Source organism: Oncorhynchus clarkii, chromosome 1, assembly GCF_045791955.1.
Source record: "Oncorhynchus clarkii lewisi isolate Uvic-CL-2024 chromosome 1, UVic_Ocla_1.0, whole genome shotgun sequence".
In the NCBI taxonomy this organism is placed as follows: domain Eukaryota; kingdom Metazoa; phylum Chordata; class Actinopteri; order Salmoniformes; family Salmonidae; genus Oncorhynchus; species Oncorhynchus clarkii.
The window spans coordinates 92,165,984-92,238,072 of NC_092147.1; the positions used below are offsets into that span (position 1 = coordinate 92,165,984).

At 44.6% G+C, this 72,089-nt stretch overlaps 1 protein-coding gene across 2 annotated transcripts; it reads left to right on the top strand.

Moving 5' to 3' along the window:
- The first annotated feature begins 20,562 nt into the window (after positions 1-20,562).
- Positions 20,563-55,912, top strand: LOC139413974 (glutaredoxin 3-like). 2 transcript variants are annotated; one of them, XR_011634861.1, is made up of 12 exons: positions 20,563-20,792; positions 21,794-21,902; positions 29,829-29,903; positions 38,917-39,121; positions 45,134-45,306; positions 47,699-47,760; positions 47,889-47,946; positions 52,804-52,856; positions 53,264-53,303; positions 53,421-53,513; positions 54,493-54,595; positions 54,697-54,742. XR_011634861.1 is itself a non-coding variant. In XM_071161863.1 (11 exons), exons 1-11 carry the CDS (start codon positions 20,728-20,730, stop codon positions 54,541-54,543), a joined length of 984 nt encoding a protein of 327 aa, XP_071017964.1. In that variant the 5' UTR covers positions 20,563-20,727; the 3' UTR covers positions 54,544-55,912. The 2 variants fall into 2 exon arrangements, 1 of the variants encoding a protein (XP_071017964.1); XM_071161863.1 differs by having other exon boundaries at positions 54,493-55,912.
- The last annotated feature ends 16,177 nt before the right edge of the window (positions 55,913-72,089 follow it).

The following is a 72,089-nucleotide window of genomic DNA, read 5'->3' on the forward strand; positions in this document are numbered from 1 at the left end:
CATGGAGGGAGAGAGACATGGAGGGAGAGAGAGGGAGCGATCAAGATATCAAGATGGAGAAAGAAGACAGACAGACAGACAGACAGACAGACAGACAGACAGACAGACAGACAGACAGACAGGGAGAGAGAGAGAGAGAGAGACATGGAGAGAGAGAGAGAGAGAGACATGGAGAGAGAGAGACATGGCGAGAGAGAGAGAGAGAGAGAGAGAGAGAGAGAGAGAGAGAGACATGGAGGGAGAGAGACATGGAGGGAGAGAGAGAGACATGGAGAGAGAGAGACATGAAGAGAGAGAGAGACATGGAGAGAGAGGGAGACATGGAGAGAGAGAGAGAGAGACAAGGAGGGAGAGAGACATGGAGGGAGAGAGACATGGAGGGAGAGAGAGGGAGCGATCGAGATATCAAGATGGAGACAGAAGGAGAAAGGCGAGAGAGAGAGAGAGAGAGAGAGAGAGAGAGAGAGAGAGAGACATTAAGAGAGAGAGAGACATGGAGAGAGAGGGAGACATGGAGGGAGAGAGAGAGAGAGAGACATGGAGGGAGAAAGACATGGAGGGAGAGAGAGAGACATGGAGAGAGAGAGACATGGAGAGAGAGAGACATGGAGAGAGAGAGAGAGAGAGAGAGAGAGAGAGACATGGAGAGAGAGAGACATGAAGAGAGAGAGAGACATGGAGAGAGAGGGAGACATGGAGAGAGAGAGAGAGAGACAAGGAGGGAGAGAGACATGGAGGGAGAGAGACATGGAGGGAGAGAGAGGGAGCGATCGAGATATCAAGATGGAGACAGAAGGAGAAAGGCGAGAGAGAGAGAGAGAGAGAGAGAGAGAGAGAGAGAGAGAGAGACATTAAGAGAGAGAGAGACATGGAGAGAGAGGGAGACATGGAGGGAGAGAGAGAGAGAGAGACATGGAGGGAGAAAGACATGGAGGGAGAGAGAGAGACATGGAGAGAGAGAGACATGGAGAGAGAGAGACATGGAGAGAGAGAGAGAGAGAGAGAGAGAGAGAGACATGGAGAGAGAGAGAGAGAGAGAGAGAGACATGGAGAGAGAGAGAGAGAGAGAGACAGAGAGACATGGAGGGAGAGAGACATGGAGGGAGAGAGAGAGACATGGAGAGAGAGAGACATGGAGAGAGAGAGAGAGAGACATGGAGAGAGAGAGAGAGACAGAGAGACATGGAGAGAGAGAGAGAGAGAGAGAGACATGGAGGGAGAGAGACATGGAGGGAGAGAGAGGGAGCGATCGAGATATCAAGATGGAGACAGAAGGAGAAAGGCGAGAGAGAGAGAGAGAGAGAGACATGAAGAGAGAGAGAGACATGGAGAGAGAGGGAGACATGGAGGGAGAGAGAGAGAGAGAGACATGGAGGGAGAGAGACATGGAGGGATCTTCATCATCATCATCATCATCATCATCATCAGCAGCATCATCATCATCAGCAGCAGCATCATCATCATCATCATCATCATCATCATCATCAGCAGCAGCATCATCATCAGCAGCATCATCATCATCAGCATCAGTCAGTCAGTCAGAATTGTCATCTCTGGGAAGTAAAGCAGTTTAGTGGCGACCAGTCATTCAGGGCAGATGGACCTCTGTTTTGAGACCCACCTGTTTATCTAAAACCATTCATTTGAAAAATGCTTTATTTTTGTTGTTGTCTGTTTTGCATGTTATTTTGGCATTATAATACGTGTTACATATCAGTTTGCAAACAATGTACAAATAAATAAATACATATTTGAGTTAATAAAGCTGCATACAAACATGGTCTCTTTTGTTCTTTCTTGAGTAAGGCAGCTCCAAAATGTTTCAAAGTGTTTCGGCCTAGCTCAGTGCTTTCTGTGGTGGTTTCTGTGGTGGTGAGGCAACCAATGGAAAGTATGGAGCGTAGAGGTAGGTAATGTTCTCTAGTTGTGCTGTGATTGGCTCAGTGTTCTCTCACTCATGGGGGTACTGTCACGTTCTGACCTTTATTTCCTTTGTATTGTATTTATGTAGTATGGTCAGGGCGTGAGTTGGGTGGGCAGTCTATGTTTGTTTTTCTATGTTTTGGGAATTTCTATGTTTCGGCCTAGTATGGTTCTCAATCAGAGGCAGGTGTCATTAGTTGTCTCTGATTGAGAATCATACTTAGGTAGCCTGGGTTTCACTGTGTGTTTGTGGGTGATTGTTCCTGTCTCTGTGTTTGCACCAGATAGGGCTGGTTAGGTTTTTGCACATTTATTGTTTTGTTAGTTATTTCATGTATAGTGTCTTTATAAATTAAAGAACATGAATAACCACCACGCTGCATTTTGGTCCGCTTCTCCTTCACAACAGGAAAACCGTTACAGACACTATGTCACCACTAAATCTATGGGTAGAGCTCAACAATTCAATCTCCTTGGGTGCTACCATAGAGTTACATTACAAATGCCCATCCAAGAAGGCTTTTATCTGTGGTCATTGGCCACAATACATCAAATCATGTTATATCTCCCGTAGCTTTGATTGGACTGATCATGTCAACATCATACTTTCAAAATCTTAGCTAGCAAGCTATCAGTCATTATGATGAAGATGACAATCTACTGGAAAATATCAATCATTCCTGTATGAAGAGAAATTACAGATAAAATGTATCTGTGCTCATGGGCCATTGGACATAAACATTGCACAACAAGTTGGAAATCGCAAACTCAACAATGAGAAGTTTGGAAGGAATCAGTGGCTAACTGCAAGCCTTGCCAAAGCTATCACTAGCCTGCTATTCAGTGGAGTGGGTGTGTGGTCCACGTCTGTTTTTATAGGTCTCTGTTCCAAGCTTAAAATAACAAAACATTCAACATTGGCCACGCTGTCCATCCAGCATGACTTCTGCCGCGTTCAAAACAACTGGAAACTCGGAACTGCAAAAAAAATAAGCTCCGACTGGGAAAATACGTTTTCAACTTGAAATTCCAAGTCAGGAACTCGGGCCTCTTTCTAGAGCTCCGACCTGAAGATCACTGATGTCATGATTCAACCTTGGTTTTTTTTCCCGAGTTCCGAGCTGTCTTGAAAGCACCGTAAATCCAGAAAATGCCAGACTTTGATGACTATGTTTGATGACAACATTTTCTCACAAAGGACCGCCGCGCCACCTTCCTGTTCAAGTGAGAAAAGCACAACAAAGTTGTTCCAAAAATGTCTTGTATGCTGTTGCATAAAATGTGTTATATTCAAGGGATATATGTATACTGTAATCTAAGAACGTAATACTAAGTGTATGTTGTGTAGAAAGCTGTTAGTAGCCCATGTGTCTTACCCTAAAAATTAAGTCACTTTCACCCTCATAATTTACCCTACTGTTTTGACATGGAGGTGCACATGTAGCCCATAGCCTGTTTTAGAGAAATGTAATCATTGAATATTGTAAGATATTTCATATACCCTTATATACCCTATGGTTCTGACTTGGTGTACAGGGATCAGTCTAAAACTTTGCACGTACATTGCTGCCATCTAATGGACAACATCTAAATTACACCTGGGCTGGAATAATACATTATGGCCTTTCTCTTGCATTTCAAAGATGGTACAAAAAAATACAAAAGAACGGTTGTTTTTTTCTGTGTAAAGAACGGTTATTGTCATTTTAGGCAAAAATTTAAAACAAATATGCCCCTTTTTTTCAATTTTCACCTACAATGACATACCCAAATCTAACTGCCTGCAGCTCAGGACCTGAAGCAAGGATATGCATATTCTTGGTACCATTTGAAAGGAAACACTTTGACGTTCATGGAAATGTGAAGGGAATGTAGAAGAATATAACACAGTAGATCTGGTAAAAGATAATACAAAGAAAAAAACAACTGTTTGTTTGTATTTTTTTGCACCATCTTTGAAATGCAAGAGAAATGAGAGATACGGTATATGTGCAGATGAGGATGTGCAAGTAGAAATACTGGTGTGCAAGAGAGCAGAAAAACTAAAACAAATATGAGGATGAGGTAGGTAGTTGGTTGGATGGACTATTTTCAGGTGGGCTGTGTACAGCTGCAGCGATCGGTAAGCTGCTCTGACAACTGACGCTTAAAGTTAGTGAGGGAGATATAAGTCTCCAACTTCAGTGATTTTTTAAATCCGTTCCAGTCATTGGCAGCAGAGAACTGGAAGGAAAGGCGGCCAAAGGAAGTGTTGGCTTTGGGGATGACCAGTGAGATATACCTGCTGGAGTGCGTGCTACGGCTACGGATGGGTGTTGCTATAGTGACCAGTGAACTGAGATAAGGCAGAGCTTTACCTAGCAAAGACTTATAGATGACCTGGAGCAGGTGGGTTTGGCGATGAATATGTAGCAAGGACCAGCCAACGAGAGCATACAGGTCGCAGTGGTGGGTAGCATATGGGGCTTTGGTGACCAAACAGATGGCACTGTGATAGACTGCATCCAATATGCTGAGTAGAGTGTTGGAGGCTATTTTGTAAATTACATTGCCGAAGTCAATCGGTAGGATAGTGAGTTTTATGAGGGTATGTTTGGCAGCATGAGTGAAAGAGGCTTTGTTGCAAAATAGGAAGCCGATTCTAGATTTGGATTGGAGATGCTTAATGTGAGTCTGGAAGGAGAGTTTACAGTCTAACCAAACACCTAGGTATTTGTAGTTGTCCACGTATTCTAAGTCAGAACCGTCCAGAGTAGTGATGTTAGTCGGGTGGGCAGGTGTGTGGGCAGCGATCGTTTGAAGAACATGCATTTAGTTTCACTAGCATTTAAGAGCAGTTGGAGGCCACAAAAGGAGTGTTGTATGGCGTTGAAGATCATTTGGAGGTTTGTTAACACAGATATGTCTATGTCCTGGGAAATGTTCTTGTTACGTACAACCTTATGCTAATCTCATTAGCCTACATTAGTTCAACCTTCCCGTGGAAGGGACACCGATCCCGAAGAAGATTTATTAACTAGGCAAATATGAAATGTATTTTAAATTTTTATTTAACCTTTATTTAATTAGGCAAGTCAGTTAAGAACAAATTCTTATTTACAATGGCGGCCTACCTCGGCCATACCCGGACGACGCTGGGCCAGTTGTGCGCAGCCCTGTGGGACTCCCAATAAGGGCCGGTTGTGATATAGCCCTATGGGACTCCCAATAAGGGCCGGTTGTGATACAGCCCTATGGGACTCCCAATAAGGGCCGGTTGTGATACAGCCCTATGGGACTCCCAATAAGGGCCGGTTGTGATACAGCCCTATGGGACTCCCAATAAGGGCCGGTTGTGATACAGCCACATGCTAAAAGACCGCCACTGAAGCAGGTAAATAAAATAAGTAAATGAAGCAACAGCAGATGAGATGGTGAATGAGGTTAGTTAGACACGTTGATGAGATGGTGAATGAGGTCAGTTAGACACGTTGATGAGATGGTGAATGAGGTCAGTTAGACACGTTGATGAGATGGTGAATGAGGTTAGTTAGACACGTTGATGAGATGGTGAATGAGGTCAGTTAGACACGCTGATGAGATGGTGAATGAGGTTAGTTAGACACGTTGATGAGATGGTGAATGAGGTTAGTTAGACACGTTGATGAGATGGTGAATGAGGTTAGTTAGACACGTTGATGAGATGGTGAATGAGGTTAGTTAGACACGTTGATGAGATGGCGAATGAGGTTAGTTAGACACGTTGATGAGATGGTGAATGAGGTTAGTTAGACACGTTGATGAGATGGTGAATGAGGTTAGTTAGACACGTTGATGAGATGGTGAATGAGGTCAGTTAGACACGTTGATGAGATGGTGAATGAGGTTAGTTAGACACGTTGATGAGATGGTGAATGAGGTTAGTTAGACACGCTGATGAGATGGTGAATGAGGTCAGTTAGACACGCTGATGAGATGGTGAATGAGGTTAGTTAGACACGCTGATGAGATGGTGAATGAGGTCAGTTAGACACGCTGATGAGATGGTGAATGAGGTCAGTTAGACACGCTGATGAGATGGTGAATGAGGTCAGTTAGACACGCTGATGAGATGGTGAATGAGGTCAGTTAGACACGCTGATGAGATGGTGAATGAGGTTAGTTAGACACGTTGATGAGATGGTGAATGAGGTTAGTTAGACACGTTGATGAGATGGTGAATGAGGTTAGTTAGACACGCTGATGAGATGGTGAATGAGGTTAGTTAGACACGTTGATGAGATGGTGAATGAGGTTAGTTAGACACGTTGATGAGATGGTGAATGAGGTTAGTTAGACACGTTGATGAGATGGTGAATGAGGTTAGTTAGACACGCTGATGAGATGGTGAATGAGGTCAGTTAGACATGTCGATGAGATGGTGAATGAGGTTAGTTAGACACGTTGATGAGATGGTGAATGAGGTTAGTTAGACACGTTGATGAGATGGTGAATGAGGTTAGTTAGACACGTAGTGGAATGACAGGTGATAAAACATCTCTCCCTCAGAGTATCTTAACAACCTTTAACCTCTCACCCTCTCCCCAGGGAGCCCACCGTGCACGCCGCTTCTGCCCTCGTTGACACAGATCTGATTTAACATTTAAACAACAGCAAGGTGCACCGCCGGCAAGCCTCTGCAAACACCTCCAAACTCATGTACAAGCAGAGGCTCAGAGGCAAACAAGCAATCGAACGCAGAGCAGAGGTGAACACCACAAGACGTTGTTAATTCATAATATATTTCATATAATATATTTATTATTCGTTATGGAGGCCTTGGGATCAGATAAAACATTAGGCATTAACAGTCACTGTCTCCCGTCTCCTCTCCTTCACTGTTTGGCCTTACCTCTCTGAAGCTTTTGTTCCAAACTACAGTACCTATTCCTGTCCTGACACTCAGCCTGACAGTAAGATATCTCTCTGAGAGGAGGTTCTTTCATGTGTTTGGTAACCCTTCCAGTCCTGACACTCAGCCCGACAGTAAGATATCTCTCTGAGAGGAGGTTCTTTCATGTGTTTGGTAACCCTTCCAGTCCTGACACTCAGCCCGACAGTAAGATATCTCTCTGAGAGGAGGTTCTTTCATGAGTTTGGTAATAATGCCTAATGCCTAATAACCCTTCCAGTCCTGACACTCAGCCCGACAGTAAGATATCTCTCTGAGAGGAGGTTCTTTCATGTGTTTGGTAACCCTTCCTGTCCTGGCACTCAGCCTGACAGAAAGATATCTCTCTGAGAGGAGGTTCTTTCATGTGTTTGGTAACCCTTCCTGTCCTGGCACTCAGCCTGACAGTAAGATATCTCTCTGAGAGGAGGTTCTTTCATGAGTTTGGTAATAATGCCTAATGCCTAATAACCCTTCCAGTCCTGGCACTCAGCCTGACAGTAAGATATCTCTCTGAGAGGAGGTTCTTTCATGAGTTTGGTAATAATGCCTAATGCCTAATAACCCTTCCTGTCCTGGCACTCAGCCTGACAGTAAGATATCTCTCTGAGAGGAGGTTCTTTCATGTGTTTGGTAACCCTTCCTGTCCTGCCACTCAGCCCGACAGTAAGATATCTCTCTGAGAGGAGTCCTGTTCTTTCATGTGTTTGGTAACCTAGTCTCTGTCTCTCCTCTCCTTTTTGGTAACCCTTCCAGGTGCTCCGTTAGTCGTATGTGACCGGTGGTGACCGACAGGTCGACAAAGGCGCGCCACTTAACTAGTTTTGGGGTAACCGTGCGCATTGCAGGAAGTCTTGAGGGGTTCCGTTGGGCACAAGGAGTAATGGGAGCTACTGTCAAGAGCACAGCAAGAGACAAAGGGGATTTCAGTTAAAGTCCATAACCTTTAACATAAAACAGTATCAATGTTTGTATGGTTTTATTTCCTGGAGGGATGGGGGATGTTCTGAAGGACAATAAAAAAGAAACAGGGAGGTTGCAGTTGTATACAAATTAAAACTGTCTTAAAACACCCTTTAATTCATAAAACACAATAAAAAAAAAATTGCTTTAAAGCTAGAATCTGCAGTTGAAAAACAATAACAAAGCAGACAAAGCCACCATTGTTTTGGTAAAGAGCTGAGGGATGGGCCTAGAGAAATGTAATGATATCCGAATTATAGTTTTAACAAGGCTCGAGACCATATATATGTATATACACAGTTGAAGTCGGAAGTTTACATACACCTTAGCCAAATACATTTAAACTCAGTTTTTCGCAATTCCTGACATTTAATTCTAGTAAAAATTCCCTCTCTTAGGTCAGTTAGGATCACCACTTCATTTTAAGAATGTGAAGTGTCAGAATAATAGTAGAGAGAATTATTTATTTCAGCTTTTATTTCTTTGATCACATTCCCAGTGGGTCAGGAGTTTACATATACTCAATTAGTATTTGCTTGCATTGCCTTGAATTTTTTTTAAACTTGGGTCAGACGTTTCAGGTAGCCTTCCACAAGGTTCCCACAATAAGTTGGGTGAATTTTGGCCCATTCCTCCTGACAGAGCTGGTGTAACTGAGTCACGTTTGTATGCCTCCTTGCTGGCACACGCTTTTTCAGTTCTGCCCACAAATGTTCTATGGGATTGAGGCCAGGGCTTTGTGATGGCCACTCCAATACCTTGACTTTGTTGTCCTTAAGCCATTTTGCCACAACTTTGGAAGTATGCTTGGGGTCATTGTCCATTTGGAAGACCCATTTGCGACCAAGCTTTAACTTCCTGACTGATGTCTTGAGATGTTGCTCCAATATATCCACATCATTTTCCTACCTCATGATGCCATCTATTTTGTGAAGTGCACCAGTCCCTCCTGCAGCAAAGCATCCCCCACAACATGATGCTGCCACCCCCGTGCTTCACGGTTGGGATGCTGTTCTTTGGCTTGCAAGCCTCCCCCTTTCCCCCCCAAACATAACAATGGTCATTATGGCCAAACAGTTCTATTTTTGTTTCATCAGACCATAGGACATTTCTCCAAAAAGTATGATCTTTGTCCCCATGTGCAGTTGCAAACTGTAGTCTGTCTGTTTTTGCCGGGTTATGAGCAGTGGCTTCTTCCTTGATGAGCGGCCTTTCAGGTTATGTCAATATAGGACTCGTTTTACTGTGGATATAGATACTTTTGTACCTGTTTCCTCCACCATCTTCACAAGGTCTTTTGGTGTTGTTCTGGGATTGATTTACACTTTTCACACCAAAGTACGTTAATCTCTAGGAGACAGAACACGTCTCCTTCCTGAGCGGTATGATGGCTGCGTGGTCCCATGGTGTTTATACTTGCTTACTATTGTTTGTACAGATGAATGTGGCACCTTCAGGCGATAGGAAATTGCTCCCTATGATGAACCAGTCTTGTGGAGGTCTGCAATTTTTTTTCTGAGATCTTGACTGATTTCTTTTGATTTTCCCATGATGTCAAGCAAAGAGGCACTGAGTTTGAAGGTAGGCCTTGACATACATCCACAAGTACACCTCCAATTAACTCCAATTAATTTAATTAGCCTATCAAAAGCTTCTAAAGTGATGACATCATTTTCTGGAATTTTCCAAGCTAATTTTAAAGCCACAGTCAACTTAGTGTATGTAAACATCTGACCCACTGGAATTGTGATACATTGAATTATAAGTGAAATAGTCTGTCTGTAAACAATTGTTGGAAAAACGACTTGTGTCATGCACAAAGTAGATGTCCTAACCGACTTGCCAAAACTAGAGTTTGTTAACAAGACATTTGCGGAGTGGTAGAAAAACGAGTTTTAATGACTCTAACCTAAGTGTATGTAAACGTCCGACTTCAACTGTATATACATCTTTACATGTATGTTGTTTACAGACATCGGAGTAAAAAAAAACAATCATTTTGGCCTTTGATGGAGTACTACAGTTGAACTACACTCATTTATAAGTGCTATTCTTTAAGCATCAATGAGTGTATATCATAAATACATTTATGTCCAAAAATGGATGTAGCAACTAAGAATTTAGCTTCAATATTCTGTTGTCTTTCAGCTGGCCATTTAACAGTTTATGACCTTTGAATTCGCTATAAACTGTTTCCTCCTTTGGTTATGGGTTCAAATAAGAGGGGAACTCAAGGTGTAACCCGAAACACTCACTATATAGGAATGACCATGACAGGGTTTAAGTGTTTGTAAACAATAGTGAATTAGAACAAATTGGCTCAGTATAATTGAAGCCATTTTACACTTTGCATTGGGAATATTTACTTTGTTCAATTTGTTGTCGGACGGAACCATATAATTCACAATGCACTGTTAGCTATTGTACGGTTTTTAATTACTAGTGCTGAGCGATTAACCTACATTTAGGGTTTAAAATATATATTTTTTTACTATAATCGACCAACGTCGGATCAATTATTAGAATTCCATTTCCTTCTGTTTTTTTTTCTGTGAGCTCAATATGCACATTGCAGTTTCTGTAGAGATAAATCAGATCCAGCCCGAACTGTGTGATGTGGTAGGGAGTTGTAGTTTCCAACAGGCCAATACTCTACATAGTTTAACGACAGAAATCGTGGTAGTTAACTACAATGACCATAATCCATTGCGTGCCTACTTGTCCGCCTGTCACATAAGAGAATGCAGTTTCTTCGGGAGGAATCTCTACCTGAAAATACATGATCTAAGTGATTGATAGTTGATATTCAGGAGTCATAAATATATGCCTTAATTACTTTGAAGAACTACTTAAATCGTGATTTTGTCAGAAAACATGGGCAGCAGCGCTACAGAGATGAGATGACTTAGAATGAAATAAAGTAATTAAATAAAACATTTAATATACACAAAAACTGAAATATTTTATTAAAGTAATGTGAATAAATAATGGTTAATGGGACGGCAGGGTAGCCTAGTGGTTAGAGTGTAGAGGCGGCAGGGTAGCCTAGTGGTTAGAGTGTAGGGGCGGCAGGGTAGCCTAGTGGTTAGAGTGTAGAGGCGGCAGGGTAGCCTAGTGGTTAGAGTGTAGAGGCGGCAGGGTAGCCTAGTGGTTAGAGTGTAGAGGCGGCAGGGTAGCCTAGTGGTTAGAGTGTAGAGGCGGCAGGGTAGCCTAGTGGTTAGAGTGTAGAGGCGGCAGGGTAGCCTAGTGGTTAGAGTGGAGGGGCGGCAGGGTAGCCTAGTGGTTAGAGTGTAGGGGCGGCAGGGTAGCCTAGTGGTTAGAGTGGAGAGGCGGCAGGGTAGCCTAGTGGTTAGAGTGTAGAGGCGGCAGGGTAGCCTAGTGGTTAGAGTGGAGGGGCGGCAGGGTAGCCTAGTGGTTAGAGTGTAGGGACGGCAGGGTAGCCTAGTGGTTAGAGTGTAGAGGCGGCAGGGTAGCCTAGTGGTTAGAGTGTAGAGGCGGCAGGGTAGCCTAGTGGTTAGAGTGTAGAGGCGGCAGGGTAGCCTAGTGGTTAGAGTGGAGGGGCGGCAGGGTAGCCTAGTGGTTAGAGTGGAGGGGCGGCAGGGTAGCCTAGTGGTTAGAGTGTAGAGGCGGCAGGGTAGCCTAGTGGTTAGAGTGTAGAGGCGGCAGGGTAGCCTAGTGGTTAGAGTGTAGAGGCGGCAGGGTAGCCTAGTGGTTAGAGTGTAGAGGCGGCAGGGTAGCCTAGTGGTTAGAGTGTAGGGACGGCAGGGTAGCCTAGTGGTTAGAGTGGAGGGGCGGCAGGGTAGCCTAGTGGTTAGAGTGGAGGGGCGGCAGGGTAGCCTAGTGGTTAGAGTGTAGGGACGGCAGGGTAGCCTAGTGGTTAGAGTGGAGGGGCGGCAGGGTAGCCTAGTGGTTAGAGTGTAGAGGCGGCAGGGTAGCCTAGTGGTTAGAGTGGAGGGGCGGCAGGGTAGCCTAGTGGTTAGAGTGGAGGGGCGGCAGGGTAGCCTAGTGGTTAGAGTGGAGGGGCGGCAGGGTAGCCTAGTGGTTAGAGTGGAGGGGCGGCAGGGTAGCCTAGTGGTTAGAGTGTAGGGGCGGCAGGTAGCCTAGTGGTTAGAGTGGAGGGACGGCAGGGTAGCCTAGTGGTTAGAGTGTAGAGGCGGCAGGTAGCCTAGTGGTTAGAGTGGAGGGGCGGCAGGGTAGCCTAGTGGTTAGAGTGTAGAGGCGGCAGGGTAGCCTAGTGGTTAGAGTGGAGGGGCGGCAGGGTAGCCTAGTGGTTAGAGTGTAGGGACGGCAGGTAGCCTAGTGGTTAGAGTGTAGGGACGGCAGGTAGCCTAGTGGTTAGAGTGTAGGGACGGCAGGTAGCCTAGTGGTTAGAGTGTAGGGACGGCAGGGTAGCCTAGTGGTTAGAGTGTTGGACTAGTAACCGAAAGGTTGCAAGTTCAAATCCCCGAGCTGACAAGGTACAAATCTGTCGTTCTGCCCTGAACAGGCACTGAATTTGTTCTTAACTGACTTGCCTAGTAAAATAAAGGTAAAAAATAAGCAGTGATATGGAATGATGGCAATTATTAATTGCTATATTATGTTACAACATTCAACCCACATAATGTGCATTTAACATTTTTAAAAAAATACATTTTTCCGAAACTGAAAACGGATTATATTTTAATTATCGAACTTAAACAGGCCTAAAAAAAAAGCACTAATCGCTCAGCACTATGAATAATTAATAGAGCCGTTAAGAGTTATTGGTTCTCTTCGCCTTGCTTCAAAACACTGAAACAGCATTTTGTAACAGTTCAACAGAGCACCAATCCCACCAAGGCTGTAGAAAAGTCTGTCTCTGTGTATGACCTTTGGTTCTGCATCTCTGTAGAACTCTGGTTACTGAAGGGGACTACTTTTTTGAGGAGGGACAAGAAAGGGCTCCACGAGTATAGAGTTCCCATAGGGAAGAATGAAGAGCGGGGTCCCCTTGCACGACATGGGTGGAACTTTACATGCAATATTGTGGATCAAAGCCTGAACCAAAGTAGGTGGACGTGCTGTAAGACAGGATCCAGTGAAGGACACATTCATAAAGGGGAAAAGGTCAGAGTTTAAGAAAGAGCAGGAAGAGAAACTGTCACCTTTCTTAGCATCTCTTATTCTTTAATGATTCGCTGAATCTAAAACACAGATAAAAAATGTTGAAAACTAAAACTCAAATGCTATATACAATAAATAATAATAAAATAAGCAACAACATGTTCATGTACTGCAAAGTTAGTCCATGATGATGTGTATATCAGCTGACGAGATTCCGGGAGTCTGACCTAGTGCTGTTCAGCAGAGAAACCATTACATCTGTCTGGTTCCCTGTGGAGAAGCAGGTCAGATTCCGGGAGTCTGACCTAGTGCTGTTCAGCAGAGAAACCATTACATCTGTCTGGTTCCCTGTGGAGAAGCAGGTCGGATTCCAGGGGTCTGACCTAGTGATGTTCAGCAGAGAAACCATTACATCTGTCTGGTTCCCTGTGGAGAAGCAGGTCAGATTCCGGGAGTCTGACCTAGTGCTGTTCAGCAGAGAAACCATTACACCTGTCTGGTTCCCTGTGGAGAAGCAGGTCAGATTCCGGGAGTCTGACCTAGTGCTGTTCAGCAGAGAAACCATTACATCTGTCTGGTTCCCTGTGGAGAAGCAGGTCGGATTCCAGGGGTCTGACCTAGTGATGTTCAGCAGATAAACCATTACATCTGTCTGGTTCCCTGTGGAGAAGCAGGTCAGATTCCGGGAGTCTGACCTAGTGCTGTTCAGCAGAGAAACCATTACATCTGTCTGGTTCCCTGTGGAGAAGCAGGTCAGATTCCGGGAGTCTGACCTAGTGCTGTTCAGCAGAGAAACCATTACATCTGTCTGGTTCCCTGTGGAGAAGCAGGTCAGATTCCGGGAGTCTGACCTAGTGCTGTTCAGCAGAGAAACCATTACATCTGTCTGGTTCCCTGTGGAGAAACATGGCAACTCAGTCAGATGAGGGTGTCAGTGGCAGTCAGACGAGGGTGTCAGTGGCAGTCAGACGAGAGTGTCAGTAGCAGTCAGACGAGAGTGTCAGTAGCAGTCAGACGAGGGTGTCAGTAGCAGTCAGACGAGGGTGTCAGTAGCAGTCAGACCAGGGTCAGACTAGTCAGACGAGGGTGTCAGTAACAGTCAGACAAGGGTGTCACTAGCATTCAGACGAGGGTGTCAGTAGCAGTCAGACGAGGGTGTCAGTAGCAGTCAGACCAGGGTCAGACCAGTCAGACGAGAGTGTCAGTAGCAGTCAGACCAGGGTGTCAGTAGCAGTCAGACCAGGGTGTCAGTAGCAGTCAGACCAGGGTGTCAGTAGCAGTCAGACCAGTCAGACCAGGGTGTCAGTAGCAGTCAGACCGGGGTGTCAGTAGCAGTCAGATGATCAGGAGAAAGTAGAGGGGACCGAAAGGGAACATGAAAAGTGCAATTGTCCAAAACATCCCTAAGGAAATCAAAATAATTCCACATCCATAAAATGATACTTGTCATGGTTGGTCTGCGTGAAGCCTGCATCCATCCCAAATGGCACCCTATATCCTACCTAGTACACTACTTTGGACCATAGCCCTATGGGTCCTGGTCCAAAGTAGTGCACTATGTAGGGTACCATTTTTGACGCAGACTATATCATCACCCTGCTCATTACGTCTTCATGAAGGGCTCTTCTGGGGCACACTTGATCTCCCAATATGAGTTGGAGGGGATTTCTCTTTTCCATTTTATTAGCAGCTAAGCTCTTTACACTTGTAGCATATTGCAGCAGGTTTCAAGCATATACTTTATTGTCTTACATTATTGAAAATCTAGGCCCTCAGAGCCATTTCCCCCAGGTCTAGCTTTGTGTGAGAACACATGGATTTCTCTGGCTAGTACACTGGGCTGTACTGGGGGAGGACAGGGGATATTGTAAGGGTAATACTCATTAATCCATCCTGGTTGACTTTCCTCAAAACTTTAGCCCTCCCCTATTGTATCTGTTGAGCCATGTTGATACCCTGACATCTATGAATATATGATTCATCATGGCATTATGACTGCCAATGACTTCGTATCATATGAGGTGAACTGGAAACTGTCAGAAAGTTCTAGAAGGATAGGATACAGAGAGAGCATGCTAACGTTCTAGGAGAGATAGGATACAGAGAGAGCATGCTAACATTCTAGCAGAATAGGATACATAGAGAGAGCATGCTAACATTCTAGCAGAATAGGATACAGAGAGAGAGCATGCTAACATTCTAGCAGGATAGGATACAGAGAGAGCATGCTAACGTTCTAGAAGGATAGGATACAGAGAGAGCATGCTAACGTTCTAGAAGGATAGGATACAGAAATAGCATGCTAACGTTCTAGAAGGATAGGATACAGAGAGAGCATTCTAATGTTCTAGAAGGATAGGATACAGAGAGAGCATGCTAACATTCTAGAAAGATAGGATACAGAGGGAGCATGCTAACGTTCTAGAAGGATAGGATACAGAGAGAGCATGCTAACGTTCTAGAAGGATAGGATACAGAAATAGCATGCTAACGTTCTAGAAGGATAGGATACAGAGTGAGCATGCTAACAGTCCATATCCTGTCCTTTGGAACATGCTAACATTCTAGAAGGCAGGGGAGTTGAAAAATACTGGAATAGAGAAGTGGCCTGAAAATGTGTGATCTAGTTAAACTCCATGGATAAGAATGTGGATGTTAGCTACAGTAGAAGCTACCTCCTGACATGATACATGTGAACCAAACACAGCTAGCAGTAATATGGAATTAAAACATACTCAAACAAGAGAGACTAAAATTAAACAGAATAAATGCTGTTCACATATAATTCACTAGTTAACATACCAGACTGCCGAAGGGTAAAGATCCACAATGTACAGCAGGCAGCAGAAGCCCATGAATAGATGACATCTGGAAATAAACTTCATATAAAACACTTTTTTGAATGACAAAAACACATCTAAATGTCCACACATTGTTCATCAAAATCATACTTTATTGAAAGTTGTTTTTCCTAGTACTAAAAATAAACTATTACATTGAGTCATAACCTGAAATTTAACAGCATCAACTATAAAACTCACTGCTTGGCAAGGTGGAAATTGGCTTCAAATCATTCTAAGACGACACAAAACCAAATCTAGTGGGAAACAGACAAATAATTCTAAGACGACACAAAACCAAATCTAGTGGGAAACAGACAAATCCTTGTCAAAACGGCTCTACATTTCAAGTGTAGATCAAACTATTGAAAACTGGCTGAAAACGTTCATGAGATTAACACAATTCAGGACACTATCCAAAATGAAACGATTAGCACAAATATTGGTTACAAACTTCTTATTTTATATTCAGCCAATTACATGTTAGAAAAATATATAAAATATTTATTTCACAAAAATATATTTGCAGACAGGATTATCCATTTCTAAAAAGGTTAACAATTATATAACTTTAAAAAGTTTTTACTTATCAATATTACTATTTACATGTATATTTTCTGGCAGCTTTAGAAAGCAGTCTTGATACTGGGACAATAAGTTTTTATTTTTTTAAAACACATCCATTGACTTTAAAGGAGTATCCACATTACAGTGTAAAGTTACAGTATTAATTGTGGCTTGATGGCTCCTTCCTTATGGTTGTGTGTAGACTACACTGTAGTGGTTATCTTTCCATTCAAACAGAATGTTAGTGAGATGGTATGAAATCATCATGTCTACTGTCTGGTTAGTAGCCATTTTCCCCATACCAGTGTTAGGTAGTGTAAACATGCGAGGCTATACATGAAGCAGTACAGTGTTTGTGGTTAATAACAGCTAGAAAAGGCAAGGCACACTGATAAAACGGTTCACAGCCACATACACAATGGCTTGATCAAGCACACAATCAATCGATCATTCTCTTCATCCTCAAGGATCCTTCAGGTCTTCAAATGATCTCTGATCATGACGATAACCGATCAATACCCCATGATGTGGTTAATGTGGCCCTGAGAAGAGACTCATTATGTGACACAGGTAATCTTTATGGAATAAACAGTTTACATGATGGTAGCATTCCAAATGGCACCCTCTCCACTATATAGTGCACTATGTGGGGAACAGTGCACTGTATAGGGAATAGGGTAGTGCACTATATAGGGAATAGGGTAGTGCACTACATAGGGAATAGGGTAGTGCACTACATAGGGAATAGGGTAGTGCACTACATAGGGAATAGGGTAGTGCACTACATAGGGAATAGGGTAGTGCACTACATAGGGAATAGGGTGCCATTTGGGACTGAACCCATGTCAGGTTCATTAATCAGTCCCTCCAGCATTTTGATGGGATTTTTGCAGAGCAAACGGCTTGATTTTGCTGCGGCAACCCTGACATTTTGCATGGCAATATGCTATGATTTAGTCCAATTTGTCGTGAAACTGAGCTGACGAGGGGGGGGGATAAGATTTGTTGATGTGTGGCTTCATTTAAACATATTATGCAGTAAATGTACTCCGATTGGTTGAAATTGCAAGCCCTATATTTGTACTGCGGTGATGGGCCTGGTTTGTGTGAGAATATTGCGATGATTTGACTGTTATTGGTCAAATTTACAAGCCCCCCCGCATAATACGCAGGGAATTATTGATTTAGCAATAAATAAATGAATAAATAAAAGTAATTGCAGAAACCTGGAGGGACTGATTAACCCGTTTAACATTAGAAAGTCCAGAACGCCGACTCGGCCCAAGGTGAGCATGAAGAGCAAAGGGCTCCATGGTCAATATGGTAGGTTCTTTAGCCCGAGGGCCAACCCTTCTAAAATAGGCATCTTTTATTACGTTGATTTTATAGGTGCAACAATTGTCCCCAAAGTAAGAGACATAATATCCCATATTAGTTATAAGGAATGTTTGACTATATGTGCTATAGCTGTTAAATCCACAATTGCCACTGATGAGACATTTTTTTTGTGTTTCTGGATGGCTTGTACAAAATGCTGGGTTATAGGCCTAGACACTGACATATGATATCAGTCACTACTGGGATATGTTCAGGCAAAAAAATCAGGACACTACTTACGGGCTCTCCTGCCAGGCACCGATTACAACATTGGCTGCCTTGGACTGCATAGACCTGTACAAGAGAAAACAAGAGCCTGGAGGGTTACTACGGCAATAATTACACTCGATTCATTTAACGGATTGTCATATTGTAGTTCTGCAATAAAACATTTTTGAGGATAAACACTGCATAGAAGACAAGACTATTCAAACTAAAATGAATTATGACAGAAGGACAAATCCACAGTGGAGTGAAAAGATACACAAATATAAATGTCAACATTGTGGCACTAGCCACATTCCTTGGGTAAGGATGAGATGCAATTTCCCAAACAGTTATTGCTTCCTTGACATCACCAGCAGTGAGGGAAAAAAACTGTCGTAAAGATAGCCAAGGCTACACCTTATAGAGATAAAGATATTGAGGAAGCATGTTGTCATGGATACGCCTAGTGTCCCTTACTGCTTGACCTATGAACCTTTATTACGACTCCAGCGTCATCATCATTCAAGGAGGAAAACATGGACCGTAAAAACACTCCTGCAATGCATGTGGGAGGCCAACTCCTTTCAAATATAGGCCTAGACTGTAGCAACAAAAGTATCCAAAATAGTTGAATATGCTAAATATATTTTGCATATTCAACTATATATATATATATATATATATATATTCCAACATAATTGAATACGCATATCTACCACGTTAGAAGCTGGGTGGTTGATGCCGACACCAATGTTTGGAACACCCTGCTGTTGCATGCTGGCATCCATGGCACCGTCAGTCACCATCCCGCCATGTTCAACCTGGACGCAGACTCCCGCTCCGTTGCACAGTCGTTTCTGAGGATTCAAACAATGCAGCATAGTTGTGTAACGTGACAGGTAATAATGATCGAGCTAGTTAGCTAAGTGGTTATAGGCATGCGTGCACTTAGCTAATGTACTAAGAGAGCGTTTCTTCATGAGAGACTGTGTAGCACGTATTCATAGTGACACGTGCTTCTACATTTTGTAAACACGTTAGTTCCCTATGAGTTAGCTTAGCTTAGCTAGCTCCCATACAACCAAATATCCATGCAAGGTTAGCTAAACGAGTAGCAATCACAAATACATGCACACGTGATAACCAATACATCACTATTAACTGATTTAGCCTAAAAATAGCAACAAGCCAACTGGACAGCTATTTCAATAGCCAGATAGCTAGACTGGTGTTAGCTCAACTATAGAAATACACCAATAGCAATAATGTTTCCAGTAAAGCAAAAGGTTACTGTTTAACATTGGAAACCCGACGTTGAATTGCATTGAATTCTTCGCCGGACAGAAATGAGCTCTTGAATCAGGGAAGTTTCCTCTCACGGTCTCTCTACAATCCACAATGTTGTTGAATAGAATTGTATTTCATCGTTAATCGTTCAATGCAATTCAACGTCGGGTTTCAAGGCTATAAACTGGTTTTTAATAAGGACGGTTACCGTCATACCGCTTGGCAATCTTTTCGGGTTTGAAGGTCTCCTTCGTGGCGTCTCTTCTTCTGGAGGGGTGTCATATATTCCATGGTTGTGGAAGATTATTACACCTAGTTTTAGTATCTATCGACTGAATGTAATAACAAAATGTCAAAAGGTAACAGTAACGTTAGATATCTGGCAAGCAAACATACACAACACGTCCAGTGTCGCTAACTAGTTCAATACTAACGAGGTCTTTTCAGAAACGTCCGGCTGCGATATCACAAATCAATGAAATTGCAACTAGAGAAGTGGCTACAAAACGGTTCGATCTCTGGCTACCTTGTTAGCTGGTTCACTATTTCACTTTCAGTTCGCTTTTCTACCGCAAGGACACGACAACCGTCCTCTTGATTCCTCTGCTTCTGACTCTTCAAAGTGTCGTCCCCGTTTCCAAGTAGCGGGGGGCCTTTCTGGACAGCACTTTGTGACAGTGGCTGATGTAAAACGCGCTTTATTAAATAGCATTGATTTGATTTATTTGTGGAATATGAGGACAATTTACCCCCGCTACCAAATGCATGCTCAACACATTTTCTCCATTATAATTATTATTATAATTATATTTTACATGTTGGTTATTCATTTTAGTTCATAGATCAGTCATAGACCGACTCTGTAGGTAGTTAGTTATGTCTTGTTCCATCCATATAGTTGCTAGAATATACCGACTGTACCATTAGCTTGTTTACACTGAGCTGCACTGGGGTCGGAAAGTCATCATTACATTCACTATGGAGCCAGGTGAGATATGGTTCGGGAAAATGTACCTCCATGCATGGGATGTGATATGCCACTGTAGTCCTCATGTTGGAGTACAGGGACATATCCCATCCCCTGCATGGAGGTACGTTTTCAGACTCTTATCTAGCGCAGGGTTTCACTGTGTTTTTCATATTAACCATGATATTGCGATCCGACCCCCGGTTCAGCTCAGTCTTAACAAGCATAAACAGTAAGGTTTGTGTCTGCTGGAAATCCACATAGAACACAATCACTCGGTGAGCGATTACACACGTCTGAAAGAACAGTAAGGTTTGTGTCTTCTGGAAATCCACATAGAACAATCACTCGGTGAGCGATTACACACGTCTGAAAAAACAGTAAGGTTTGTGTCTTCTGGAAATCCACATAGAACACAATCACTCGGTGAGCGATTACACACGTCTGAAAGAACAGTAAGATTTGTGTCTTCTGGAAATCCACATAGAACACAATCACTCGGTGAGCGATTACACACGTCTGAAAGAACAGTAAGGTTTGTGTCTTCTGGAAATCCACATAGAACACAATCACTCGGTGAGCGATTACACACGTCTGAAAACATGGCGACTTTAGTGGAGGCAACATCCTCGCAGCAGTTTGAGGACTTGCTATCAAAGGCTGGCAAGTATGTGTATCATTTCATAACATGACATTGAAGCAATTAGCCATTGAATGATTTTCATTCAAATAAGCCCCGTGTGATATTTATAGCTTACTGTGATGGCTACTTTTCTGTTATATCGAAATCTAGCGTTAGCTAGCGTGATGTAGCTTCACCATGTTAGATGGAATGATAACTAGCTAATGTTGTCTAGCTGCTCCAAATGAAAGTGCAACTAACTAGCTAGCTATTTTAGCGGATATTTGCTTTTGCATGCTAGCTAATAACATACATGTTTATTGTACATGGTGTGAATGTAATTGATCATTGTACACGCTGATGTGTGTTACCTGATATAAACAGTCAGGCTCTTGTGTCTTGAACTTATGTGGATTTCTCTGTCACGATATGGCAGGGCTAGGCGACCTTTTCTATTAGGCCATTAGATCATGCCCGATATTCTATGCCTGATAATGTAACGTTAGGTTTAGCCCTTATATGATAGGGAGAGATTAACCCCCCTTTATCAGACATGACTAGTGTTATCCTACATAACATCAGGTGCCTGCCCATTTCAGAGTTGGGTTGCTAACTAGGTCAATTCAGTTATTGTGCTTTTGAAATCCATCATTTACAAGTAGGCTATAAAAATAATGTTTAATTCCAGACGACCTGTTGTGATCCAGTGTCCTAGTCATGCGATGTTCAGTTGGTCAGTGATCTCGTGCATGATCATCAGTGTATGGGGAGTAAGAATTAAAGGATGTCATTTAGCTCAGCCTATTGATGGTGTATACCTATTATTGCTATGCTGAGATCTGACCCCTGTCTCTTCCTTGAGCCTCATCGGTGCACTAAAAATGTAGGACATGCATGCACACTTGCCATCTACTGTCTACCATCAATAGGCCGAGCTAACTGACATCCGTTCATTCTTACTTGCCATACAACGATGATCATGCACAAGATCACTGACCAACTGAACATCACCGTTCCAATCTAATGGGACTTTTCTGTTCCACCAGGTTCTTGACGGTGGTCCACTTCCAGGCAGCATGGGCCCCTCAGTGCAGTCAGATGAACGATGTGATGGGAGAGCTGGCAAAGGAGAACAAACACACCATGTTTGTCAAGGTACATACTATACCTTGTGATGGAGGTTACATGATGCCTGATATACATACTATACCTTGTGATGGAGGTTACATGATGCCTGATACACATACTATACCTTGTGATGGAGGTTACACGAGGCCTGATACACATACTATACCTTGTGATGGAGGTTACATGATGCCTGATACACATACTATACCTTGTGATGGAGGTTACACGATGCCTGATACACATACTATACCTTGTGATGGAGGTTACACGATGCCTGATACACACCTTGTGATGGAGGTTACACGATGCCTGATACACATACTATACCTTGTGATGGAGGTTACACGATGCCTGATACACACCTTGTGATGGAGGTTACACGATGCCTGATATACATACTATACCTTGTGATGGATGTTGCATGTAGTGATGTTGAATTGGATACCGGAGCTTCGAGGCATGAGTCGAAATCGCTAAGCAGCTAACTTTGAAGCACAATGTGTCGAGGTGTCCATCTCTTTTTTTCAGAAGTGCGTCATCAATATCCGAAGCATCGTTTGATCACTTGCTTTCTCAAACCGTGTGTTGCAGAGTGTGAGATCCCACTGATTTCTTCGTGCTTCCGGTGTTTTCTTCTATTCAAAGCTGCTTTCAAACACACTGACCTCTATTGGACACCGTACTTACAAATGTAGTTTCAGCTGACCGGTAGTGGAGCAGGTAGAGTAGGGAACTATGGGGATGGTCAGGTAGTTGAACGTCGTGAGGTCGAATCCCATTAGAAGGCACACTTTAAAAATATTTTTAAAATGTGAAAGCACACTTTCTGCACTGTTAAATTGTTTTATTCAGGATAGTATAAGCTTCTGTCTTAAGCATCCTAAATAATGCCATAGACAAACATGAACAACATCACTCCTGCCCAGAACCACCTGTTCTCTACTCTCTGCCATTTTGTTCCTCTACATCGCCCACGCTCTTTCAATGTGTAGATAATGAAGCATATGATTTTTCCATTGTCTTAACAATGGAGTATTGCTTGATTTCCAGGTTTGAAATATACGTTTTTCCAAAAATAGTTAACGAGAAGAGTTATAGTACAACCCATCGGGCATCTCACTGCCCCCTAATCTGACATGTCTTGAAATATGCAGACAGAGGAATTACAAGTACATTTACATTGACAATACTTCTGACAGCCAACATTCTGTCTCCGCCCATCACTTTATGACATCACAACATTCCCAGAAGGCATGGATTATTGAGTCATTAATTAGTGTTACACTTAAAGACATGACTCTGCCGTTGTGCTGTAGAATTTATGAATTTTTGTCTCTTGTATAATGAATTCTGTACATTTTAGTTTGTACTGAATTTAAGCATACAAGTTATTTTGTTAGTTATGTTCCAAAATTCCCTCCAACATCTGTTATTTTTTAAGTCTTGGTTTTGGCTGTGGCAGTCATGACACATTCAACACGTTGAGCATCTCCAGGCCTCCATCATACAAGCCACTGATGCGCCATTGGAACATCACATTAAAAAAATAGTCTAATAAATAAATGTGATATTACACCGTCACAATAAATCCAGGATTTATTTTGATTCAGGTCTAAAGAAACATGATGATATGAAGGAAATGTATTTCAGAAGAACAGAATATGAGTTGGTCTACTGTGGCTGTGATCTGATTCTGCTCCGTGCCAAAGTTAGCTAGTTCATTTAGCAGACAATATATATGTATATGTCCTGTGCTATTATTTTATATTATATGATTTAATACTAAGAAGAATATAATTGAAGTTATCTGAATACATTAAGACGGATGTGTTTCCCGTTATGGAGCGAGTGAACATAGGAAGTGGCTATAACTAGTAGAAAGAGGAGGAAGGGAAGCGCTACTAAGGTACACAATAGTACATTTTGCTAGACAGAAGGTGCTCTTTGGTAGTAGAAAGAGGAGGAAGGGAAGCGCTACTAAGGTACACAATAGTACATTTTGCTAGACAGAAGGTGCTCTTTGGTAAAAGGGGTAAATTGCTCATCAAAAAGAAAGGAGGACCAAGGCGCTCTTCATATAATTAATTAAAATGCCTTTATTTGTTCAATAGAAACAAAGTTGTTGTTTTTTACTTTGGAAGTGGCTATTTCAACAACAAATAGATAGGAAGTGGCTATTTCAACAACAAATAGATAGGAAGTGGCTATTTCAACAACAAATAGATAGGAAGTGGCTATTTCAACAACAAATAGATAGGAAGTGGCTATTTCAACAACAAATAGATAGGAAGTGGCTATTTCAACAACAAATAGATAGGAAGTGGCTATTTCAACAACAAATAGATAGGAAGTGGCTATTTCAACAACAAATAGATAGGAAGTGGCTATTTATAAAAAAGAAGAAAACAAATAGGAAGTGGCCACTTTGTTGAGTGTAAAAGTCACCATTTGAAACAGGTCCTAAACACTAGATTTAGAGTTATTCAGCAGCTGTAGTTGTGAATGATACACACTTTAGATCGTCTTGGAAATCAAAACATATATATAGGCTGCATGATGGGACAATAGACTATTGATGAGTTGAGAAGGTTGAGGGAAAAAAGCTTGTGCTCTTGTTCCTCGCCTCAGGCTGCACAGCTGTTCTCTCATCAAGTGGTCATGTTTTCACCCACCAGACTATTCTCAATTGAATCTGGTCTTAACTAATATGGGGGCAGGAACAGGGGGGGGGCAGGAACAGGGGGCAGGGGGCAGGAACAGGGGGCAGGAACAGGGGGCATGGGGCAGGAACAGGGGGCAGGGGGCAGGAACAGGAGGCATGGGGCAGGAACAGGGGGGGGCAGGAACAGGGGGGGCAGGAACAGGGGGCAGGGGCAGGGGGCAGGAACAGGGGGCAGGGGGCAGGAACAGGGGGCAGGGGGCAGGAGCAGGGGGCAGGAACAGGGGGAAGGGGGCAGGAACAGGGGGATGGGGGCAGGAACAGGGGGCAGGTGGCAGGAACAGGGGGCAGGAACAGGGGGCAGGGGGCAGGAACAGGGGGCAGGAACAGGGGGCAGGTGGCAGGAACAGGGGGAAGGGGGCAGGAACAGGGGGAAGGGGGCAGGAACAGGGGGCAGGAACAGGGGGAAGGGAGCAGGAACAGGGAGCAGGGGGAGGGAACAGGAACAGGGAACAGGGGGCAGGAACAGAGGGAAAGAACAGGAACAGGGGGAAGGAACAGGGAACAGGAACAGGGGGAAGGAACAGGAACAGGGGGAAGGAACAGGGGGCAGGAAGAAAGGAACAGGAACAGGGGGCAGGAACAGGGGGCAGGAACAGGAACTGGGCGCAGGAACAGGAACTGGGGGCAGGAACAGGAACAGGGGGCAGGAACAGGGGGCAGGAACAGGGGGAAGGGGGCAGGAACAGGGGGCAGGTGGCAGGAACAGGGGGCATGAACAGGGGGAAGGGGGCAGGGGGCAGGAACAGGGGGAAGGGGGCAGGAACAGGGGGCAGGAGCAGGGGGAAGGGGGCAGGAACAGGGGGAAGGGGGCAGGAGCAGGGGGAAGGGGGCAGGAGCAGGGGGCAGGAGCAGAGAACAGGAACAGGGAACAGGAACAAGGGGCAGGAACAGGGAACAGGGAACAGGAACAGGGAGCAGGGAACAGGAACAGGGGGCAGGAACAGGGGGAAGGGGGCAGGTGGCAGGAACAGGGGACAGGAACAGGGGGAAGGGGGCAGGAACAGGGGGAAGGGGGCAGGAACAGGGGGAAGGGGGCAGGAACAGGGGGAAGGGTGCAGGAGGAAGGAACAGGGGGCAGGGGGAAGGGGGCAGGAACAGGGGGCAGGAGCAGAGAACAGGTACAGGAACAGGGAACAGGAACAAGGGGCAGGAACAGGGGGCAGGAACGGGGAACAGGGAGGAAGGGGAAGGAACATGGAGCAGGGGGAAGGAACAGGGAACAGGAACAGGGGGCAGGAACAGGAACAGGGGGCAGGAACAGGGGGAAAGAACAGGAACAGGGGGAAGGAACAGGGAACTGGGGGAAGGAACAGGGAACTGGGGGAAGGAACAGGGAACAGGAACAGGGGGAAGGAACAGGAACAGGGGGAAGGAACAGGAACAGGGGGCAGGAACCCACACATGTACTATTGTGGCCATTAGGACCTGATGGAGGGACAATAGAGCCCTGAGTACCAGGCCATTAGGACCTGATGGAGGGACAATAGAGCCCTGAGTACCAGGCCATTAGGACCTGATGGAGGGACAATAGAGCCCTGAGTACCAGGCCATTAGGACCTGATGGAGGGACAATAGAGCCCTGAGTACCAGGCCATTAGGTCCTGATGGTAGTTGGGTACCACCAAAGCATGTGCAGAGTGTATAAAAGGGGATTACCATGACTTAACGGTCACATAGAAGTTTTGAATTTGACTTGACACATGACTGCCGGTGTGGCGGTAATATGGTCAAGAATAGAGAGAGAGGGTAGCGACAGGGTAGCATAGTGGTTAGAGGGGCGGCAGGGTAGCCTAGTGGTTAGAGGGGCGGCAGGGTAGCCTAGTGGTTAGAGTGTTGAACTAGTAACCGAAAGGTTGCAAGTTCTAATCCCAGAGCTGACAAGGTACAAATCTGTCGTTCTGCCCCTGAACAGGCAGTTAACCCAACTGTTCCTAGACCAGTTAACCCACTGTTCCTAGACCAGTTAACCCACTGTTCCTAGACCAGTTAACTCACTGTTCCTAGACCAGTTAACCCACTGTTCCTAGACCAGTTAACCCACTGTTCCTAGACCAGTTAACCCACTGTTCCTAGACCAGTTAACCCACTGTTCCTAGACCAGTTAACCCACTGTTCCTAGACCAGTTAACCCACTGTTCCTAGACCAGTTAACCCCACTGTTCCTAGACCAGTTAACCCACTGTTCCTAGACCAGTTAACCCACTGTTCCTAGACCAGTTAACCCACTGTTCCTAGACCAGTTAACCCCACTGTTCCTAGACCAGTTAACCCACTGTTCCTAGACCAGTTAACCCCACTGTTCCTAGACCAGTTAACCCACTGTTCCTAGACCAGTTAACCCCACTGTTCCTAGACCAGTTAACCCACTGTTCCTAGACCAGTTAACTCACTGTTCCTAGACCAGTTAACCCACTGTTCCTAGACCAGTTAACCCACTGTTCCTAGACCAGTTAACCCACTGTTCCTAGACCAGTTAACCCACTGTCCCTAGACCAGTTAACCCACTGTTCCTAGACCAGTTAACCCCACTGTTCCTAGACCAGTTAACCCACTGTTCCTAGACCAGTTAACCCACTGTTCCTAGACCAGTTAACCCACTGTTCCTAGACCAGTTAACTCACTGTTCCTAGACCAGTTAACCCACTGTTCCTAGACCAGTTAACCCACTGTTCCTAGACCAGTTAACCCACTGTTCCTAGACCAGTTAACCCACTGTTCCTAGACCAGTTAACCCACTGTCCCTAGACCAGTTAACCCACTGTTCCTAGACCAGTTAACCCACTGTTCCTAGACCAGTTAACCCACTGTTCCTAGGCCAGTTAACCCAACTGTTCCTAGACCAGTTAACCCACTGTCCCTAGACCAGTTAACCCACTGTTCCTAGACCAGTTAACCCCACTGTTCCTAGACCAGTTAACCCACTGTCCCTAGACCAGTTAACCCACTGTCCCTAGACCAGTTAACCCACTGTTCCTAGACCAGTTAACCCACTGTTCCTAGACCAGTTAACCCACTGTTCCTAGACCAGTTAACCCACTGTTCCTAGACCAGTTAACCCACTGTCCCTAGACCAGTTAACCCACTGTTCCTAGACCAGTTAACCCCACTGTCCCTAGACCAGTTAACCCACTGTTCCTAGACCAGTTAACCCCACTGTCCCTAGACCAGTTAACCCACTGTTCCTAGACCAGTTAACCCACTGTTCCTAGACCAGTTAACCCACTGTTCCTAGACCAGTTAACCCACTGTTCCTAGACCAGTTAACCCACTGTTCCTAGACCAGTTAACCCACTGTTCCTAGGCCAGTTAACCCACTGTTCCTAGACCAGTTAACCCACTGTTCCTAGGCCAGTTAACCCACTGTTCCTAGACCAGTTAACCCACTGTTCCTAGACCAGTTAACCCACTGTTCCTAGACCAGTTAACCCACTGTTCCTAGGCCGTCATTGAAAATAAGAATTTGTTCTTAACTGACTTGCCTAGTTAAATAAAGGTAAAATAAAGAAAAAAAAATATGTATAAATATTTAGACGAGTAGTAGATTGATATTTAATCCTACATATTGTACACTGTAAAACAGCTTTTTTTCTTAATTTGTGTTTCAAGTAATTTTTTTTCCTCCAAATTATGAACAATATTCCTACATATTCCAATACGAGTCTGCAGTTCCCGTACCAGCCTAGCTTGTCTCTAACCAATCAATAGCACTGTTCTTACCCGTGTCACATGGAAACAAGCATTTTACTATAAATGTTTAGTGTCTATGTGTTTCCATTCTCATAGCAGTATTTCACTGCGTTGATGTAGGTTGTGTTCATATGGCCTATAAGTGTCTGTCGGCCATAATGCCTCGTGGATCAGGGACACCAACAGCAGAGTTCTGCTCCAGGCAGGAAATAAGGGAAGTCTGTAATCGCCTGTCTGTAATGGCTGGCTGCGACAACCCGGGTCAGTGATTTATGGATTACAATATGTGCTCGCTAAATATGATTGAACAATCTCTTCTGGGTCAATTTGTGCATCAATGTTTGTTTTCTTTCCTCTGCCTGGGGGGTGGGGGGGTGTTTCTGGAAATTCATGGTGAAATTACAAACCTTCAAAAGCCCTGTTTGTGTGATGCTCCAGTGTAGGACGGTAGCTAACTTGACCTTTTTAAAAAAAGTTAACCCCTGTTGATATCAGAAACATCATGGTGTTTCCTCACATGTAGCCTATTGTTTTTTTATACATTGAATTCACTTGAACATGTGAGAAATATTTATATATATTTAATGATTTTAAAGTAAATGAAAACTTGGAACTATTTTTATTCCTCTGTTAGTTTGAGGTGTGTGTGGTCACACCAGTTCCTTTAATTTGATCCTGGTGGATTACCACTGTCAAGAACAAAGCAACTATCCATCACCAATCATAGATCACAGCACCCCGAGCAGAGCAGGAGATGGTGCTGTTCTGCTCTCTCATTTGTCTTGCTTGTTAGACATATCAAAGTGGTGAATGTGTGCTTTATTTTCTCCCTGAAGGGTGATGCCTGCTGGCTAAATAAACCTAGTGTTGAGGGGAAACTCAGTAGGGTGCAGTGGGGTTCTTCATGTGTGGATGCAGACATTGTTTGATGGCTTGGAAAGGGAACAAAGTGGTATCAACATTTATGTGGATGATCCCTCATTCACTCCATCTCTTTCTCCCTTCCTCTTCCCTTGCTTTGTCCTCTCTCTCCCTCCATCCCTTCCCTCCACCCCTTCCTCCCTCCTTCCCTCCCCCTTTCTCTCTCCATCCCTTCCTTCCTCCCTCCTTCCCTCCTCTCTCTCTCCCCATCCCTTCCTCCCTCCTCTCTCTCACCCTTCCTCCCTCCTTCCCTCCTCTCTCTCACCCTTTCTCCCTCCTTCCCTCCTCTCTCTCGCTCCACCCCGTCTTCCCTCCTTCTCTCCTCTCTCTCAACCTTCCTCCCTCCTTCCCTCCTCTCTCTCTCCCTCCACCCCGTCTTCCCTCCTTCTCTCCTCTCTCACCCTTCCTCCCTCCTTCCCTCCTCTCTCTCTCCCTCATCCCTTCCTTCCTCCCTCCTTCCCTCCTCTCTCTCTCCCTCATCCCTTCCTTCCTCCCTCCTACCCTCCTCTCTCTCTCCCTCCACCCCTTCCTTCCTCCTCTCTCTCTCTCCCTCCACCCCTTCCTCCCTCCTCTCTCTCTCCCTCCACCCCTTCCTCCCTCCTACCCTCCTCTCTGTCTTACAGCTGGAGGCAGAAGCAGTGCCAGAGGTATCAGAGAAATATGAGATTACCTCAGTCCCTACCTTCCTCTTCTTTAAGGTGAGTCTTATTCCCCAGTCCCGACCTTCCTCTTCTTTAAGGTGAGTCTTATTACCTCAGTCCCGACCTTCCTCTTCTTTAATAAGGTGAGTCTTATTACTTCAGTCCCGACCTTCCTGTCCTTTTAAGGTGAGTAGTGTAAAAAACTAAGTTCCACTACTTGGCCAAAAGTATTATTGGATTCGGCTATTTCAGCCCCACCCGTTGCTGACAGGTGTATAAAATCAAGCACACAGCCATGCAATCTCCATAGACAAACATGGGCAGTAGAATGGCCTTACTGAAGAGCTCAGTGACTTTCAATGTGGCACCGTCATAGGATGTCACCTTTCCAACAAGTCAGTTGGTCACATTTCTGCCCTGCTAGAGCCGCCCCGGTCAACTGTAAGTGCTGTTATTGAGATATGGAAACGTCTAGGAGCAACAGCAGCTCAGCTGTGAAGTGGTAGGCCAAACAAGCTCACAGAACGGGACCGTTGAGTGCTGTAACGCTTAAAAATCGTCTGTCCTCAGTTGAAACACTCACTACCGAGTTTAAAACTGCCTCTGGAGGCAACGTCAGCACAATATCTCTTCGTCGGGAGCTTCATGAAATGGGTTTCCGTGGTTGAGCAGCCGCACACAAGCCTAAGATCACCATGCGAAATGCCAAGGGTCAGCTGGAGTGATGTGAAGATCGCGGCCATTGGACTCTGGAGCAGTGGAAACGCATTCTCTGGAGTTATGAATCACGCTTCACCATCTGGCAGTCTGACAGACAAATCTGGGTTTGGCAAATGCCAGGAGAACGCTACCTGCCCCAATGCATAGTGCCAACTGTAAAGTCTGGTGGAGGAGGAATAATGGTCTGTTTTTCATAGTTTGGGCCAGTCCAAGTGAAGGGAAATCTTATCGATACAATGACATTCTAGACAATTCTGTGCATCCAACTTTGTGGCAACTGTTTGGGGAAGGCCATTTCCTGTTTCAGCATGACAATGCCCCCGTGCACTAAGTGAGGACCATACAGAAAGGGTTTGAAGATCGGTGTGGTAGAACTTGACTGGTCTGAACAGAGCCCTGACCACAACCCCATCAAACACCTTTGGGATGAATTGGAACGCCGAATGCGAGCCAGACCTAATCACTCAACATCAGTGCCCGACCTCACTGATACTCTTGTGGCTAAATGGAAGCAAGTCCCCGCAGTAATGTTCCAACATCTAGTGGAAAGCCTTCCCAGAAGAGTGGAGGCTGTTACAGCAGCAAAGGGGGGGACCAACTCCATATTATGGCCATGAACATACCTTTGGTCATGTATTTTGTGTGTGTGTGTATAAACTCAGCAAAAAAAGAAACGCCCCTTTTTCAGGACCCTGTCTTTCAAAGATAATTCGTAAAAATCCAAATAACTTCACAGATCTTCATTTTAAAGGGTTTGAACACTGTTTCCAATGCTTCTTCAATTAACCATAAACAATTCATGATTATGCACCCGTGGAACGGTCATTAAGACACTAACAGCTTTACAGACGGTAGGCAATTAAGGTCACAGTTATGAAAACTTAGGACACTAAAGAGGCCTTTCTACTGACTCTGAAAGATGCCCAAGGTCCCTGCTCATCTGCGTGAATGTGCCTTAGGCATGCTGCAAGGAGGCATGAGGACTGCAGATGTGGCCAGGGCAATAAATTGCAATGTCCGTACTGTGAGAAGCTTAAGACAGCTCTACAGGGAGACAGGACGGACAGCTGATCATCCTCGCAGTGGCAAACCACGTGTAACAACACCTGCACAGGATCGGTACATCCGAACATCACACCTGCGGGACAGGTACAGAATGGCAACAACAACTGCCCGAGTTACACCAGGAACGCACAATCCATCAGTGCTCAGACTGTCCACAATAGGCTGAGAGAGGCTGGACTGAGGGCTTGTAGGCCTGTTGTAAGGCAGGTCCTCACCAGATGTCACCGGCAACAACGTCGCCTATGGGCACAAACCCACCCTCGTTGGATCAGACATGACTGGCAAAAAGCGCTCTTCATTGACGAGTCGCGGTTTTGTCTCACCAGGGGTGATGGTCGGATTCGCATTTATCGTCGAAGGAATGAGCGTTACACCGAGGCCTGTACTCTGGAGCGAGATCGATTTGGAGGTGGAGGGTCCGTCATGGTCTGGGGCGGTGTGTCACAGCATCATCGGACTGAGCTTGTTGTCATTGCAGGCAATCTCAACGCTATGCGTTACAGGGAAGACATCCTCCTCCTTCATGTGGTACCCTTCCTGCAGGCTCATCCTGACATGACCCTCCAAGCATGACAATGCCACCAGCCATACTGCTCGTTCTGTGTGTGATTTCCTGCAAGACAGGAATGTCAGTGTTCTGCCATGACCAGCGAAGAGCCCGGATCTCAATCCCATTCAGCATGTCTGGGACCTGTTGGATCGAAGGGTGACGGCTAGCCATTCCCCCCCAGAAATGTCCGAGAACTTGCAGGTGCCTTGGTGGAAGAGTGGGGTAACATCTCACAGCAAGAACTCGCAAATCTGGTGCAGTCCATGAGGAGGAGACGCACTGCAGTACTTAATGCAGCTGGTGGCCACCAGATCCTACTGTTACTTTTGATTTTCACCCCCCCTATGTTCAGGGACACATTATTACATTTCTGTTAGTCACATGTCTGTGGAACTTGTTCAGTTTATGTCTGTTGCTGAATCTTGTTATGTTCATACAAATATTTACACATTAAGTTTACAGAAAATAAACACAGTTGACAGGGAGAGGACTTAAAAAAAAATTGTTGCTGAGTTTATATCTATCTTCCTACCTACATACAGTACCAATCAAAAGTTTGGACACACCTTTTCATTCCAGGGTTTTTCTTTATTTTTACTATTTTCTACATTGTTGAATAATAGTGAAGACATCAAAACAATGAAATAACACATATGGAAGGAATCATGTAGTAACCCCCAAAAAATGGTAAACAAATCTAAATATATTTGAGATTATTCAAAGTAGCCACCCTTTGCCTTGATGACAGCTTTGCGCACTCTTGGTATTCTCTCAACTAGCTTCACGTGGAAGGCTTTTCCAACAGTCTTGGAGGAGTTCCCACATATTCTGACCACTTGCTTTACTGAAGTTGCGAGACATTGCAAGCCAAGAAAATTGTGAGCAACATTATTCCGTTGCGAGCTACAACTTTTGATTGCTGATAGGCCTAGTGCACGGTTCTGACTCTGTCTGCCCTCTCGCTCCGTCCCTCACTAGCTCGCTATGAAAGATGCTAGTGTTTTGTGTTCTCGGAAGTACGACAACTAATCACATCTCCTCCATTCCAAAAATGCTGGATCTTAGGAGTCGATTCCTGACGGAATTGAATCTTGACACCCCCTGAAATAGAAGTCGATTCCTGGCGGAATTGAATCTTGACACCCCCTGAAATAGGAGTCGATTCCTGGCGGAATTGAATCTTGACTCCCCTTGAAATAGGAGTCGATTCCTGGCAGTCGATTCCTGGCGGAATAGGAGTCGATTCCTGGCGGAATAGGAGTCGATTCCTGGCGGAATAGGAGTCGATTCCTGGCGGAATTGAATCCCCCTGAAATAGGAGTCGACATGCAAGGAGTCAAGGAATCAACATATTTTGGGGTCGACTCTTCACCGCTACGTCGTTAACAGTTGGACAAATGGCAGAGAAAGACCAGCAGTACTTTATGACAATACTTTGAGAAGTTAATTTCAAATCTACACATCAATCTACACATCAATCTACACTGTATAATAAAGCAAAAACTCGTTCAAACATTTTTGCAAATTTATATAAAAAAATGCAAAGAATTAATTAACTTAATTAACTTAATTTGTTATGAGACTCAAAATTGAGCTCAGGTGCATCCTGTTTTTTTTTTTATTTTTTACCTTTATTTAACTAGGCAAGTCAGTTAAGAACAAATTCTTATTTTCAATGACGGCCTAGAAACAGTGGGTTTATAACGGCCTGTTCAGGGGCAGAACGACAGATTTGTACCTTGTCAGCTCGGGGATTTGAACTTGCAACCTTCCGGTTACTAGTCCAACGCTCTAACCACTAGGCTACCCTGCCGCCCCAGGGTAGAAGGAAATGAGAAGGAAATGCAGACGTTGTGAGGTGGAATTGAGGTTCAGTAATAGTAGAGCAGGTAGAATGCTTCACCATCTGAAAGGGACTCACCGTGAGACCCAGGTCTGAAAGAGACCCAGGTCTGAAAGGGACTCACCGTGAGACCCAGGTCTGAAAGAGACTCACCGTGAGACCCAGGTCTGAAAGGGACTCACCGTGAGACCCAGGTCTGAAAGGGACCCAGGTCTGAAAGGGACTCACTGTGAGACCCAGGTCTGAAAGAGACTCACCGTGAGACCCAGGTCTGAAAGGGACTCACCGTGAGACCCAGGTCTGAAAGGGACTCACCGTGAGACCCAGGTCTGAAAGGGACTCACCGTGAGACCCAGGTCTGAAAGGGACTCACCGTGAGACCCAGGTCTGAAAGGGACTCACCGTGAGACCCAGGTCTGAAAGGGACTCACCGTGAGACCCAGGTCTGAAAGGGACTCACCGTGAGACCCAGGTCTGAAAGGGACTCACCGTGAGACCCAGGTCTGAAAGGGACTCACCGTGAGACCCAGGTCTGAAAGGGACTCACCGTGAGACCCAGGTCTGAAAGGGACTCACCGTGAGACCCAGGTCTGAAAGGGACTCACCGTGAGACCCAGGTCTGAAAGGGACTCCCCGTGAGACCCAGGTCTGAAAGGGACTCACCGTGAGACCCAGGTCTGAAAGGGACTCACCGTGAGACCCAGGTCTGAAAGGGACTCACCGTGAGACCCAGGTCTGAAAGGGACTCACCGTGAGACCCAGGTCTGAAAGGGACTCCCCGTGAGACCCAGGTCTGAAAGGGACTCACCGTGAGACCCAGGTCTGAAAGGGACTCACCGGGAGACCCAGGTCTGAAAGGGACTCCCCGTGAGACCCAGGTCTGAAAGGGACTCACCGTGAGACCCAGGTCTGAAAGGGACTCACCGTGAGACCCAGGTCTGAAAGGGACTCACCGTGAGACCCAGGTCTGAAAGGGACTCCCCGTGAGACCCAGGTCTGAAAGGGACTCACCGTGAGACCCAGGTCTGAAAGGGACTCACCGTGAGACCCAGGTCTGAAAGGGACTCACCGTGAGACCCAGGTCTGAAAGGGACTCACCGTGAGACCCAGGTCTGAAAGGGACTCACCGTGAGACCCAGGTCTGAAAGGGACTCACCGTGAGACCCAGGTCTGAAAGGGACTCACCGTGAGACCCAGGTCTGAAAGGGACTCACCGTGAGACCCAGGTCTGAAAGGGACTCACCGTGAGACCCAGGTCTGAAAGGGACTCACCGTGAGACCCAGGTCTGAAAGGGACTCACCGTGAGACCCAGGTCTGAAAGGGACTCACCGTGAGACCCAGGTCTGAAAGGGACTCACCGTGAGACCCAGGTCTGAAAGGGACTCACCGTGAGACCCAGGTCTGAAAGGGACTCACCGTGAGACCCAGGTCTGAAAGGGACTCACCGTGAGACCCAGGTCTGAAAGGGACTCACCGTGAGACCCAGGTCTGAAAGGGACTCACCGTGAGACCCAGGTCTGAAAGGGACTCACCGTGAGACCCAGGTCTGAAAGGGACTCACCGTGAGACCCAGGTCTGAAAGGGACTCACCGTGAGACCCAGGTCTGAAAGGGACTCACCGTGAGACCCAGGTCTGAAAGGGACTCACCGTGAGACCCAGGTCTGAAAGGGACTCACCGTGAGACCCAGGTCTGAAAGGGACTCACCGTGAGACCCAGGTCTGAAAGGGACTCACCGTGAGACCCAGGTCTGAAAGGGACTCACCGTGAGACCCAGGTCTGAAAGGGACTCACCGTGAGACCCAGGTCTGAAAGGGACTCACCGTGAGACCCAGGTCTGAAAGGGACTCACCGTGAGACCCAGGTCTGAAAGGGACTCACCGTGAGACCCAGGTCTGAAAGGGACTCACCGTGAGACCCAGGTCTGAAAGGGACTCACCGTGAGACCCAGGTCTGAAAGGGACTCACCGTGAGACCCAGGTCTGAAAGGGACTCACCGTGAGACCCAGGTCTGAAAGGGACTCACCGTGAGACCCAGGTCTGAAAGGGACTCACCGTGAGACCCAGGTCTGAAAGGGACTCACCGTGAGACCCAAGCCGCTGCTGCCAGCAGCACAGCTGCGTTTGTTGTGGAGTTTATGAATTTTTCTTGTCGTTTTATAACGGAAAACTGGAAGAAAAAAACAAGTGTTTGAAATAAACATTTACTGTGTCAAGTTCATTAGTTATTTTATTCATTTTTTTGTACAGCATGGTAAGTAACATGCTCCCCTTGGGATGCCTCTATCAGCCTCCGAGGCTGCTGGTAAGTGCTTGTCTGTTAGGAGAGGTAACACACACTGGGTATCAGGATCAGTAGGAGAATAAAACCTAGTTTACAGCTTCTCCACAGTACCATAATAACCTAGTTTATAGCTTCTCCACAGTCAGTACCATAATAACCTAGTTTATAGCTTCTCCACAGTTAGTACCATAAAAACCTAGTTTACAGCTTCTCCACAGTCAGTACCATAATAACCTAGTTTACAGCTTCTCCACAGTCAGTACCATAATAACCTAGTTTATAGCTTCTCCACAGTCAGTACCATAATAACCTAGTTTACAGCTTCTCCACAGTTAGTACCATAATAACCTAGTTTACAGCTTCTCCACAGTTAGTACCATAATAACCTAGTTTATAGCTTCTCCACAGTCAGTACCATAATAACCTAGTTTACAGCTTCTCCACAGTTAGTACCATAATAACCTAGTTTACAGCTTCTCCACAGTTAGTACCATAATAACCTAGTTTACAGCTTCTCCACAGTTAGTACCATAATAACCTAGTTTACAGCTTCTCCACAGTTAGTACCATAATAACCTAGTTTACAGCTTCTCCACAGTTAGTACCATAATAACCTAGTTTACAGCTTCTCCACAGTTAGTACCATAATAACCTAGTTTATATAACCTAGTTTATAGCTTCTCGACAGTCAGTACCATAATAACCTAGTTTATAGCTTCTCCACAGTCAGTACCATAATAACCTAGTTTATAGCTTCTCCACAGTTAGTACCATAAAAACCTAGTTTATAGCTTCTCCACAGTACCATAATAACCTAGTTTACAGCTTCTCCACAGTTCGTACCATAATAGCCTAGTTTACAGCTTCTCCACAGTCAGTACCATAATAACCTAGTTTACAGCTTCTCCACAGTTAGTACCATAATAACCTAGTTTATAGCTTCTCCACAGTCAGTACCATAATAACCTAGTTTATAGCTTCTCCACAGTCAGTACCATAATAACCTAGTTTATAGCTTCTCCACAGTTAGTACCATAAAAACCTAGTTTACAGCTTCTCCACAGTCAGTACCATAATAACCTAGTTTACAGCTTCTCCACAGTCAGTACCATAATAACCTAGTTTATAGCTTCTCCACAGTCAGTACCATAATAACCTAGTTTACAGCTTCTCCACAGTTAGTACCATAATAACCTAGTTTACAGCTTCTCCACAGTTAGTACCATAATAACCTAGTTTACAGCTTCTCCACAGTTAGTACCATAATAACCTAGTTTACAGCTTCTCCACAGTTAGTACCATAATAACCTAGTTTACAGCTTCTCCACAGTTAGTACCATAATAACCTAGTTTACAGCTTCTCCACAGTTAGTACCATAATAACCTAGTTTACAGCTTCTCCACAGTTAGTACCATAATAACCTAGTTTATATAACCTAGTTTATAGCTTCTCCACAGTCAGTACCATAATAACCTAGTTTATAGCTTCTCCACAGTCAGTACCATAATAACCTAGTTTATAGCTTCTCCACAGTTAGTACCATAAAAACCTAGTTTATAGCTTCTCCACAGTACCATAATAACCTAGTTTACAGCTTCTCCACAGTTCGTACCATAATAACCTAGTTTACAGCTTCTCCACAGTTCGTACCATAATAACCTAGTTTACAGCTTCTCCACAGTTCGTACCATAATAACCTAGTTTACAGCTTCTCCACAGTTAGTACCATAATAACCTAGTTTACAGCTTCTCCACAGTCAGTACCATAATAACCTAGTTTATAGCTTCTCCACAGTCAGTACCATAATAACCTAGTTTATAGCTTCTCCACAGTCAGTACCACAGTCAGTACCATAATAACCTAGTTTACAGCTTCTCCACAGTCAGTACCATAATAACCTAGTTTACAGCTTCTCCACAGTCAGTACCATAATAACCTAGTTTACAGCTTCTCCACAGTTCGTACCATAATAACCTAGTTTACAGCTTCTCCACAGTTAGTACCATAATAACCTAGTTTACAGCTTCTCCACAGTCAGTACCATAATAACCTAGTTTATAGCTTCTCCACAGTCAGTACCATAATAACCTAGTTTATAGCTTCTCCACAGTCAGTACCATAATAACCTAGTTTACAGCTTCTCCACAGTCAGTACCATAATAACCTAGTTTACAGCTTCTCCACAGTCAGTTCCATAATAACCTAGTTTACAGCTTCTCCACAGTCAGTACCATAATAACCTAGTTTACAGCTTCTCCAGAGTTAGTACCATAATAACCTAGTTTACAGCTTCTCCACAGTCAGTACCATAATAACCTAGTTTACAGCTTCTCCACAGTCAGTACCATAATAACCTAGTTTACAGCTTCTCCACAGTTAGTTCTGTCAGGCCTTCACTGATGATTTAACATGCCAAACATTAAACTGGGAGAGGACTCCTGTCCTTGAATCTCTTTCTCTCTCTCTCTTTTTCTCGGCCTCTCTCTCTCTTTCTTGGATCTCTCTCTCAACCCTCCTCCTCTAGAATAATACAAACATGCAAACAAAAAGAAAAACCATTACGTTAAAATATTAATGTTATTTTTCTATCCTCTGGTGGGTCTCAGGGTGGCCAGAAGATTGACAGGCTGGACGGAGCTCATGCCCCAGAGCTGACCAGTAAGGTCCAGAGGCTGTCGGTCAGCTCGGGGGGGCTGGGCGGGCCAGGGGCGGAGCCCCCTAAAGAGGACCTTAATGAGCGTCTGAAGAGACTGATCAACGCAGCACCCTGCATGCTCTTCATGAAGGGCTCCCCCCAGGAACCCCGCTGCGGTAAATAGAGAGAGAGTGTGGGGGTGTGGTCTTCATGAACAGGCTCCCGCTGTGGAAAACACACAGGGGCCAGGCCTGGTAATTAGAGAGAGACAGGGGGATTGGTGGTGGTGGTGGAGGAGAGGCAGGCCTGGTGGTGGTGGTGGTGGAGGAGGAAAGGCAGGCCTGGTGGTGGTGGTGTAGGAGGAGGAAAGGCAGGCCTGGTGGTGGTGGTGTAGGAGGAGGAGAGGCAGGCCTGGTGGTGGTGGTGGAGGAGGAGGAGAGGCAGGCCTGGTGGTGGTGGTGGAGGAGGAGGAGAGGCAGGCCTGGTGGTGGTGGTGGAGGAGGAGGAGAGGCAGGCCTGGTGGTGGTGGTGGAGGAGGAGGAGAGGCAGGCCTGGTGGTGGAGAGGCAGGCCTGGTGGTGGTGGTGGAGGAGGGGAGGCAGGCCTGGTGGTGGTGGAGGAGAGGCAGGCCAGGTGGTGGTGGTGGTGGAGGAGGAGGAGGAGAGGCAGGCCTGGTGGTGGAGAGGCAGGCCTGGTGGTGGTGGTGGTGGAGGAGGGGAGGCAGGCCTGGTGGTGGTGGAGGAGAGGCAGGCCTGGTGGTGGAGGAGGAAAGGCAGGCCTGGTGGTGGTGGTGGAGAGGCAGGCCTGGTGGTGGAGGAGAGGCAGGCCTGGTGGTGGAGGAGAGGCAGGCCTGGTGGTGGAGGAGAGGCAGGCCTGGTGGTGGTGGTGGTGGAGGAGGGGAGGCAGGCCTGGTGGTGGTGGAGGAGAGGCAGGCCTGGTGGAGGAGGAGAGGCAGGCCTGGTGGTGGAGGAGAGGCAGGCCTGGTGGTGGAGGAGAGGCAGGCCTGGTGGTGGAGGAGAGGCAGGCCTGGTGGTGGTGGTGGTGGAGGAGGAGAGGCAGGCCTGGTGGTGGAGGAGGAGAGGCAGGCCTGGTGGTGGAGGAGAGGCAGGCCTGGTGGAGGAGGAGAGGCAGGCCTGGTGGTGGAGGAGAGGCAGGCCTGGTGGTGGAGGAGGAGAGGCAGGCCTGGTGGTGGAGGAGGAGAGGCAGGCCTGGTGGAGGAGGAGAGGCAGGCCTGGTGGTGGAGGAGAGGCAGGCCTGGTGGTGGAGGAGAGGCAGGCCTGGTGGTGGAGGAGAGGCAGGCCTGGTGGTGGAGGAGAGGCAGGCCTGGTGGTGGTGGTGGTGGAGGAGGAGAGGCAGGCCTGGTGGTGGAGGAGAGGCAGGCCTGGTGGTGGAGGAGAGGCAGGCCTGGTGGTGGAGGAGAGGCAGGCCTGGTGGTGGAGGAGAGGCAGGCCTGGTGGTGGTGGTGGTGGAGGAGGAGAGGCAGGCCTGGTGGTGGAGGAGAGGCAGGCCTGGTGGTGGAGGAGGAGAGGCAGGCCTGGTGGTGGTGGAGGAGAGGCAGGCCTGGTGGTGGAGGAGGACATTACACTGTAAGGGGTTGAGGTTCCACTCCCAACCACACCACTGTTTATAAGTATCAGTATTAGGTTCAAGGCAGTTTTAGTTTATAATCTAAACCCATAAGTGTTATTTTTCACCTCATCCTGAAATGTATCTCTAAATATTTTTCTTCTTTATAAAGAAGCCAAGTTGTAGTGTTTGTGAACTCTAGTTTAATCTATTCCCCACCAAGCCACGTGAGGCTGTGACTACGACCTCGCTAGTTCTTTAAAGAAGCCCTCTAAGAGGTTACACACTCATACACCATGTAGAACACATTCTCCTAACACATTACACGCTCTGTGTGTGTCTGTGAGTGTGTGTGTGTGAGTGTGAGTGAGTGTGTGTGTGTGTCTGTGTGTGTGTGTCTGTGTGTGTGTGTCTGTGAGTGTGTGTGTGTGTGTGTCTGTGAGTGTGTGTGTGTGTGTGTGTGTGTGTGTCTGTGAGTGTGTGTGTCTGAGTGTGTGTGTGTGTGTGTCTGTGAGTGTGTGTGTGTGTGTGTGTCTGAGTGTGTGTGTGTGTGTGTGTGTGTCTGAGTGTGTGTGTGTCTGAGTGTGTGTGTGTCTGAGTGTGTGTGTCTGTGTGTGTGTGTGTGTCTGAGTGTGTGTGTGTGTGTGTGTGTGTGTGTGTGTCTGTGAGTGTGTGTGTGTGTATGTGTGTCTGAGTGTGTGTGTGTGCGTGTGTGTGTCTGAGTGTGTGTGTGTGTGTGTTTGTGTGTGTGCATAATAACCTAACTTTCCTTGAAATAAGAAATCAGTTTTTTTATGTTCCTTTCTCCTGGAGCTGTATGGTCTGTCTGCGGTGCGCGACCCCCCCCTGACCCTTTAGGAGAAGGAGAGAGGGGCAACAACCCCTCGCCAATCAATCGTGCGTGTCTGGGTCTAGGATAGAGAGCCTCTAGCCAGAGAAAGCAGCTGGGTCTGGTGTAGTAGAAACAAGTTAATATAGTGGCATGTAGCTGAATAACCATTAGTTAGGGGCCTCTAGCTGTTTTATAATGAATTCCCCCATGAATGAATGAAGTATCAGAATGAGAGTTTCACTGCAGGCTCTACATGCAGGCAACATATCACCCCTCCTCTACTCCTGTTCCCTCTTTCTGTTCCCTTCTCTTTTTCTCTGCCTCTCTCGCTTTCTTTCTTGATCGCTCGCTCGCTCGCTCTCCTCTCCCTCTCTTTCTCCTCTCTCCCTCTCATTCTCCTCTCTCTCCCTCTTTCTCCTCTCTCCCTCTTTCTCCCTCTTTCCCCTCTCTCCCTCATTCTCCTCTCTCTCCCTCTTTCTCCTCTCTCCCTCTTTCTCCTCTCTCCCTCTTTCTCCTCTCCCTCTTTCTCCCTCTCTCTTTCTCCCTCTTTTCCCTCTCTCCCTCTTTCTCCTCTCTCCCTCTTTCTCCTCTCTCCCTCTTTCTCCTCTCCCTCCTTCTCCCTCTTTCCCCTCTCTCCCTCTTTCTCCTCTCTCCCTCTTTCTCCTCTCTCTTGCTGTCTTTCACTCGCTCTCCTCTCTCATTCTTTCTTTCTCTCGTTCTCTCCCTCCACCCTCGTTTCCATCTGTCTATTCCCCTCTGTCACAGTCTCTTCTCAAACACTGACTCACACTCATGTATCAAGGACATAACACATACCTGCCTCATATTTAAACAGTGATCCTGTCCATGCCAATGTGGACCCATGTCAGTCGTAAGATACACTGCATTTGGAAAGTATTCAGACCCCTTGACTTTTCCCACATTTTGTACGTTACAGCCTTATTCTAAAATTGACAACAAAAAAATGTCTCATTTCCTATCAATCTACACACAATACCCCATAATGACAAAGCAAAAACAAGTTTAAAAATGTTTGCTAATTTATTAAACATTAAAAAAGCGGATCATATTTACATAAGTATTCAGGCCCTTTACTCAGTACTTTGTTGAAGCACTTTTGGCAGCAATTACAACCTCAAGTCTTCTTGGGTATGACGCAACAAGCTTGGCACACCTGTATTTGGGGAGTTTCTCCCATTCTTCTCTGCAGATCCTCTCAAGCTCTGTCAGGTTGGATGGGGAGCGTCGCTGCACAGCTATTCTCAGGTCTCTCCAGAGATGTTCAATCGGATTCAAGTCCGGGCTACTCAAGGACATTCAGAGACTTGTCCCGAAGCTACTTCTGTGTTGTCTTGTCCGTGTGCTTAGGGTCATTGTCCTGATGGAAGGTGAACCTTCGCCCCAGTCTGAGGTCCTGAGCGCTGTTGAGCAGGTTTTCATGAAGGATCTCTCTGTACTTTGCTCCGTTCATCTTGCCCTCGATCCTGACTAGTCTCCCAGTTCCTCCCTCTGAAAAACATCCCCACAGCATGATGCTGCCACCACCATGCTTCACCGTAGGGATGGTGGCAGGTTTCCTCCAGACGTGATGGTTGGCTTTCAGGCCAAAGAGTTCAATCTTGGTTTCATCAGACCAGAGATTCTTGTTTCTCATGGTCTGAGAGTCTTTAGGTGCCTTTTGGCAAACTAAGCGGGCTGTGATGTGCCTTTTACTGAGGATTGGCTTCCGTCTGGCCACTACCGTAAAGGCCTGATTGGTGGAATACTGCAGAGATGGCTGTCCTTATGGAAGATTCTCCCATCTCTACAGAGGAGCTCTGTCAGAGTGACCATTGGGTTCTTGGTCACCTCCCTGACCAAGGCCCTTCTCCCCTGATTGCTCAGTTTGGCTGAGCGGCCAGCTCTAGGAAGAGTCTTTGTGGTTCCTAAGTTCTTCCATTTAAGAATGATGGAGGCCACTGTGTTCTTGGGAAAATTACTTAAAAATCATACAATGTGATTTTCTGGATTTTTGTTTTAGATTCCGTCTCTCACAGTTCAAGTGTACCTATGATAAAAATTACAGACCTCTACATGCTTTGTAAGTAGGAAAACCTGCACAATCGGCAGTGTATCAAATAATCAAATCAAATCAAATTGATTTATATAGCCCTTCGTACATCAGCTGATATCTCAAAGTGCTGTACAGAAACCCAGCCTAAAACCCCAAACACCAAGCAATGCAGGTGTAGAAGCACGGTGGCTAGGAAAAACTCCCATGAAAGGCCAAAACCTAGGAAGAAACCTAGAGAGGAACCAGGCTATGTTGGGTGGCCAGTCCTCTTCTGGCTGTGCCGGGTGGAGATTATAACAGAACATGGCCAAGATGTTCAAATGTTCATAAATGACCAGCATGCTCCAATAATAATAAGGCAGAACAGTTGAAACTGGAGCAGCAGCACGGCCAGGTGGACTGGGGACAGCAAGGAGTCATCATGTCAGGTAGTAGTGAGGCATGGTCCTAGGGCTCAGGTCCTCCGAGAGAAAGAAAGAGAGAAAGAGAGAATTAGAGAGAGCACACTTAAATTCACACAGGACACTGAATAGGACAGGAGAAGTACTCCAGATATAACAAACTGACCCTAGCCCCCCGACACATAAACTACTGCAGCATAAATACTGGAGGCTGAGACAGGAGGGGGCTGAGACAAATAATTGCTCTCCCCACTGTATGTATCTATATACACACTTTGTATTACTTAAAATGAATGTGATGATACCAGGCTAGAGTTTGGGACCATCTTTATTTTAGCTTTTCTTGTCTTGTTCATGTGTTTCCAAATGGCCCTTTTTATATGAGGGTAACAAACATGCTGCTGACCAAACTCATCTGCAATTATGTCCTGACTTAATATCCTGACTCTGTTCATATGGACATACAATAACATTAAACTAACAACCTGACTTAATATCCTGACTCTGTTGTTCATATGAACATACAATAACATTAAACTAACAACCTGATTTAATATCCTGACTCTGTTGTTCCTATAAACATACAATAACATTAAACTAACAACCTGAGTTAATATATATTTAATATCCTGACTCTGTTGTTCATATGAACATACAATAACATTAAACTAACAACCTGATTTAATATCCTGACTCTGTTGTTCCTATAAACATACAATAACATTAAACTAACAACCTGAGTTAATATATATTTAATATCCTGACTCTGTTGTTCCTATTAACATAAAATAACATTGAACTAACAACCCGTTGATTTCTCCTCAGCCGCGCTTTTCAAGGACCATGCTATCCAGTATAACAGCCGTGTCTTATACTAGGTTTACAAACACACTGTGTTGTCCCCATCACCCAGGTTTCAGCTGTCAGATAGTGGCGCTTTTCAAGGACCATGCTATCCAGTATAACTGCCGTGTCTTATACTAGGTTTACAAACACACTGTGTTCTCCCCATCACCCAGGTTTCAGCCGTCAGATTGTAGTTCTATTGAAGTATCATGCTATCCAGTATAACTGCCGTGTCTTATACTAGGTTTACAAACACACTGTGTTGTCCCCATCACCCAGGTTTCAGCCGTCAGATAGTGGCGCTTTTCAAGGACCATGCCATCCAGTATAACAGCCGTGTCTTATACTATGTTTACAAACACACTGTGTTGTCCCCATCACCCAGGTTTCAGCCGTCAGATAGTGGCGCTTTTCAAGGACCATGCCATCCAGTATAACAGCCGTGTCTTATACTAGGTTTACAAACACACTGTGTTCTCCCCATCACCCAGGTTTCAGCCGTCAGATAGTGGCGCTATTCAAGGACCATGCCATCCAGTTCAGCAGTTTTGACATCCTGTCAGACGAGGAAGTGAGAGGGGGGCTGAAGACCTTCTCCAACTGGCCCACCTACCCTCAGGTTTACGTTAACGGAGAACTCGTAGGGGGACTGGACATTGTCAAGGTGAGTCATGTTAAACACACATTTTTCTTCGAGTCTATAGACATTATACCAGCATCCCGGAATCGCCTCTTCACTGTTGATGTTAAGACGGATGTTTTGCCTAGAAGGCCAGCATCCCGGAATCGCCTCTTCACTGTTGATGTTGAGACGGATGTTTTGCCTAGAAGGCCAGCATCCCGGAATCGCCTCTTCACTGTTGATGTTGAGACGGATGTTTTGCCTAGAAGGCCAGCATCCCGGAATCGCCTCTTCACTGTTGATGTTGAGACGGATGTTTTGCCTAGAAGGCCAGCATCCCAGAATCGCCTCTTCACTGTTGATGTTGAGACGGATGTTTTGCGGGTCCTATTTAATGAAGCTGCCAGTTGAGAACTTGTGAGGCGTCTGTTTCTCAAACTAGACACTCTAATGTACTTGTCCTCTTGCTCAGTTGTGCAGTTGTTCTTTGGACACTGTGTTAACTAACTCTCCTTCCGTGGCCTCCAACTGCTCTTAAACGCTAGTAAAACTAAATGCTTGCTCTTCAACCGATCGCTGCCCACACCTGCCCGCCCGCCCGTCCAGTATCACTACTCTGGACGGGTCTGACTTAGAATATGTGGACAATTACAAATACCTAGGTGTCTGGTTAGACTGTAAACTCTCCTTCCAGACTCACATTAAGCATCTCCAATCCAAAATTAAATCTAGAATCGGCTTCCTATATCGCAACAAAGCCTCCTTCACTCATGCTGCCAAACACACCCTCGTAAAACTGACTATCCTGCCGATCCTTGACTTCGGCGATGTCATTTACAAAATAGCCCCCAACATTCTGCTCAGCAAACTGGATGCAGTCTATCACAGTGCCTTCCGTTTTGTCACCAAAGCCCCATACACCACCCACCACTGCGACCTGTATGCTCTCGTTGGCTGGCCTTCGCTTCATATTCGCCGCCAAACCCACTGGCTCCAGGTCATCTATAAGTCTTTGCTAGGTAAAGCTCCGCCTTATCTCAGTTCACTGGTCACTATAGCAACACCCATCCGTAGCACGCACTGCAGCAGGTATATTTCACTGGTCATCCCCAAAGCCAATTTCTCCTTTGGCCGCCTTTCCTTCCAGTTGTCTGCTGCCAATGACTGGAACGAACTGCAAAAATCACTGAAATTGCGTTGCACTGCTTTGCTTTATCTTGGCCAGGTCGCAGTTGTAAATGAGAACTTGTTCTACTACTCGGTGAAAGAAATAAATACATTTTTTTTAAATGATGAACTTGGATTAGCTAACACAACCTTGCCATTGGAACACAGGAGTGATGGTTGCTGATAATGGGCCTCTGTACGCCTATGTAGATATTCCATAAAAAATATGCCATTTCCAGCTACAGTTGTCATTTACAACATTAACAATGTCTACACTGTATTTCTGATCAATTTGATGTTGTTTTAATGGACAAAAATGTGCTTTTCTTTAAAAAACAAAGACATTTCTAAGTGGCCACAAACTTTTGAACGGTAGTGTGTGTGTTTTAGTGTGATTCAGACTGTAGGTGTGTGTATTAGTGTGATTCAGACTGTAGGTGTGTGTGTTAGTGTGATTCAGACTGTAGGTGTGTGTTTTCGTGTGATTCAGACTGTAGGTGTGTGTGTTAGTGTGATTCAGACTGTAGGTGTGTGTTTTCGTGTGATTCAGACTGTAGGTGTGTGTATTAGTGTGATTCAGACTGTAGGTGTGTGTATTAGTGTGATTCAGACTGTAGGTGTGTGTGTTAGTGTGATTCAGACTGTAGGTGTGTGTGTTAGTGTGATTCAGACTGTAGGTGTGTGTTTTAGTGTGATTCAGACTAGGTGTGTGTGTGAGTGTGATTCAGACTGTAGGTGTGTGTATTAGTGTGATTCAGACTGTAGGTGTGTGTATTAGTGTGATTCAGACTGTAGGTGTGTGTATTAGTGTGATTCAGACTGTAGGTGTGTGTGTTAGTGTGATTCAGACTGTAGGTGTGTGTATTAGTGTGATTCAGACTGTAGGTGTGTGTATTAGTGTGATTCAGACTGTAGGTGTGTGTATTAGTGTGATTCAGACTGTAGGCGTGTGTATTAGTGTGATTCAGACTATAGGTGTGTGTATTAGTGTGATTCAGACTGTAGGTGTGTGTTTTAGTGTGATTGAGACTGTAGGTGTGTGTTTTAGTGTGATTCAGACTGTAGGTGTGTGTGTGTTAGTGTGATTCAGACTGTAGGTGTGTGTGTTAGTGTGATTCAGACTGTAGGTGTGTGTGTTAGTGTGATTCAGACTGTAGGTGTGAGTGTGATTCAGACTGTAGGTGTGTGTGTTAGTGTGTAGGTACAGTAGAACGAAGGGCCTCTGCAGTGACCCAGTGACCCATCTCAGTGTTGATACCTGTTGTAGGAACTAGCTGAATCTGGAGAGCTGGAGAATACCTGTCCCAAGGCTGTCACACTGGAGCACAGGTAAAACACACACACACACAGACTCACACACACACACACACACACACACACACACACACACACACACGCACACGTGGAAGATGGCACGTTGTATTGTGTGACTTATGGACTGTCCTTATAACCTCCAGGTTGAAGTCGACCATCAACAGGAGTCCAGTCATGCTGTTCATGAAGGGCAATAAAGAGGTACGTAGGTGTCACTGTATCATAACAGGGCAATAAAGAGGTGCGTAGGTGTCACTATATCATAACAGGACAATAAAGAGGTACGTAGGTGTCACTATATCATAACAGGACAATAAAGAGGTATGTAGGTGTCACTATATAACAGGACAATAAAGAGGTATGTAGGTGTCACTATATCATAACAGGACAATAAAGAGGTATGTAGGTGTCACTATATAACAGGACAATAAAGAGGTGTGTAGGTGTCACTATATAACAGGACAATAAAGAGGTATGTAGGTGTCACTATATAACAGGGCAATAAAGAGGTGTGTAGGTGTCACTATATAACAGGACAATAAAGAGGTGTGTAGGTGTCACTATATAACAGGACAATAAAGAGGTATGTAGGTGTCACTATATAACAGGACAATAAAGAGGTATGTAGGTGTCACTATATAACAGGACAATAAAGAGGTATGTAGGTGTCACTGTATCATAACAGGGCAATAAAGAGGTACGTAGGTGTCACTATATAACAGGACAATAAAGAGGTACAGTGCCTTGCGAAAGTATTCGGCCCCCTTGAACTTTGCGACCTTTTGCCACATTTCAGGCTTCAAACATAAAGATATAAAACTGTATTTTTTTGTGAAGAATCAACAACAAGTGGGACACAATCATTAAGTGGAACGGCATTTATTGGATATTTCAAACATTTTTAACAAATCAAAAACTGAAAAATTGGGCGTGCAAAATTATTCAGCCCCCTTAAATTAATACTTTGTAGCGCCACCTTTTGCTGCGATTACAGCTGTAAGTCGCTTGGGGTATGTCTCTATCAGTTTTGCACATCGAGAGACTGAAATGTTTTCCCATTCCTCCTTGCAAAACAGCTCGAGCTCAGTGAGGTTGGATGGAGAGCATTTGTGAACAGCAGTTTTCAGTTCTTTCCACAGATTCTCGATTGGATTCAGGTCTGGACTTTGACTTGGCCATTCTAACACCTGGATATGTTTATTTTTGAACCATTCCATTGTAGATTTTGCTTTATGTTTTGGATCATTGTCTTGTTGGAAGACAAAGCTCCGTCCCAGTCTCAGGTCTTTTGCAGACTCCATCAGGTTTTCTTCCAGAATGGTCCTGTATTTGGCTCCATCCATCTTCCCATCAATATTAACCATCTTCCCTGTCCCTGCTGAAGAAAAGCAGGCCCAAACCATGATGCTGCCACCACCATGTTTGACAGTGGGGATGGTGTGTTCAGCTGTGTTGTTTTTACGCCAAACATAACGTTTTGCATTGTTGCCAAAAAGTTCAATTTTGGTTTCATCTGACCAGAGCACCTTCTTCCACATGTTTGGTGTGTCTCCCAGGTGGCTTGTGGCAAACTTTAAACGACACTTTTTATGGATATCTTTAAGAAATGGCTTTCTTCTTGCCACTCTTCCATAAAGGCCAGATTTGTGCAATATACGACTGATTGTTGTCCTATGGACAGAGTCTCCCACCTCAGCTGTAGATCTCTGCAGTTCATCCAGAGTGATCATGGGCCTCTTGGCTGCATCTCTGATCAGTCTTCTCCTTGTATGAGCTGAAAGTTTAGAGGGACGGCCAGGTCTTGGTAGATTTGCAGTGGTCTGATACTCCTTCCATTTCAATATTATCGCTTGCACAGTGCTCCTTGGGATGTTTAAAGCTTGGGAAATCTTTTTGTATCCAAATCCGGCTTTAAACTTCTTCACAACAGTATCTCGGACCTGCCTGGTGTGTTCCTTGTTCTTCATGATGCTCTCTGCGCTTTTAACGGACCTCTGAGACTATCACAGTGCAGGTGCATTTATACGGAGACTTGATTACACACAGGTGGATTGTATTTATCATCATTAGTCATTTAGGTCAACATTGGATCATTCAGAGATCCTCACTGAACTTCTGGAGAGAGATTGCTGCACTGAAAGTAAAGGGGCTGAATAATTTTGCACGCCCAATTTTTCAGTTTTTGATTTGTTAAAAAAGTTTGAAATATCCAATAAATGTCGTTCCACTTCATGATTGTGTCCCACTTGTTGTTGATTCTTCACAAAAAAATACAGTTTTATATCTTTATGTTTGAAGCCTGAAATGTGGCAAAAGGTCGCAAAGTTCAAGGGGGCCGAATACTTTCGCAAGGCACTGTACGTAGGTGTCACTATATAACAGGACAATAAACCTGTGTGTTTGTTTGGTCTGTGTACTTAATTAATGGAATAGAATGGGGGCAGCAGGTAGCCTAGTGGTTAGAGCGTTGGACTTGTAACCGAAAGGTTGCTAGATCGAATACCTGAGCTGACAAGGAAAAATTCTGTCATTCTGCCCCTGAACAAGGCAGTTATCCCACTGTTCCTAGGCCGTCATTGTAAATAAGAATTTGTTCTTAGCTGACTTGCCTAAAAATATATGTGTATATTTATATATAAAATGGAATAGAAAAGGAGAATAGGACTTGAATATAATTGCAGCTAATCATAAATAAATGCTATGCACAAACATACAGGCTTGTGTTTGGCCTATATAATACTATTCTAATATAACTCCAGTACGTTACTTCAAGAGGTACCAGTTGGCCTATATAATACTATATAATACTATATAATACTATTCTAATATAACTCCAGTACATTACTTCAAGAGGTACCAGTTGGCCTATATAATACTATATAATACTATTCTAATATAACTCCAGTACGTTACTTCAAGAGGTACCAGTTGGCCTATATAATACTATATAATACTATTCTAATATAACTCCAGTACGTTACTTCAAGAGGTACCAGTTGGCCTATATAATACTATATAATACTATTCTAATATAACTCCAGTACATTACTTCAAGAGAGGTACCAGTTGGCCTATATAATACTATATAATACTATTCTAATATAACTCCAGTACATTACTTCAAGAGGTACCAGTTGGCCTATATAATACTATATAATACTATATAATACTATTCTAATATAACTCCAGTACATTACTTCAAGAGGTACCAGTTGGCCTATATAATACTATATAATACTATTCTAACATAACTCCAGTACATTACTTCAAGAGGTACCAGTTGGCCTATATAATACTATTCTAACATAACTCCAGTACATTACTTCAAGAGGTACCAGTTGGCCTATATAATACTATTCTAACATAACTCCAGTACATTACTTCAAGAGGTACCAGTTGGCCTATATAATACTATATAATACTATTCTAATATAACTCCAGTACATTACTTCAAGAGGTACCAGTTGGCCTATATAATACTATTCTAACATAACTCCAGTACATTACTTCAAGAGGTACCAGTTGGCCTATATAATACTATATAATACTATTCTAACATAACTCCAGTACATTACTTCAAGAGAGGTACCAGTTGGCCTATATACTCTGCCAATCTAGTAGATAAGGACAATTGGTATTGCATACATTTCAACTGAATTGAGGCTAATCTGAAATCAATAATGTTCTGCACCTCACAGAGCAGTGGGAACACCCCCCCTCACACACACACACACACACACACACAGACACTAATGGTTCAGGAGTACCTCCCCCCTCCTACCTCTTCATATTGATTGCTGCTGCTCACAGATGAAGAGTAGTTTAAACCAGGTCCCCTGTGAATCCCGTCTCTCCCTTTTCACTCGCTGGGGTTCTATTTGTAGATACGGATCTATATTTAGTTTTCCATTTCTTAAAAGACCGTTTCTAAGTGGGGTCCTGTGAAACCAATAGGAGTTGAAGACCGTTTCTAAGTGGGGTCCTGTCAAACCAATAGGAGTTGAAGACCGTTTCTAAGTGGGGTCCTGTCAAACCAATAGGAGTTGAAGACCGTTTCTAAGTGGGGTCCTGTCAAACCAATAGGAGTTGAAGACCGTTTCTAAGTGGGGTCCTGTCAAACCAATAGGAGTTGAAGACCGTTTCTAAGTGGGGTCCTGTGAAACCAATAGGAGTTGAAGACCGTTTCTAAGTGGGGTCCTGTCAAACCAATAGGAGTTGAAGACCGTTTCTAAGTGGGGTCCTGTGAAACCAATAGGAGTTGAAGACCGTTTCTAAGTGGGGTCCTGTGAAACCAATAGGAGTTGAAGACCGTTTCTAAGTGGGGTCCTGTGAAACCAATAGGAGTTGAAGACCGTTTCTAAGTGGGGTCCTGTGAAACCAATAGGAGTTGAAGACCGTTTCTAAGTGGGGTCCTGTGAAACCAATAGGAGTTGAAGACCGTTTCTAAGTGGGGTCCTGTGAAACCAATAGGAGTTGAAGACCGTTTCTAAGTGGGGTCCTGTGAAACCAATAGGAGTTGAAGACCGTTTCTAAGTGGGGTCCTGTGAAACCAATAGCAGTGGAAACTTGCTCAATGAAAGCTTGCGTTTGGTTTCATTCTGGAGGGAAGAAGTCCTAACTCCTCCTGCTTAACGAGGCAAGTCAATTAAGAACAAATTCTTATTTACATTGACGGCCTAGGAACAGGGCCTTGTTCAGAATGACATATTTCTTACCTCGTTAGCTCGGGGATTCGATCTGGCAACCTTTCGGGTTTCTGGCCCAACGCTCTAACCACTAGGCTACCTGCCGCCACTTATCCATGTGTTATCTTGAAAGCATTTCTCCTACTCACACAGAAAGCACCAATTTGTTTTTGAAATTATCTTTGTTTTAAAAAGAAACATTGCTTCCTGTGATTTTGTTCCACAATAAAATGGTTTTGTGTGGATTCACCTGTTGAAGGATCTGAATTGAGTTAATATATTAAATATAAAGTGTATGTTCTTTGTTAAGATATGGGTATGATTAAGTTATCTGTTTGTTTTCTAAAGTCTGTTTTTCTTCCTGTATCTGTAGCAAGCCAAATGTGGATTCAGTCTTCAGATACTGGAGATAATGAACAGCGCAGGGTGAGATGACACCACTATATCACGATACTGGAGATAATGAACAGCTCAGGGTGACATAACACAAATATATCATGATACTGGAGATAATGAACAGCTCAGGGTGAGAACACCACTATATCACGATACTGGAGATAATGAACAGCTCAGGGTGAGATAACACCACTATATCACGATACTGGAGATAATGAACAGCTCAGGGTGAGATAACACCACTATATCATGATACTGGAGATAATGAACAGGGTGAGGTAACACCACTATATCATGATCATGAACAGCTCAGTTCATTATATCATGTCTGTGTTTATAATAATGGTTAATATCATGTCTGTGTTTATAATAATGGTTAATATCATGTCTGTGTTTATAATAATGGTTAATATCTTCCCTGTGTTTCCTGTTTTCAGGGTGGAATATAGCACCTTTGATATCCTGGAAGATGAGGAGGTAAAAGAGGCTGTATCTGTCTATGACATTTGCAAAACCATGTTGGTGAAACCTAAAGATGTTTTTCTACATGTTAACATGGTTTTCTTCATTTATCTTCCAATCACCAACGTCCAGGTTAGACAGGGTCTAAAGACATACTCAAACTGGCCAACGTACCCTCAGCTATACGTCAATGGGGAACTCATTGGCGGGCTGGACATTGTGAAGGTGAGAAGTGATTTTTGTTTTACACCTCAGACCATAATTGCGCTTATTACCTCCACTTAGTTCTGGACTAGTCTGAATATGTCTATAAACCATTCACAATGGAGATTGTCCATTTAAAATAGCTTTTTAGTCCTAAACTAGGCTGAATCTGGTGTCTGGGGAAACGAACCCTTATAGGATCAGCCAGGTATGTCACAGTGTCACAGACAGAGGCAACAGCAGTACCACAGACTCTCCACCAGGTGTCACTAAAGCACCGTGTTCTGTTTTCTTAGCCTGCTTAATGTCGTCATGCCATGTACAGTCAGACAGGCAGCATGGAGGGGGGGCGGGGGGGGTCATCCTCGGTAGTAAAAAGCACAGAGGAAAAGATTGGTGTAATGTAAATACCAAGGTTTCTTAGTGAACTACATTAAACCATGCTAAGGGAAGGTTACACAACATTGAGATAGTAAGGTCCCCAGTGTGCGTCTAACTGTAATCCTCTGTTTGGATATGCCTACTTATTTCACCAAGGGCCTTGCTTTGCATAAACTAGGCCTGTAGTCCGGCTGGGTTTAAAGCAGCGTATTGCCCAGCAGTGGCTAGTGATTGATGTCAGCTGGAGTTCAGTTTTAATAGATCACCTGTCAATCACGGTTCTTTATAAGGACTGCATTGTGATAACATGTCACTGAGTTTCAGGAGACAGTAGTTCTCTGTGTATCTATCTATACATAATTTAATGAGACAGGAGTTCTCTGTGTATCTATCTATACATAGTTTAATGAGACAGGAGTTATCTGTGTATCTATACATAGTTAGTTTCATGAGACAGGAGTTCTCTGTGTATCTATACATAGTTATTGTGCATCAATAGAGTATTTGTTTCTGATGCTGTTGGAAGGTTACATGACAGGTCCAGTAGGCTGTTATTTTCTCATGTATCAGCTGGTATGAAGATCAGACCTGTATTGACATGTGTTCTGTGTTTTTACAGGAGCTTAAAGACAGTGGAGACCTTTCTTCTGTCCTGAGGGGTGAATGCTAGGTTCCTGTAGTACTGTGATGGGAATGAGCTATGGACTACTGCACTCTTCCTTCCCCTCTCTACCCTCTTCATTCCCCTCTCTACCTTCCTCTTCCTCTCTCTGCCCTGTTCTTCCTCTCTCTAACCTCTTCGCCCTCTCTCTAACCTCTTCGCCCTCTCTCTACCCTCTTCTTCCTCTCTCTATCCTCTTCTTCCTCTCTCTACCATTTTCTTCCCCTCTCTACCCTCTTCTTCCTCTCTCTACCCTCTTCTTCCTCTCTCTAACCTCTTCGCCCTCTCTCTACCCTCCTCTTCCCATCTCTACCCTCCTCTTCCCCTCTCTATCCTCTTCCCCTCTCTATCCTCTTCCCCTCTCTACCCTCCTCTTCCCCTCTCTACCCTCCTCTTCCCCTCTCTACCCTCCTCTTCCCCTCTCTATCCTCTTCCCCTCTCTACCCTCCTCTTCCCCTCTCTACCATCCTCTTCCCCTCTCTACCATCCTCTTCCCCTCTCTACCATCCTCTTCCCCTCTCTACCATCCTCTTCCCCTCTCTACCATCCTCTTCCCCTCTCTACCCTCCTCTTCCCCTCTCTATCCTCTTCCCCTCTCTACCCTCCTCTTCCCCTCTATATCCTCTTCCCCTCTCTACCCTCCTCTTCCCCTCTCTACCCTCCTCTTCCCCTCTCTACCCTCATCTTCCCCTCTCTACCCTCCTCTTCCCCTCTCTACCCTCCTCTTCCCCTCTCTACCCTCTCTACCCTCCTCTTCCCCTCTCTATCTTCCTCTTCCCCTTTCTACCCTCCTCTTCCCCTCTCTACCCTCTTCCCTTCTCTATCCTCTTCCCCTCTCCATCTTCCTCCCCTCTCTATCCTCTTCCCCTCTCTACCCTCCTCTTCCCCTCGCTACCCTCCTCTTCCCCTCTCTACCCTCATCTTCCCCTCTCTACCCTCCTCTTCCCCTCTCTACCCTCCTCTTCCCCTCTCTACCCTCTCTACCCTCCTCTTCCCCTCTCTATCTTCCTCTTCCCCTTTCTACCCTCCTCTTCCCCTCTCTACCCTCCTCTTCCCCTCTCTATCCTCCTCTTCCCCTCTATCCTCTTCCCCTCTCTACCCTCTTCCCTTCTCTATCCTCTTCCCCTCTCCATCTTCCTCCCCTCTCTATCCTCTTCCCCTCTCTACCCTCCTCTTCCCCTCGCTACCCTCCTCTTCCCCTCTCTATCCTCCTCTTCCCCTCTCTACCCTTTTCTCTACCCCTCTCTGAAATACATGGTATATTATCCATCCATTGATTTTTCTGAACTTAGCACAGGTGTCCAAATTAACCTGATTGATCAAACTGCATTCTGCCACCAGCTGCAAATATAATAAAGTCATCCATGATGCTACCTGACTGGTTTCCTTATGTCTTTTGAACCTTAAAGAACACAGCAGTCAGAGCAAAGAACTAGAACCTTAGAGAACACAGCAGTCAGAGCAAAGAACTAGAACCTTAGAGAACACAGCAGTCAGAGCAAAGAACTAGAACCTTAGAACACAGCAGTTAGAGCAAAGAACTGGAACCTTAGAGAACACAGCAGTCAGAGAAAAGAACTAGAACCTTAGAACACAGCAGCTAGAGCAAAGAACTAGAACCTTAGAGAACACAGCAGTCAGAGCAAAGAACTAGAACCTTAGTGAACACAGCAGTCAGAGCAAAGAACTAGAACCTTAGTGAACACAGCAGTCAGAGCAAAGAACTAGAACCTTAGTGAACACAGCAGTCAGAGCAAAGAACTAGAACCTTAGTGAACACAGCAGTCAGAGCAAAGAACTAGAACCTTAGTGAACACTGCAGTCAGAGCAAAGAACTAGAACCTTAGAGAACACTGCAGTCAGAGCAAAGAACTAGAACCTTAGAACACAGCAGTCAGAGCAAAGAACTAGAACCTTAGAGAACACAGCAGTCATAGCAAAGGGAGGTCCGTGGGGCGACGCACAATTGGCCTAGCATCATCCGTGTTAGGGAAAAATTGGCGGTAGGGATATTCTTGTCTCATCGCACACTAGCGACTCCTGTGGCGGGCTGGGCGCAATGTGCGCTGTCCAGGTCGCTAGGGGAATGGTGTTTCCTCCGACACTGACTGGCGGCTGGCTCCCGGGTTGGATGCGGGCTGTGTTAAGAAGCAGTTGGTTGTGTTTCTGTTTCCATTGATCATCCTTGAGATGTTTCTACAACTTGATTGGAATCAACCTGTGGTAAATTCAATTGATTGGACATGATTTGGAAAGGCACACAGCTGTCTATTTAAGGTCACACAGTTGACAGTGTGTGTCAGAGCAAAAACCAAGCCATGAGGTCGAAGGAAATGTCCGTAGAGCTCCGAGACAGGATTGTGTCGAGGCACGGATCTGGGGAAGGGTACCAAAACATTTCTGCAGCATTCAAGGTCCCCAAGAACACAGTGACCTCCATTTTTAAATGGAAGCATTTTGGAACCACCAAGACTCGTCCTAAACCTGGCTGGCTGGTCAAACTGAGCAATCGGAGGAGAAGGGCCTTGGTCGGTGGGTGGGTGGGTGGGTCGGTCGGTCGGTCGGTGGGTGGGTCGGTTGGTCGGTGGGTGGGTGGGTGGGTGGGTCGGTCGGTGGGGGGGTTGGTGAGTGGGTGGGTGGGTCGGTCGGTCGGTGGGTCGGTCGGTCGGTGGGTCGGTCGGTGGGTGGGTGGGTCGGTCGGTGGGGGGGTGGGTCGGTGGGTGGGTGGGTGGGTCGGTCGGTCGTTCGGTGGGTCGGTCGGTTGGTCGGTGGGTGGGTGAGTGGGTGGGTCGGTCGGTGGGGGGGTCGGTCGGTCGGTCGGTGGGTCGGTCGGTGGGTGGGTGGGTGGGTCGGTCGATCGGTGGGTCGGTCGATCGGTGGGTCGGTCGGTCGGTCGGTTGGTCGGTGCTCTGCACACCGGAGTCAATGTAAGTAAACAAAGCATTCATATTAATTGCCGGTGGTGAGCCGGGTGTCCGTGTGCTCACCTCACCTGATACACACACACACACACACACACACACACACACACACACACACACACACACACACCTGGCTCTAAGCCAGGGGCCTAGTGGTGGTGCCATTAGGGCTGAACAGCCACCCTCATCTTCCCCTCATCCTCCCTACTCCTCCTCATTTTCCTCTCCTGACTTGGAGTACATCTGTGTGTCTCCTGAGGTAATTCTGGTAATTCTGGTTCTCCACTGTGTGACTGACTGAGGCCCTGTGTTACCCTCCTCCTCCTTCTCTTCCTTCCCTCCTCAATTTCCTCTTCCACCTCTACTCATCCCAGCCTCCTCACATACCATGGTATTTACTCAACACAGCTCTCTCTTGCTCCCTCTCTCGAACACTAGCACACACACACACACACACACACACACACACACACACACACACACATCCTCTCTCCACACGACTGTGCTCAGGAGGACTGTCTCCTCTCCACCAAATCACTCAGATTGCCATGTTGTTATTCCAGTCTGTTAGTGACTGCTGACAGAGAGATGCTGCCTGTTAGTGAGTGCTGACAGAGAGATGCTGTCTGTTAGTGACTGCTGACAGAGAGAGATACTGTCTGTTAGTGACTACTGACAGAGAGAGATGCTGACTGCTGACACAGAGAGATGCTGTCTTTTAGTGACTGCTGACAGAGAGATGCTGCCTGTTAGTGACTGCTGACAGAGCTGCTGCCTGTTAGTGACTGCTGACAGAGAGAAATGCTACCTGTTAGTGACTGCTGACAGAGAGAGATGCTGCCTGATAGTGACTGCTGACAGAGAGAGATGCTGCCTCTTAGTGACTGCTGACAGAGAGAGATGCTGTCTGTTAGTGACTGCTGACAGAGAGAGATACTGTCTGTTAGTGACTGCTGACAGATAGAGATGCTGTTAGATGTTAATAGGTGTTTATAATGTGTTTAGACACCAATGTGTAATTCCCTAGATCAACCACCAGGTGGAGCACTCATTTAGTCTGTCCAATAACCCAACAACATGTTGTGACTGGGCCTGTATACACACTGCTCAGAAAAATAAAGGGAACACTAAAATAACACATCCTAAATCTGAATGAATTAAATATTCTTATTAAATACTTTTTTCTTTACATAGTTGAATGTGCTGACAACAAAATCACACACAAATTATAAATGGAAATCAAATTTATCAACCCATGGAGGTCTGGATTTGGAGTCACACTCAAAATTAAAGTGGAAAACCACACTTCAGGCTGATCCAACTTTGATGTAATGACCTTAAAACAAGTCAAAATGAGGCTCAGTAGTGTGTGTGGCCTCCACGTGCCTGTATGACCTCCCTACAACGCCTGGGCATGCTCCTGATGAGGTGGCGGATGTTCTCCTGAGGGATCTCCTCCCAGACCTGGACTAAAGCATCATGGATGGAGCGAGACATGATGCCCCAGATGTGCTCAATTGGATTCAGGTCTAGGGAACGGGCGGGCCAATCCATAGCATCAATGCCTTCCTCTAGCAGGAACTGCTGACACACCAGCCACATGAGGTCTAGCATTGTCTTGCATTAGGAGGAACCCAGGGCCAACCGCACCAGCATATGGTCTCACAAGGGGTCTGAGGATCTCATCTCGGTACCTAATGGCAGTCAGGCTACCTCTGGCGAGCACATGGAGGGCTGTGCGGCCCCCCAAACAAATACCACCCCACACCATGACTGACCCACCGACAAACCCGTCATGCTGGAGAATGTTGCAGGCAGCAGAACATTCTCCACGGCGTCTCCAGACTGTCACGTCTGTCACATGTGCTCAGTGGGAACCTGCTTTCATCTGTGAAGAGCACAGGGGCCAGTGGCGAATTTGCCAATCTTGGTGTTCTCTGGCAAATGCAAAACGTCCTGCACGGTGTTGGGCTGTAAGCACAACGCCCACCTGTGGACGTCGGGCCCTCATACCACCCTCATGGAGTCTGTTTCTGACCGTTTGAGCAGACACATGCACATTTGTGGCCTGCTGGTTGTCATTTTGCAGGGCTCTGGCAGTGCTCCTCCTGCTCCTCCTTGCACAAAGGCAGAGGTAGCGGTCCTGCTGCTGGGTTGTTGCCCTCCTACGGCCTCCTCCACGTCTCCTGTTGTACTGGCCTGTCTCCTGGTAGCGCCCCCATGCTCTGGACACTACGCTGACAGACACAGCAAACCTTCTTGCCACAGCTCGCATTGATGTGCCATCCTGGATGAGCTGCACTACCCGAGCCACTTGTGTGGGTTGTAGACTCCGTCTCATGCTAACACTAGAGTGAAAGCACCGCCAGCATTCAAAAGTGACCAAAACATCAGCCAGGAAACATAGGAACTGAGAAGTGGTCTGTGGTCCCCACCTGCAGAACCACTCCTTTATTGGGGGTGTCTTGCTAATTGCCTATAATTTCCACCTGTTGTCTATTCCATTTGCACAACAGCATGTGAAATTTATTGTCAATCAGTGTTGCTTCCTAAGTGGACAGTTTGATTTGACATTGTGTTGTTTAAGTGTTCCCTTTATTTTTTTGAGCAGTGTATATTGTAATGCAGATCTGTTCCACTATATACCCCATCTTTGTATGCATTTTTTCATTGTTTGTTTAGATTGGTTTTAGGACGGAATCTTGTACGGAATGGTGGAGTTTCTACTGTTGTTAAATCCTAAATTGCAGTGCAGACCCATGATTAAAATATATCAATTCATAAAGATGTCATGAGCTCAAATAGCTTTCTAGACAGGAAGTAACATTTGGGAGATCAGAGATGTTTCGTAGAGAGAGAGAGAGAGATAGAGGGAGGCTTCCTTCCTTCCTAGACAGGAAGTAACATTTGGTAGATCAGAGACGTTTCGTAGAGAGAGAGAGAGAGAGAGAGGCTTCCTTCCTTCCTAGACAGGAAGTAACATTTGGTAGATCAGAGACGTTTTGTGTCAGTACTGTGTGTGTGTGTGTAGCTTCCAGAAATAAATGTCCATCCTTTAGGCTACTGTTGGATAAGTGCTCTCATTACCAGTTGTGATTCAGCTATTCAGGTTTATGCTCATTACATTGAGCCATTTTTCCATGCAGAATATGTTCCGAGAGTCAAGACATGATTGGTCTTTAGAATAGAACGTTCTCCCCTCCAGAGAAGCTCTATCACCCCGTCTGTCTGCAGCCGGAGCTATAAATATATCTGTCTGTTTCCTCAGAGCTGGCGGTGATGATGTCGTGGTGTCAATATATTCAGACTCCCTCCAGCGTTTTTATATCATCCCAAATCGTGAGGATGAGCTCTGGAGACCACCGTAAAAAAAAAACTGTTCCACCCCTTCTTTGACTTGTGGGATATTGGTTTATTAAGATGATTACATTAACAGATGTTTTATCGGACTATTTAGCAATGTGAGCATGATACATTTCATGACATAGGCCTAGACATAGAAATATCATGACATAGGCCTTGCCATAGAAATATCATGACATAGGCCTAGCCATAGAAATATCATGACATAGGCCTAGCCATAGAAATATCATGACATAGGCCCAGCCATAGAAATATCATGACATCGGCCCAGCCATAGAAATATCATGACATAGGCCTAGCCATAGAAATATCATGACATAGGCCTAGCCATAGAAATATCATGACATAGGCCTAGCCATAGAAATATCATGACATAGGCCCAGCCATAGAAATATCATGACATCGGCCCAGCCATAGAAATATCATGACATAGGCCCAGCCATAGAAATATCATGACATAGGCCTAGCCATAGAAATATCATGACATAGGCCTAGCCATAGAAATATCATGACATAGGCCCAGCCATAGAAATATCATGACATCGGCCCAGCCATAGAAATATCATGACATAGGCCTAGCCATAGAAATATAATTTATTTAAAAAATATATGTAATTGGCCCTTTATTTTATCAGGGTTTCATACTGAGACCAAGGTCTCTTTTACAAATGAGCCCTGAGGGACAGAGAATACACACATCAATGTAAATACAAAATGCTAGTATAAAGAACATAAGGACCTCGATCATCTTTCTGAATTCACCAAGAGGCACCAGAACATCACATTCATCAGTAATAAGGACCTCAATCATCTTTCTGAATTCACGAAAAGGCACCAGAACATCACATTCATCAGTAATAAGGACCTCGATCATCTTTCTGAATTCACCAAGAGGCACCAGAACATCACATTTCAGAACATTTTAAAGATAGTTCTACAAATAAGGTGCAAGAAAATTAATATCTGATTTACCGAACTCAGTAGAGGCATTTCCAGAGTGTGATAACTCGTATGTCTAAAGTGTAGTAATGATGTTAGGTACACAGTGGGACTTTTTGTAAAAAGAGCTTTATACATTAAAACATAGCAATGTACCAACCTACGTGACATCAAAGAGGTCTAACCAACGTTCTGGTAGAGAACGCAGGGAACGCAGTACTAAACCTGTCACCCGTAATAAAGCACAGTGCACTATGAGCTGAGGACCTCCACATCCAGCTTCTTCACCTGCGGGATCGTCTGACACCAGCCACCCGGATAACTGATGAAACTGACGAGTATTTATGTCTGAAATAAAGCCCTTTTTGTCCGGGAAAAACTCTTGATTGGCCATAGTCTAGGACCGATAGGAACGTTGACTGAATCATATGCGTTCTACTATTCAGAGAGAGGCTGGACCTATTTCTGTTACAAGAAGCCCATTTTTATTCTCAGTGTCTTCACTAAGCCTCTCATCGTTCCAGATGCCCAGACATTTGTTAGCAGGGACACGATCATTATGGACACCATCCGAAGTACATATGCTGAAATCAGAGTTATTTTTATGCACTCTAGAGAACAACATATACTTAGTTTTACCTGCATTCAAAAACTAATTTTAGGTCAGTAAAGTTTTTCTGTAATACAACGAAGGCAGACTGTAGTTGAGATAGAGCCTGGTCAACCGTGGGCACAATAGTATCATCGGCATACAAGTACAAGTTACATTGTTTTTAAAAGACAAGTCCATATTGTTAATGTAAACACTCAAATGTACAGGACCCAGACCTGACCCCTGTGGGATACCTTTAGTAATGTCCAGGAAACCTGATTTAACACCATCAGTAGATACACATTGAGTTCTATCTGTCAAGTCATTTCTAAACCAGTTACATGCAGCCTGGCCAAATGAAGAAAAGTCTCTGAATTGGCAGTGAGGGATCAACAGTGTTGAAAGCCTTTGAAAGGTCTTCTACGTACTTCTACACCTGCATTGCTTGCTGTTTGAGGTTTTAGGCTGGGTTTCTGTACAGCACTTTGAGATATCAGCTGATGTACGAAGGGCTATATAAATACATTTTATTTGATTTTGATTTGATTTGTCAATGAAAAGAGCAGCACAAAATTGTCTTTTATCCATACAGTTAACCACACCATTTATAACTAGGGATGCAGCAGAGATAGGTCTATGACCTGGTCTAAAACCTGACTGATTTACATTTACAATACATTTCAAAGATAAGATCTTAGCTGAGAATCTATGAAGATTTTTTATATTTTAGCGAGGCAAGAAAGAAATAGGGAGATTAATTATTTAGGTCACAAAGTTCACCACCTTGGGCCGCCTTCCAAACCTTAGTACCAGATATCTGGATAGTACCAGATAGTACCAGATATCTGGATAGTACCAGATAGTACCAGATATCTGGATAGTACCAGATAGTACCAGATATCTGGATAGTATCAGATGGTACCAGATATCTGGATAGTACCAGATAGTACCAGATATCTGGATAGTATCAGATAGTACCAGATATCTGGATAGTACCAGATATCCTCATCAGGTAAAAAAATATGGGTTAATGATTCAGCAATCGGGGGCAAAAATGGATAAAAAATGGATCAAGCATATCCTCCCCAGTGGATTTGTTTTAAACATACATCTTAATCAAGGCATGTAGCACATCACACATAATAAATTGTTGAAATGAAAACAAAGATTCACTAGAAGTTGATGGGTTAACCGTTGAGTCAGCTGAGAGGCTGGTAGTGGGAAGACCTGTAGATGGACTGACCAGGATCAATTACACCACCGTTTCCCTCAAACAAAACGCCTGCCACGATACAATTATCATTAAAAGCATCACTTATTTAATTCTTCTCGGTTATGGTGGCAGAGTCAGACAGAACTTGCTCAGGAAGGGAAGAAGAGGAATTTATACGTTTCAGTGCATTTACTGTTTTTCCAACATTTAGAAGGATCAGAGATGGAGCTTAAAAAATTTAAAATATCTTGATTTGGATTTTCCTAATCAAGGTAGTACATCTGTTTCTCAATTGTCAGAAAGATTGCCAGTCCCATTACGGAGTCAGTTTTCCTTCCTTTAATGAACGTAACCCAATACTGTCTGATGACTGAGGTTACAGAGGACTAGATAATAGTTAAACAGGAGCAGAGTAATGAACGTAACCCAATACTGTCTGATGACTGAGGTTACAGAGGGCTAGATAATAGTTCAACAGGAGCAGCATAATGAACGTAACCCAATACTGACTGATGACTACAGAGGGCTAGATAAAGGGAAGGGGTACCAGGTACCTCTTCAAAGCCTTAAACACGGGCACCCTCATAGATATCATCCTAACCAACTTGCCCTCTAAATACACCTCTGCTGTCTTCAACCAAGATCTCAGCGATCACTGCCTCATTGCCTGCATCCGTAATGGGTCAGCGGTCAAACGACCTCCACTCATCACTGTAAAACGCTCCCTGAAACACTTCAGCGAGCAGGCCTTTCTAATTGACCTGGCCGGGGTATCCTGGAAGGATATTGATCTCATCCCGTCAGTAGAGGATGCCTGGATATTTAAAAAAAAATGCCTTCCTAACCATCTTAAATAAACATGCCCCATTCAAGAAATTTAGAACCAGGAACAGATATAGCCCTTGGTTCTCCCCAGACCTGACTGCCCTTAACCAACACAAAAACATCCTATGGCATTCTGCATTAGCATCGAACAGCCCCCGTGATATGCAGCTGTTCAGGGAAGCTAGAAACCATTATACACAGGCAGTTAGAAAAGCCAAGGCTAGCTTTTTCAAGCAGAAATTTGCTTCCTGCAACACTAACTCAAAAAAGTTCTGGGACACTGTAAAGTCCATGGAGAATAAGAACACCTCCTCCCAGCTGCCCACTGCACTGAATATAGGAAACACTGTCACCACTGATAAATCCACCATAATTGAGAATTTCAATAAGCATTTTTCTACGGCTGGCCATGCTTTCCACCTGGCTACTCCTACCACGGTCAACAGCACTGCACCCCCCACATCAACTTGCCCAAGCCTTCCCCATTTCTCCTTCTCCCAACTCCGTTCAGCTGATGTTCTGAATGAGCTGCAAAATCTGGACCCCTACAAATCAGCCGGGCTAGACAATCTGAACCCTTTCTTTCTAAAATTATCTGCGAAATTGTTGCCACCCCTATTACTAGCCTGTTCAACCTCTGTTTCGTGTCGTCTGAGATTCCCAAAGATTGGTAAGCAGCTGCGTTCATCCCCCTCTTCAAAGGGGGGGACACTCTTGACCCAAACTGCTACAGACCTATATCTATCCTACCATGCCTTTCTAAGGTCTTCGAAAGCCAAGTCAACAAACAGATTACCAACCATTTCGAATCTCACCATACCTTCTCTGCTTGCAATCTGGTTTCAGAGCTGGTCATGGGTGCACCTCAGCCACGCTCAAGGTCCTAAACGATATCTTAACCGCCATCGATAAGAAACATTACTGTGCAGCCGTATTCATTGATCTGGCCAAGGCTTTCGACTCTGTCAATCACCACATCCTCATCGGCAGACTCGACAGCCTTGGTTTCTCAAATGATTGCCTCGCCTGGTTCACCAACTACTTCTCTGATAGAGTTCAGTGTGTCAAATCGGTGGGTCTGCTGTCCGGACCTCTGGCAGTCTCTATGGGGGTGCCACAGGGTTCAATTCTTGGAACGACTCTCTTCTCTGTATACATCAATGAGGTCGCTCTTGCTGCTGGTGAGTCTCTGATCCACCTCTACGCAGACGACACCATTCTGTATACTTCTGGTCCTTCTTTGGACACTGTGTTAACAACCCTCCAGGCAAGCTTCAATGCCATACAACTCTCCTTCCGTGGCCTCCAATTGCTCTTAAATACAAGTAAAACTAAATGCATGCTCTTCAACCGATCACTACCTGCACCTACCCGCCTGTCCAACATCACTACTCTGGACGGCTCTGACTTAGAATACGTGGACAACTACAAATACTTAGGTGTCTGGTTAGGCTGTAAACTCTCCTTCCAGACCCATGTCAAACATCTCCAATCCAAAGTTAAATCTAGAATTGGCTTGCTATTTCGCAACAAAGCATCCTTCACTCATGCTGCCAAACATACCCTTGTAAAACTGACCATCCCACCAATCCTCGACTTTGGCGATGTCATTTACAAAATAGCCTCCAATACCCTACTCAACAAATTGGATGCAGTCTATCACAGTGCAATCCGTTTCCAATCCAAAGCCCCATATACTACCCACCATTGCGACCTGTACGCTCTCGTTGGCTGGCCCTCGCTTCATACTCGTCGCCAAACCCACTGGCTCCATGTCATCTACAAGACCCTGCTAGGTAAAGTCCCCCCTTATCTCAGCTCGCTGGTCACCATAGCATCTCCCACCTGTAGCACACGCTCCAGCAGGTATATCTCTCTAGTCACCCCCAAAACCAATTCTTTCTTTGGCCGCCTCTCCTTCCAGTTCTCTGCTGCCAATGACTGGAACGAACTACAAAAATCTCTGAAACTGGAAACACTTATCTCCCTCACTAGCTTTAAGCACCAACTGTTAGAGCAGCTCACAGATTACTGCACCTGTACATAGCCCACCTATAATTTAGCCCAAACAACAACTCTTTTCCTACTGTTTTTAATTTATTTATTTATTTTGCTACTTTGCACTCCATTATTTGTATTTCTACTTTGCACATTCTTCCATTGCAAATCTACCATTCCAGTGTTTTACTTGCTATATTGTATTTACTTTGCCACCATGGCCTTTTTTTGCCTTTACCTCCCTTATCTCACCTCATTTGCTCACATCGTATATAGACTTGTTTATACTGTATTATTGACTGTATGTTTGTTTCACTCCATGTGTAACTCTGTCGTTGTATCTGTCGAACTGCTTTGCTTTATCTTGGCCAGGTTGCAATTGTAAATGAGAACTTGTTCTCAACTAGCCTACCTGGTTAAATAAAGGTGTTCTCAACTAGCATACCTGGTTAAATAAAGGTGTTCTCAACTGGCCTACCTGGTTAAATAAAGGTGTTCTCAACTGGCCTACCTGGTTAAATAAAGGTGAAATAAATACAAAAATGGTTACAGAGGGCTAGATAAACGGAAGAGAATCGAGGTGATGAGATCCAGGTGTGTGTGATGATGGTTCCAGGACCTGTGGTTAGTAGACCAGTGACGTGGAGACCTGGAGAGGGAGAGCAGCAGGAGGCGTGACAGTAGTAAAAATGACCCCAGCTTCAGTTTAGATCTTCAAATGGATCCCATAGTGTAGAGGACGACGATGGTCTCTCCTGTCGTGGAAATTCAGTACTGAGAGAGACTGAGAAAAACAATCATCTTTATTTAATATCGATTAATTATTGCAATAATGAGACTGTAGGCCCACCAGTCTTGACTGAATGTTAGGCTGAGAGTCTAGCCTTTACAGACGATGCACAGTTTTTATATAGCTGATACCTAAGATTGCTTCGTCAGTCACTTCGAACCTTCCCATAAGCCACATTGGTTATCTACACAGGATGGTCTTTTACCTAGTTTCCCAGATGCCAGGAAGATGAGACAATGAGGCATTGTTCTTAACTCTTCCAGGCTCTCTCTATCTCGAGTCACACACACCACATCTTGTCTATAGAATGATAGCTTTTAGGTTTTTATCACCAACACAAATCAATTGTCAGCTTCAAGCTCTCTCTAGTAGAACCCATGTCCTCAACACACAGACTAGCTGCAGGGTGCCAGAGTGGAGACCATAAAACACAGCATTAGCAGGACAGAAATATCTTACTGTTCGTTAAGTAAAAGGCCCCTTTCATCTCCCTGTTGTAATGGTATGGTAACTCTCTCTCTCTCTAGTCTCTCTCTGGTCCCTTTCATCTCCCTGTTGTAATGGTATGGTAACTCTCTCTCTCTCTAGTCTCTCTCTGGTCCCTTTCATCTCCCTGTTGTAATGGTATGGTAACTCTCTCTGTCTCTAGTCTCTCTCTCTAGTCTCTCTCTCTCTAGTTTCTCTCTCTAGTCTCTCTCTCTAGTCTCTCTCTCTAGTCTCTCTCTCCCTAGTCTCTCTCTCTAGTCTCTCTCTCCCTAGTCTCTCTCTCTCTCCGTCTCTAGTCTCTCTCTCTAGTCTCTCTCTCTAGTCTCTCTCTCCCTAGTCTCTCTCTCTCCGTCTCTAGTCTCTCTCTCTAGTCTCTCTCTCTCTAGTCTCTCTCTCTCTCCCTCTCTAGTCTCTCTCTCTAGTCTCTCTCTAGTCTCTCTCTCTAGTCTCTCTCTAGTCTCTCTCTAGACTCTCTCTAGTCTCTCTCTCTAGTCTCTCTCTCTCTCTCTCTCTCTCTCTAGAGTCTCTCTCTAGTCTCTCTCTCTCTCTTTCTCTAGTCTCTCTCTCTCTAGTCTCTCGCTCTTGTCTCTCTCTCTAGACTCTCTCTCTAGTCTCTCTCTCTCTAGTCTCTTTCTCTATTCTCTCTCTCTTTCTATCTAGTCTCTCTCCAGTCTCTCTCTCTAGTCTCTCTCTCTCTCCCTCTTTAGTCTCTCTCTCTAGTCTCTCTCTCTAGTCTCTCTCTCTCTAGACTCTCTCTCTAGTCTCTCTCTCTCTAGACTCTCTCTCTAGTCTCTCTCTCTCTAGTCTCTCTCTCTCTCTCTCTCTCTCTCTCTCTCTCTCTCTCTCGTCTCTCTCTCTCTCTCTCTCTCTCTCTATAGTCTCTCTTTAGTCTCTCTCTCTCTAGTCTCTCTAGTCTCTCTCTCGCCCTCTCTCTCTCACTCTATTCTCTCTCTAGTCTCTCTCTCTCTAGTCTCTCTCTCTCTCTCTCTCTCTCTCTCTCTCTCTCTCTCTCTCTCTCTCTCTGGTCCCTTTCATCTCTCTGCTGTAATGGTATGGTCCTTAACTGTACCAGTAGTTTCTATTCATCCATTTTTTTCCATTATTCAGTGAAGGATGAGAGAGAGTTGGAGAGTGAGGGAGAGAAAGGGATAGAGAGAGAGAGAGAGAATGTGAGTCTAGTGTTATGATGATGTGTAACCAGACAGGAACCAACCAGGACTCTTCATTTCCTAGTACAGTACAAGACACACAGGCTACGCCTTGGCTTGAAGAATAGATGACTTGATATTGAAATATTTACCAAGAAATGAACAGTCAACTGCCCTCAATTTTAACAAGACCATATTTCTGACGTCTATGGCATTTCATCGGCTTGGAATTAAAATTCCTTTCAGTTGTAAGAGGAATGCTGAGACGATACACTCTTTATAAATCCCCCTTGTTGCCTTATTGTGTAGAACTAATGGAAGGGATTTAATGCCATGAAGAAAAAAGAACCTTTCCATTTTTTTTCCCCAGCCAAAGATTTCTCTCTCGAATGCAAGAACCGTTTTAAAGTCTGTGTCTCCCTTTCGCACAATTTCAGTTTCCAAGTCTCTCCGGAGGCCCGTAGTGAATTCAGTGCCTAAAAACCATTAAAATACCTTCGATTCCAAGTGGAAGGGACTTTTTTTCCAGCTGGATAGCTCTGGATTGATTGTATTTCTGAGGGTATTAGTATTGCTCTGATGCGCTGGCCAAGGTGGGCATGCCACACGCTGGCTGTCCCTGAAAACACTTCCAGAATCCCACAATGCAAATATATAGTGGTGATTAAAGCAGGCAAACCCACTCTATAGAGACAGGGGGGGGATGGAGGGAGGGAGAGATGGAGGGAGGGGAGACTGAGACACACACAAGAAACAGAGAGAAAAACAAAGAGAGACTAAGAGAGAGTGACTAGAGAGAGATGGCTTGGGATCCTTTCATTTCTCCTGGAATCTCTCCGTTCTTGTTCCTCCATCACACCCTACTGATTGAGCTTCATCCAGTCAAAAGGGAGTCCCAAACGGCTAACTATTCCTTATATAATGCAGTGCACTACTTTTGATTAGGTCCTAAAGTAGTGCACTACACAGGGAATAGGTACATTTCTTGTTACTTTTTATCTCTATATATTTATTTTTAACTTTAGTTTATTTACTAAATATTTTCTTGACTATTTATTGAACTGCATTGTTAGTTAAGGGCTTGATAGTAAGCATTTCACAGTAAAGTCTATTACCCCTGTTGTATTGAGCGCATGTGACAAATAAAATTAGATTTGAATAGGATTCCATTTGGAATGGGAACAGGAACACTTCAACCACCAGGTGGCGCCAAAGACCAGGCAACCATCAATGGTAAAGGATTCTACTATTGGTCGTATGAACAGGAAGGGGGGGCTCACTTGGCCTGTCAGATGATGGGTAATGGGTAACTGATATGAAGGTTGTTTTTAGAATGAGCCAGAGAACATACATATGATTGACAGTCAGTTAAAGCTTGTGTTTCTCTCGACAACCAACACAAAAGGTTCAAGGATGCAAACTACAATGTTTTCACTGTTAGTCTGTTGATTACACAACATGTGACAAATACAATTTGATTTGAATCTGTCATATAAATAAACAAAACATCTAAAATAGTTTTTTCTTGGAATTTGGTTGTGTTTTTAGAATGTTGGTTGTGCTTTTAGAATGTTGGTTGTGCTTTTAGAATGTTGGTTGTGCTTTTAGAATGTTAGTTGTGCTTTTAGAATGTTGGTTGTGTTTTTAGAATGTTGGTTGTGCTTTTAGAATGTTGGTTGTGCTTTTAGAATGTTGGTTGTGCTTTTAGAATGTTGGTTGTGCTTTTAGAATGTTGGTTGTGTTTTTAGAATGTTGGTTGTGCTTTTAGAATGTTGGTTGTCTTTTTAGAATGTTGGTTGTGCTTTTAGAATGTTGGTTGTGCTTTTAGAATGTTGGTTGTGCTTTTAGAATGTTGGTTGTGCTTTTAGAATGTTGGTTGTGCTTTTAGAATGTTGGTTGTGCTTTTAGAATGTTGGTTGTGCTTTTAGAATGTTGGTTGTGTTTTTAGAATGTTGGTTGTGTTTTTAGAATGTTGGTTGTCTTTTTAGAATGTTGGTTGTGCTTTTAGAATGTTGGTTGTGCTTTTAGAATGTTGGTTGTGCTTTTAGAATGTTGGTTGTGCTTTTAGAATGTTGGTTGTCTTTTTAGAATGTTGGTTGTGTTTTTAGAATGTTGGTTGTGTTTTTAGAATGTTGGTTGTCTTTTTAGAATGTTGGTTGTGCTTTTAGAATGTTGGTTGTGCTTTTAGAATGTTGGTTGTGCTTTTAGAATGTTGGTTGTCTTTTTAGAATGTTGGTTGTGCTTTTAGAATGTTGGTTGTCTTTTTAGAATGTTGGTTGTGCTTTTAGAATGTTGGTTGTGCTTTTAGAATGTTGGTTGTGCTTTTAGAATGTTGGTTGTGCTTTTAGAATGTTGGTTGTGCTTTTAGAATGTTGGTTGTGCTTTTAGAATGTTGGTTGTGCTTTTAGAATGTTGGTTGTGCTTTTAGAATGTTGGTTGTGCTTTTAGAATGTTGGTTGTGCTTTTAGAATGTTGGTTGTGTTTTTAGAATGTTGGTTGTGTTTTTAGAATGTTGGTTGTCTTTTTAGAATGTTGGTTGTGCTTTTAGAATGTTGGTTGTGCTTTTAGAATGTTGGTTGTGCTTTTAGAATGTTGGTTGTGCTTTTAGAATGTTGGTTGTCTTTTTAGAATGTTGGTTGTGTTTTTAGAATGTTGGTTGTGTTTTTAGAATGTTGGTTGTCTTTTTAGAATGTTGGTTGTGCTTTTAGAATGTTGGTTGTGCTTTTAGAATGTTGGTTGTGCTTTTAGAATGTTGGTTGTCTTTTTAGAATGTTGGTTGTGCTTTTAGAATGTTGGTTGTCTTTTTAGAATGTTGGTTGTCTTTTTAGAATGTTGGTTGTGCTTTTAGAATGTTGGTTGTCTTTTTAGAATGTTGGTTGTCTTTTTAGAATGTTGGTTGTCTTTTTAGAATGTTGGTTGTGCTTTTAGAATGTTGGTTGTGCTTTTAGAATGTTGGTTGTGCTTTTAGAATGTTGGTTGTCTTTTTAGAATGTTGGTTGTGCTTTTAGAATGTTGGTTGTCTTTTTAGAATGTTGGTTGTGCTTTTAGAATGTTGGTTGTCTTTTTAGAATGTTGGTTGTGCTTTTAGAATGTTGGTTGTCTTTTTAGAATGTTGGTTGCTTTTAGAATGTTGGTTGTGCTTTTAGAATGTTGGTTGTGCTTTTAGAATGTTGGTTGTGCTTTTAGAATGTTGGTTGTGCTTTTAGAATGTTGGTTGTCTTTTTAGAATGTTGGTTGTGCTTTTAGAATGTTGGTTGTGCTTTTAGAATGTTGGTTGTGC

Bases quoted from the DNA above. Each gene is read 5' to 3' on its own strand.
- LOC139413974 (XM_071161863.1), top strand. From the start codon at position 20,728: ATGGCGACTTTAGTGGAGGCAACATCCTCGCAGCAGTTTGAGGACTTG. The intron at 45,307-47,698 runs GTGAGTCATGTT...TACCTGTTGTAG, and splicing joins GGGGACTGGACATTGTCAAG to GAACTAGCTGAATCTGGAGA. The intron at 52,857-53,263 runs GTGAGATGACAC...TCCTGTTTTCAG, and splicing joins GAGATAATGAACAGCGCAGG to GGTGGAATATAGCACCTTTG.